The sequence below is a fragment of the Triplophysa rosa genome, linkage group LG9 (assembly GCF_024868665.1).
Source record: "Triplophysa rosa linkage group LG9, Trosa_1v2, whole genome shotgun sequence".
In the NCBI taxonomy this organism is placed as follows: Eukaryota; Metazoa; Chordata; class Actinopteri; order Cypriniformes; family Nemacheilidae; genus Triplophysa; species Triplophysa rosa.
Genome location: NC_079898.1, coordinates 4,716,298 through 4,781,661, shown reverse-complemented (window position 1 = coordinate 4,781,661; position 65,364 = coordinate 4,716,298). Strand labels below are relative to the sequence as shown.

At 37.0% G+C, this 65,364-nt stretch overlaps 4 protein-coding genes, 1 long non-coding RNA gene and 1 other non-coding gene across 6 annotated transcripts; 1 reads left to right on the top strand and 5 right to left on the bottom strand.

Annotated features, from left to right (window-relative positions):
• Positions 1-6,641: 6,641 nt before the first annotated feature.
• LOC130559614 (uncharacterized) lies at positions 6,642-7,269 on the bottom strand. The gene is made up of 4 exons (XR_008963592.1): positions 7,251-7,269; positions 7,079-7,162; positions 6,906-7,011; positions 6,642-6,825 (listed from the first exon to the last, which is right to left on the bottom strand). It is a non-coding gene; the product is annotated as an uncharacterized LOC130559614 (long non-coding RNA).
• A 4,006-nt stretch (positions 7,270-11,275) lies between these two features.
• Positions 11,276-11,394, bottom strand: LOC130559769 (5S ribosomal RNA). Its single transcript, XR_008963615.1, has one exon. It is a non-coding gene; the product is annotated as a 5S ribosomal RNA (ribosomal RNA).
• An 883-nt stretch (positions 11,395-12,277) lies between these two features.
• Positions 12,278-14,614, bottom strand: LOC130559195 (proteasome subunit beta type-1-A). Its single transcript, XM_057342127.1, has 6 exons — positions 14,458-14,614; positions 13,639-13,746; positions 13,438-13,519; positions 13,104-13,233; positions 12,891-12,997; positions 12,278-12,575 (listed from the first exon to the last, which is right to left on the bottom strand). Exons 1-6 carry the CDS (start codon positions 14,553-14,555, stop codon positions 12,390-12,392), a joined length of 711 nt encoding a protein of 236 aa, XP_057198110.1. The 5' UTR covers positions 14,556-14,614; the 3' UTR covers positions 12,278-12,389.
• A 2,639-nt stretch (positions 14,615-17,253) lies between these two features.
• psmb1 (proteasome 20S subunit beta 1) lies at positions 17,254-19,590 on the bottom strand. The gene is made up of 6 exons (XM_057342158.1): positions 19,434-19,590; positions 18,615-18,722; positions 18,414-18,495; positions 18,080-18,209; positions 17,867-17,973; positions 17,254-17,551 (listed from the first exon to the last, which is right to left on the bottom strand). The coding sequence occupies exons 1-6, from the start codon at positions 19,529-19,531 to the stop codon at positions 17,366-17,368; spliced, it is 711 nt and encodes a 236-aa protein (XP_057198141.1). The 5' UTR covers positions 19,532-19,590; the 3' UTR covers positions 17,254-17,365.
• Positions 19,591-24,588: 4,998 nt separating this feature from the next.
• Positions 24,589-30,064, top strand: perp (p53 apoptosis effector related to pmp22). The gene is made up of 3 exons (XM_057342670.1): positions 24,589-24,860; positions 26,965-27,105; positions 28,930-30,064. The coding sequence occupies exons 1-3, from the start codon at positions 24,656-24,658 to the stop codon at positions 29,139-29,141; spliced, it is 558 nt and encodes a 185-aa protein (XP_057198653.1). The 5' UTR covers positions 24,589-24,655; the 3' UTR covers positions 29,142-30,064.
• An 8,275-nt stretch (positions 30,065-38,339) lies between these two features.
• On the bottom strand, positions 38,340-48,068 carry tnfaip3 (tumor necrosis factor, alpha-induced protein 3). The gene is made up of 9 exons (XM_057342558.1): positions 47,812-48,068; positions 46,672-47,008; positions 43,041-43,231; positions 42,683-42,824; positions 42,013-42,183; positions 41,750-41,930; positions 40,458-41,359; positions 40,144-40,343; positions 38,340-40,059 (listed from the first exon to the last, which is right to left on the bottom strand). Exons 2-9 carry the CDS (start codon positions 46,976-46,978, stop codon positions 39,799-39,801), a joined length of 2,355 nt encoding a protein of 784 aa, XP_057198541.1. The 5' UTR covers positions 46,979-47,008; positions 47,812-48,068; the 3' UTR covers positions 38,340-39,798.
• Positions 48,069-65,364: the final 17,296 nt, after the last annotated feature.

The window sequence follows — 65,364 nt, the reverse complement described above, 5'->3', positions numbered from 1 at the left end:
CTCTCTCTCTCTCTCTCTCTCTCAGCACTGTTACTCTGGATATGAGCGGAGGAACCGCAGATCTCTGGACTTCCATGACAGCTCCTCCATCTCCATGGGTCCTCTGGTTGTGTCTGCACTCAAAAAAATTATTGTTGGAGGTTGTTTGTTTAACTTAATCAATACAGTTGTATCTAACATATTTGTATGTGTTTCTTGTTCAAACACAATTGAAATGTGTAATACTGACATAAATAGGCGACTCTTTGACATTACTTATTCCATTTGTGTTGGGTTGTTAGTTAGTTTTCATTGACTAACTGAAACTACACAGTGGACAGAGTTCCCAGCATGCATATATAAAATTAAATGTTATGTGTGTTTTTGTGCAGGATGAAAGATAAGGAGACTTGTTAGTGTTTACTGTTCTGTAATGTTAAAACGATTAAAAAGATTAAAGGGGTTACCATAGTGGTGAAGAGTAACGGTTTTACTGAGGTTGGGGACGAGCACATTTATGCCATTTTTCATGTATGCAGCCTTACTCAGTGAGTAAATACTCTGCAAGTGGTCATGCAGTAAACTATCTGGTGCTTCCTGCTAGCACCATACATTACATCTTGCTTACATGACTGAAGCATTCAAATTTAATTGGCTCAACACAAAGGAATTACATTCAGCTGAAATGAAATAAAATAAGTTGATGAACTTAAACTGGGTGAATTGTGCAGACAAGTAAATCTTAAATTCGAACAAATCAATTTAATTGTGTGGAAATAGGTGTCATAATAAAATTGAGTTAATCCAACAACACATTTTTTTGAGTGTGATAGTGACACAGGTGAATAAACAGATGTTTTAGATTTTGGATGAATTTTATTTCACTGTGTTGTATTATATTTTCTCTTCACAGATCTGTGGGTCTCAGACCGAGTGAAGGCGTCTGTGGCTTCGTGTCTGTGTAGTTCTCTGATGGTTTTGTTTGTTTCTCTGATGGGTGTTCTGACCTTCCTTCAGTAGAACAAAAAAGTGCAACATTAAAATGAGTAGATGATTTGCATGTATAATTAATGTTATACAGATTGCAGCTCTCTAAATTTATTTCATAATAATAGTACTGTTTGTGTTTTCCAATAAGAATCAATAATGACATTTAGGCTATATGTTTCCCCCTAAAGTGTTATTGAAATATTGTTTTGAATATTTGTTTAATATTTTGTTTAGTCCTGTGAACGCATTGAGTCTCAGCATGCATACGAACGACTTTTCTGCGTTTAGCGGCTTCATCAAATCCCGTTGGATGTGTTGGATTCAGTCACTAGAATGCTTTTACAGGCCAGAAAATGTCTATCCAATATGTTGTGTATTAATTAATATGCGCGATTTATAGCGAAAGAGACCCTTTGATTTTATAAACGCATTCAATTTATCTTTGAACTCAAACACAATGTTCATATCTGGCGGCCCTCTTACACTCGTTAAATTAAGTTTCTATGATCACTAAATCGACTCAAGTCAATAGATTTAAGACACCATCACTAAAGCCCATTGTTGCTTTCATTTATCATTTAGAAAATTGTAATATTCTCACAATTTAATCCAAAATATTGAAGCAAATATCAACAGGATGATTGTAAAATTATTTCTGAAATGCATTTGATAAAACAGCAGCGTATTATAAAATCNATCTTGTGTGGTTTTATCCATTCAAGCACGAAAGAGAACTTAACACGGATGCGCTGTCTGACAGAGATTCACCGACGCAGCCCTTAGCAGGTGACTGTTTACACCAGACTGGACCTCGCGTTGCGTTTTGCCGCGTCCCACAGTTTAGAAGCGGTCTATCTTCATTGAACGCGTCAAAGCAACTGTTTCAAATCGCGCTTAAGTGGTTTAAAAGCCTGTACACGAATAAGAGCGTGATTACATAATGTAACGCTAGACAAAGGATGTCAAAACAAACGGATGCTGCGTTAATTGTGATAAATATTTTCTCACGCGTTAATTTGAAAAAATTAATCGCATGCGTTAACGCGTTAACGTTGACAGCCCTAAATTAAATCTATTCCACCAACAAGCAAATATAAATTATTTAGATTATGTTACTTAGTACAGATACTTCTCTGTGTCTATCTAAAGCAAAATAGGACACAGGTGTTTTGTTATACCTTTTGATGGAAATCTATGGCCACAAATTTGTAAAAACCTATTCAACATAAAATGATTTACAGTTAAATACATTAATACATCTCACGCAATTAAATAAATAATTAAAATGAACTTGTGGAACTCAGTGATGTTTTCAATGTAATGTTAGTAGCTCAGATACATACCTCCATTCATTGTGACAACTCCTGTACATGGCCTCGACATGACTTCATAAAGCTTTTGATCACTGACTAAATCAAAACACAGACTTCCTAAGTTAGAAACACTGTTTTGTGTGCGCAGGCCAGAGAAGCGCACAGCAGAATGAATATAGCGGAAACGCTGTTGTGTGAAATTTTCTTCCCCTAGCTTGTTTGGGCCCCAAGTGCGTGTGGGTCCCTGGGCCTGTGCCCATAATGCCCATTGGATAATCCGGACCCTGACTCTGAGTTGATTTACACGGAGATGCGAAACTTTGAGTTTTTGGTTTCAGAACAGCTGATTTAAGTTAATTCTATCAACTCTGAGTTAAGTGTGTACACCACGACTACGACAAGCCATGATCAATGGAGCTCCGATATTACGATTCACCATGGCAACGGCACAAAAAAAGCAAAATGGCGGCAGAAAGCGCTTGAGAGCGAGGCACACCTTCCGCTCTGCATACAGTGGATTTACTAATGTGCAGAAGATGACTTAAGTTTAAAATAATAAATAGATAAATGTACCAATAAACAAATAAATTAATCAGTAAACGAAGGAATAAATGAATGAAACAACAGAAATAAAACAGAAATAATAAAAACAATCTTATGTTCTCACTCCGCATCAGTGCTGTAGTGATAAGTGTGTGACGTCATGGTGTATAGGACACCTATAATTCATAAATTTATTTAATTTCAGATGAATGTAATTCATTTGTGTTAAACCAATTAAATGTGAATGCTTCAGTGTGACACTAATTTTTTTAATAAACATCTTTATTTTTACCACATGTAATGTATGGTGCTAGCAGGGAGCACCAGAGGGTTTACTGCATTTGCAGAGTATTTACTCACTGAGTAAAGCTTGATACATGCATGGGCATAAATGTGCTCGTCCCCAACCTAAGTAAAACATTTACTCGTCCGCACTGGTAACCCCCAGAAAAATCACAGACAACAGAAAATCTTCTGAATTTTAACATTACAGAACAATAAACACTAACAAGTCTCCTTATCTGCCCCAAAACACAAAAACAATAGCACAATTTTTAAATCTAAATCCAGTCATAAGAGCAAAGCATGCTGGGAACTCAATCCGCTGTGTAGTTTCAGTTAGTCAATGAAAATGATTCATTTTGTCCCAACACAAATGGACCAAGTTATGTCAAAGAGTTGCCTATTTATGTTAGTATTACACATTGAAATTGTGCTTGAACAAGAAACCAATACAAATGTGTAATATAACACTATATTGATTACGTAAAACAAACAACCTCTAAAAATCTCTTTTTTTTATTGTACTTATCCTAAATAGTATTGGGAGCCGCAGAGATGACGTATTTTTGTATGCAAACCCCGGAAGCGAGTTTGCATTTTAGGACTTCCGGTTCCATGGCTCCAAAGTCTATGGGTTATTTTGAATGGGTAAATCGCCTGAAATAAGGTCTGTGGTAAACCATACCTCTAAATATTTTCACGTTTTATTCTATGACATAAAACCCACCAGTTATAACCCGCTTGTGATTTTTTAAAGCCTCATGGTGTCTTAAAAATGGTGGTTTCTAATAAGTTGCTAAAAGCGACTTATTAGCGCATATAAAGCTCACAAATAATGCAACATGAGCACAAGTCCCAGTTGCATAAACTTAGCAGCTAAGTTAAGACTGCGTCTTAAGAACTAGTCTCACTAGCAATTAGTTAGAACTAATCAGTCTTACTTTTCAAATTTCAATTAGCCGCCCAATCTAAATTTTTATATAAGAGCTTTGAAGAAGTTGTAACCAGTCTTGAAGAAAAATATTTGATGACTAACTTCTAAGACTAGTCTGAGCAGTTTATGTAACCGGCCCCAGATCTCTTAAAACGTAGATGCGGATTCATTCACGGAGTAATTACTTACCAGGGAACACATTTTTAATAAAGTTTGAAAGAGTTGTTGGAGGCTTGGTGGTGGTGACGTTGATATCGAGCGACCTTAAAGTCACCATGAAATCAAACAGTAAAATTCGAAGTGTTTCACACAGTGTTGCAGTGATTATTATAAAAGATTTATCCGTGCACACGATTATTTTTTCAAAATTCATTTGCACTTGTAATCTTTAATCAATCTGCATTGATGCAGACTCCACTGAAGTCCCCTACCCAGGAATCCTTGCGAACGCCCAATCACAGAACGGATGGGAGGAGTGTCGTGGATGTCAGACATTATACGTAAACATGACGGTTACATTTTTAAATGTATGTTTTGATAAAATTCTAAATTAATTAATTAATTAGTTTCTTATTCACATTATTGCTTATTTATTTTCTATTAAGCCAGCTTTTCAAGAATAAAAACTTTTAATGCAGTGCATTTTCTTAGGTAATAAGCCATGTTTTGTTGTAGATTGATATTTAGTTGTCTCTGGGCTCTGTAAAGCTGAACAGCACAGCTTCTGCATTATAGAGAAATATTAAACAACAACATATATGCATATTAAGAACATATTATGCACATTAAGTTAGTGTATACCAGTGGCATTGCTAGGCCCTTTTTAGGGGAGCTAAAGCCCCCCTAAAGTTCTAGCTCAGCTCCCCTAAAATATTGTGAGTAACTATGTAATCAGAATTCGAGATCGCTTTATAGTCCCCTTTGAAACTGTTATTATGAAAATGGCGGCAGGCTGCGTTATTTAGCGCATTCTTCCGTTCACAGCAGCACAGAGTGGAGTGAACGTCATAAGCAGAGTACAAGGTGTGTGCATTAACATGACATCTGCATCTTTGTCATTCTTTGTTATAAATGCAGCTTACATAATTTGATGCGGGAGCGATACAAGACCCTTTCCTATCCATTGTAAAAGTTTTGTCTGCGTTCACCCCTCTCACACTGTTAACTAACGTTAGTTGTTTACTTCCAGCAAAATGAAAGCACTTCCTGGCTAACACAGTTACGTTGTGACGACGTACCATAATAACGTTCCAGCGACGTAACTTTGTGATTCCCATATTCGTCCTGACGACGTAACATTGGACGTTGTTGGGACATGGTGATAATAACCTCCTGAAGACGTAACTTTGTGATTCCCATATTCGTCCTGACGACGTAACATTGGACGTTGTTGGGACATGGTGATAATAACCTCCTGAAGACATAGCTGGAACATACCATATTCGTCGCAGGGACGTACCAATAACGTTTCTGGGACCTGATGAGCACATCCTAACGACCAAACAGTCACGTTGTTAAAATCTTTTTATTTAATTTAAACAATTATCATCCCTCAAGTGGATTATTAAATTAATTTGTGATTTAATCTGTGCGTTAAAGATGAAATGTTATGCATAATTGGAGTAATTCTCTATTCAAATATGTATAAAGCACAGTATAACGATTACAAAACTCACATCACAATCAGATATTTTATGTATACTGTATAGCCTACATGACATAAATAATCAAAGACTTCAACACAATATAGAGGATTTAAAGCAGATATAAAGCAGATATTTATTGACAGATGAATAAACATTATGTATAGGCTAAACATTATATTCTTGTCTTACCACATAAGTTTAGCAGGTTGTCCGTTTTTAGAAACGACAATCAAAAGCTTCTTAGTCACACTCACAAACATCAGGGGCCGTTCATTTAAACAAGCCAAATCGATCGAAATAAAATAATCTGAAAATAATAAACGAATAAAACATGGACAAAATTTATAAAAACCGTTAAGAGCAAAATTATTTTATCGATTCATTCATTCCTTTATTTTCATATTACATTTATTTGTTTAGATATTTATACATGTTTATGTATTTTTTATTTTTGCAGGTTTAGTCCTCAATATAGATTACACCCTTCGAAGCACTCACTCCAGATGGTAAACAGATGGTAGGGATGAACCCTTCGAAATGGAACGCGGGGAGTCTGCACAGGAATAAGCATGATGTGGAGCCACGTTATCAAGGTCTCACACAGTGTGATCACGGCCTCCTTTTCATGGGTGTGACATAACCACTTGGAGACACATGACAAACATTTCACAATATCTAAACACTGGTCCACATGCAAGCCTGGTTTGACGTTTTACTTTTAAGATCACAATTAAATCACACATTTAACGTTCCGTTATAAACGTTCCATTGGATGTATTTTGTTGGCTTGGGCCTACGTAATTTAACTCAGTGGTCTATAAGCTTACTAAAAACTGTTTTTAAACACATTTTATGTACATGGGCAATAACCATTTGATTTTAACCCAAAAAAAGTTCTGGACTGTGACCTAAAGGGCCATATTTAGGAAAAATTCAAATATAAAAAAAGTCAAATATCTGTGACCACTTTATTTACATGCAGCACAAAAACCAGTGCGTAAAGATATATAATTTATTAGCAGCAGGCTGAGAAAGACAAATAACCTTGCAAAATCATTTAAGAATGATAGCATCAACTGTCCTGAAGCTGGATACTCTCATGCACAGGGGGAGGAGTATGCAGTCTCAGACTGGTCACCTGAAGGAGAGGAAACAGCACATTGCAGTATCATACTGTAAAGGAGGAAAAACAAGTGCAGCAACCTCAAAACCCATTACTTGGTTGATAGTAGTCATAGACTTTGATCACAGCAGAACGGAGACTTTTCACTGGATAAAGTTGTTTCATTTGTAGCTTGTAACTCATTGGAATATTTTTTGGAACCTGCAAGAGAGAACAGGCCATAAGTACAAATATGAACTCTCAGCATTCAAAACTAACACTCCCTCACCTCCTTCAAATACACGATGACACGACCAGCTTCTGAATCGACCCGTTCAACCAGTGGTGCGTATGAATTGGGTGGAGTTCCAAGCTGTGTACAAAAATCAAGTAGTTGACTAATAAAAAAGGAGCTTTTTTATTGCAACCATTTACAAATAACTTCAAACACTCAAACCGACCGTTGTGGTGTCTGCCGTGAACCCCGANTATGTTGCCATGCTCTCATTTTAAATACGTAGAAACAACGTGCAAGCCTATAGTCTGATATTTTTCGGATGTCTGGACTAGCAGAGGTTTAGAAAAATATAAACAGATGTTTAAATATATTGAATTTAGTTTACATTATTCTTAAGACAATATGCCTCTGCCAATATGATTTCAAAATCCTTAAAGAAACCATATAACGTTATTTGCACTTTTACTTACATGGCACAGATGAATTATTCCCAGATGGTCAACAAAATGATGATCTTGAGAAATCTAAATGTGACAAAAACAATCACAAAAGGATGTAAAGTTGAATAACGTTAGTGGACAGTAGGTTGTCAAGGTACCATAAACATATCTTATTATAATATTCCAGCTAAATAAAGAACTCATTACTATTGTTAAGTAATGTTTAAGTAAAGCAATATTTTTATTTTATTAGGATATAACTGAGGTCAAGGCCACATAGTGAAAGGGAGGTTAATAAATCTAGATAACAAAGGCTTGAATTTAATGAAAGGCAGGAAAGACAGGTAAACAAGTTAATTCTTAAACTGAATGCTTATAAGACGCTGAAGACGGCTCTGTTTCATGCGTAGTCACATTACCTTTACAAACATTACCTTTACATGTCATTACATGACATGACTCACCTCAATGACATATTCACTGTCAGAATAATTGTGAAGTTAAAGGTTATCTTATGATTGCAAAAAACATTTTTTCTTCAAGAATTTTATGTACACATACTGCAGTATTTATTATTCAATTTTAATGCTACATATTTGTCGATATAAGCTTGTAGTCATGTCGAATATGAGACCTACGCTATATCAGTCAACACACGAGATTGGCTAACTGTTACCTTACAAAGTTCACACTGTTGTAATATGTACAGATTATCAATATTTTTTGTATTAAAAGCATGTTAAATAATTATAAAAAAAAGTACTTACCTCAGCACATAGCACTGTTTTATTCCTTCAGCAATCGCATTAGGTCCAGAGGAAAAAAGCCCACATGAGACCGTTTATGTTTTTCAAAATCAAAGCCGTTTTTTTTTCTAAATCAAAGTTCCACTTCGCGCTTGTTTCATAAGATACATTTTTTATGAAAAAAAAACATATAAAAATCTCAATGATAATCAGTTAAGAAGAAAAATATTTGATCAGATATAAAATGTATCAATAATAAAATAAAAATAAAACAAAATAAAAGTTGAAAGGCTTTAAAACTGATTTACAATTTATTAAAAAAAAAATTTTTTAGTAAGTTGACAATTAATTAATTAATTATGTGTGTGTGTGTGTTAAAGTTACAGTGCGGGATGTTTTGTATGATCTATTAACAGAAATGCAATATAACATACAAAACTGTGTCTTTAGATGTGTATAAAAACCTTACTTAATGAAAAGTTATGTTTTTATTACCTTAGAATAAACCAGTTGTATCTACATAGGGAGCGGGCCTATCTACATGGAATTTGTTATGTTGCGCAGCCATGTTTTGTACAGTAAGCTCTAACGGACAAACAGCTCTACAGAGCACCTTTCGTATATGTTGGTCTTCGTGTGTGTTTTTAGACGCAGCTTGCGCGTCATCACTGAGTTGAAGACGCACTAAGTAGTAAGTTGTAGTACGAGAGGAGGAGGAGTAGTCGTCGTCTAGCTGAAGCAATTGATTGTTCTGTCTTAGAAGTTTTGATAAAATGGAGGACCATGCGTATTGTGCACAAGCGCCGACAGAGCGTGAATCTCCGTCGTCAAATAAGCGCAAACGTGATGCTGCCAGACGAATTAGAGACAAACGGCGGCAGAAATCCAGGATAAACATCGGTGTATCTATTACCAGATGGAAGGCACTGTTGAAAGACAAATGTTTTCAAGGCGACGCCGAAGTTGCCTGTTTTCTGCTAGACTGGTAAAATAATTCAACATTTTCAATGTTTCCACTTTTTCAATGTTTACCAAACAACTGTTTTGTTGAAACGGTAACTTTAGCATTTTATACAAATGGCCATATAACCTCCGAATAATAATGTTTTTCCGTCCCTGCGGTTCGTACTCCGGTTGTTCCTGACTTTACAAAGGGGGAGACAAACGTCTACTAACTTACACCTAACTGCCTATGTCGCTGTCAGATCAAACGCTTTGAACAGCGTTGCTATTTACGATTAGCTAACTTTAGTTACTTAACTACTCTCAGCGTGTACTAGATAGCACGCAAGAAATATATCTAATTATAGAATTGTAACCGTAACTTTCGCAATAGAATACATGTTAAATGATTAATTACGTTAATATATTGCTTTACCTTTGCAAAGAAACATCGTTGCTTGTATCACTGCTATCCGCTGTCTCAGTAGACGACATCTTTTTTTACTGTTGCGGCCACCATCGTAATTCAAAAGGGAGGGATGAGCAAATGACTCAGAGATTCGTTGCAAAACTAAAATACAACGCTAGTGGCCGCTGATTTTCAATAACTGCGCCTTTAAGATATTATGTGGAAGATATTACGTTACCCAGATACTTACCCACATTCAATATGGCACAGAGGTCCTGTACAATACCATTCTCCCCTTCCCTCTGTTTATTTGGGGAAGTTTCTGAGCTTATCTTTCCATCACACTACTTAAAATCAGTCTCTATAGCTTTAATCCTTGGTAAAAAAAAATATTCTTAATAACAGGAAAACTAAACAATTATGAAATATTAATTGTTGAAAAAATATATATATTTGAAAACATGGTCACTTCTTTTAACTTTCTTTAAGGTTGGGAATGTAAAATCTTGAATATTGATTATGGTAGTTATGTTCATAAAAACCCAGCTTTATTATTTGTCTTTTGTAAATATGAATTTAAATCTGGATGTTTAATATAATATTGATGCTTGTTAATATGGGAAAAAAATAGCTCTCATGTTTAGAATTAGTAATACTATATACAAGCTAGAACTATCTAAAGCAAGTCTTCAGTCAGCTAACATTACATTACTTGTGAATTTAAATGTTAGGTAATCGGGATCTTTTTATTTTTTATTTCTTCTATGGATTGTCTTCTATTTATTTCTCACTAAAGTAAAAAAACATTTGAGATTAAGTGCCACTTGCTAAATCATTTTATTACAAAGTAAAACAAATTTGCCGCATTATTAAAAGGTAACCCATTCTGAAAAAGTCTATTTACCCTACCTGTGCCCAAGTCTCTGATCTGTCCACCCCAACACTCAACCTTAACTGGCCCGAGTCAGTATGGCCATATCTCACCCAAAATGACGGCAGCAGTTGAGAACCATAGTCAGGCCGAATGTGGCAAAAGTGCCATTTCTCAGCCCGAATTGGGCCACATCCGCACAACCAAAGCCAAGCCGAATCTGGCAACCATTGCTGGGCCAGAGCTGGCTTACTTTTGGTGAGCCACTGCCAGAAAACAGCCGAGTGCGCCGACATTCGGCCGGAACTGGCCGACTGCACTGGCTACCTGGGTTTCCTCTATTCATATTCTTGACTGCTTCAACCTGCATAAGGCGTGGGAAATGTCCTATTGGGCAATTCAACTGTGCTGAAATAGTGGGATAACACCTAGTCCTAAGCGATTCTGAATTGTATGAACGTGTTTTAAATTATAATCAATAAATGTAAATAAACAATACAAATAAACACTTAGCAGCAAAAGATTTTCTCTCTAACATCTTATCACTTTAAACTTTTTTTAATTTGGAGCGAGAGATACGAGAGGGGGCTTCTTGCGTCAGTTATACGTCACTTTCTCACAGATCTCACACATATGGACAAACAACCGTAGGTTTAAAATATTAACTCCTGGGTTTGTCCATAGTGACCCACTAAACTACTGTGGAGAGAGACCAAACAGAAAGAAATAAAGCCTTTGGTTGCCCCCTACTGGGGGCAGAAAAGGCCGAGGCTTTAGCGGTCCTTGTTTAGGCAAAAAAAGAAAATGGCAAGCATGTGAGACGTGCAATAGTTTAAAAAAAGCTTACAGCACCTGGTATTCCCAGGCGGTCTCCCATCCAAGTACTAACCAGGCCCGACCCTGCTTAGCTTCCGAGATCAGACGAGATCGGGCGTGTTCAAGGTGGTATGGCCGTAAACGAAGATTACACTGAACAGCGGTGTATTTAAAGAATGCAACTGATCTGTGGTCCAGCACTCAGCCATCCTACCACTATAAAGGCAGCAGACCTCTCCACCCTCTATGCCTCATCTTACTTATGGACCGTTCTGAAATTCATGCGACTGTGTGTGTATTTCATGTGCTTTTTAAATTTTATTACAATTTATTTGTGAGATTTTATCCCACTCAACTTTTACCGGCTTTTCAAAAATTAATAAGTCAAAAAATGCTCAAGTGACTAACGTTACCCCCATTCATATAAAAATGAGTCTTTGCCGGATATAGAGATGAATGCCATCTAGTATAGGCAAACATGTTATTCTGGTAGTGTTTGAATAGTAGATGATGTAATGGATCAGTTTATAAAATATTCATAAGGTTCTTCCTGTACATATTTACATAATGTACAGAAACATACTGTAATATTTCCACCCCGACAACATATCGATATTGATAGCGATCAAGTAATCACAAATGTTTACTCATCATGATCAAAACCCATGGGAACCTACATAAAAGTATGCTTTTTTAAACGTCTTTTGCTGACCATATTTGCCACATGCAACTGTAACCAGTCAGTGTGTTTGTACCTAACGCAATTTAAGGGCAGCTGTTGTTTAAAATATTTACTCGATGTTCGAGTTACCTGTATATCCCAGTGAGAGATTGAATTAGACACTAGCGAGTTATGTTTCAAAATGACATACTAAAACATTTGCAAAGCATCAGTCCTAATTGATAGGCAAACAGCAAAGCTGTCTTCTCATGAAAACACCCTATTATTAAATTATCAATACTATGTCATAAAACAAGTTATAATTCTTACTGACAATCATTCATTTTGAATAAAGACAATATTGATACGGGTGGCATGTATTTATTCTTGGATAGAAATATAAAAAGAACAGCAGAATGAAGGATGCAACTGAGTTAAACAAAAAAAGGCTAATTATGGCTTGGCCGAGAAGGTGTCTCAGTCTTTCCTGAGTGGCATAATCTCTTCTCGAATGCCTTCCTTGGTGACGATGCATAACTTAAGAGCATCTCCTGTGTAGACATCTCTCTCAGCAGCAGAGATGAACACATCCTTTATCAGCTGTTCAGCTTTCTCCAGGCTCAGGGGGAGCTGCTCCACTTTCTCCATGTTCTTGAATCCAATCTGAACACAAAACAGACCCATTTAAGTGTTGAGGAAGGTCAACTGGAAGGCCTTATACCAGCAAAACGAACTAAAATCAACACTTGCTCTGCTAAAATGCTTATTATGTTACAACAAAAGAAAAATATTTTACAAAGTAAAAAAATATGCCTATACTTAATAATCATGACAAGTACAACAGGAAGAACAAATACTACCATCATGGAATGATGGTAGTTTTGTAGGAATGTACATTACTAATTCAGGTAAAAAAGTGATTTGAAAAGTGAAAATACAACTGATTTTGATTAGGGTGTAAAAATAAAAATGTCTAACCTGGTTGTCTAGAAGAGGCTGCAGCATTGCACTTGCTGAGCCACCTGCTTTGTAACTGTCCCTCTGGTATGATCCAACTGGATCAAAACTGTACACTGCACCTCGACCTTGAATAAAATAAAAACAAATATAATCATATAGTATCACGAAAAGTATTTTTCGGCTGGAGAAACCTCGACAAACGTCTTGTTACATTACAGAATCGTCACTTACCTTCCTCATCGAGACCGCCGATGATGTTGTACACATAGTAAGGGAAGAAGCGCCTGCCATACAGAATTGTTGAAAGCATGGCTGCAATGGCTCCACTTGTCATGGTCTTGTTATTTGAATGCTTGTACATCTGTTAGGAAGGCAGGATCATGAGCAAGCAAACTTGTAATAAGAATTAGAATTTATATCAATGTTTTACGCCATCATAAACGTAACAGTTATACTCCTGTGTAAGCATGACAATGCAAGATTTTAAAACTGCTGCTGCAATCTAGCTGTGAAATAAAAAGCTTAGATGAAAGTGAAACATACAGTATCTTGTTTTTAAACCTACCTTCAGTCTTGCCTCAATGATTTTGGTTAGCGTCAAGCAGTCACCATGGAAACCACTGCAGCCAAGCACAGTAGTGTCTGTCCTGTATAAGAATGAACCGGAGAGATCACATTCAACTTTCTTGTCTATTAGGCACTTATCTTTGACTCAGTTACAGTAATGAAATGTGAATGTTAAATGTAGGGCACTTAGATCACTCACAGTTTGTAGCATTTTGGGGAGTCCCGGCTGTGGATGGTGTATCCCTCACTTAAACGTGTGTCTGAAGCCACAATAGCGAAGTCATCTCCAGCCACCGCCAGCACAGTCCTGTAAAATCATATTAAACGAAAAATCTATTACTTAGGTGGACAGTTCACACAAAAAATTAACCTGTTGAGTTTGGTTAGGCTTGGAATGGTCCCTGCTAAAAAACAAGACCAATTCTAATGGTATCTACAACAAATGCCAGTATGAACCATTATGAGGTGTTTACTATTAAAACGATGAGAAATGTTCTTTCATTTAGTGTGTTTTGGGCCATATTTAATTGGTTTTATTGGTTCCCATCCCATCTGCCAGCTAACATCCTACCAATAGAAACCAAAACATTACCAAAAAAGACCATTACAGTTTCCATTTAAAACCAACGTTATTCAAATTGTAACCTTTAAATTCATAAGTTTCAGTTTTTTTTCCAGCAGGAATAACGTTATGCATTGCAGAAGTGAGCTCCTTATAATGAATATGCTTTGTTTTAGTCACACTCACATTTATTGTCACTAACATTTTAGACAGTGAAACTAAAAACGAACTAAAAAGCTAACATCAACTCGTGCTGTTTATAGATGTTATTTTAATCGCATGAAATGAACGTAAGTACAAATATATTATATTTATAAGGGGAAATCTGGCAGAGGCATAAATCTCAGTATTAAAGAAACTTCACGAAGACATTAGCATCACTTAGTCTGAAGTGAAACGTCATGTTCGCTAGCTCATGCCATTCGGGTAAATTATATATAATTGTGTCGCTCTTACCCTCCGTTAAAAGCATAAGGTGAGAATTTATGCTCCACTGGTCCTGTGTAGTGATATTCCTTCATCTTATCACCGTAATTCTGAGCAGAAATCATCATGAAACACAACCAAAACTCGCTGTCTCACCGCAAAATGGCCACCGGAAGTTGACAGGTCTTGTGTTCCTGTGCGCTCGCGTCACTGAGTTCACGATCACGTGACGTAGACGTCTGCTTGTGGGATTTAGATGAAAGCTTAGATGAAAGTGAAACATATCTACGGACACTTGTAAAGCCTTGAAGCTCTGTCCCTTTTTATCCTTTAGAAAAAATATTGTTTTAAGACCTATTATTAATAAATTAAGATTTAAATTTGAGGCTAGCGACTATTTATAGAATGGGTTGGCGGGCTCGCAGACCTTACGCAAGCTGCCTACCAGATGCTCACAGGACCACTGTCGTATATTACATATTAAACACAATTATCGGTTTACAATATAGTGTGATTATTTATACTAATATCTTTAGCAATGATTTGCAATTTACATTTATGCATTTGGCAGACGCTTAGTTATCCTATGCTTTGATCCACTGCTTTCGTGGTACATTTTGTGTGTTCTCTGGACGTTTTACTTAGTTTTGAATTACGTTCCCATGGTGCTTTCTTTCCACACATACTGGCACAAAAAAGGAAAAATCGTTATTATGAAGCTAACTTCGCGTGGTGACCCTCTGGGCTGCTCCCATTGGATTGGTCCTGATTAAACTTTGTCGCACTCTGTGCCGCTGCACTACAATCCCCTGACCTGCCAGACGCGCTCTCACTGCTTCTGCCCCAAGCTCATCATTGCCTCCAACTAGTTCTCTGACTAGGTTATCAAGATCAGAGTCTGATAGATTGGTGTATCTGTCTCTAAGTGAAATGTTGAATTTCCTGTTAATAGAAAAAACAGCACATGAGAGACTGAACACAATATAATTAAATAATTGTCTTGCTAAATATCAAGTGAATAATGTACCCAATGCATATCAGATACAATGCTAACATTTTTGATATTAGAAGCACATTTGATATATCTTCTCTATCCATCTCAATAAATGTGAGAAACACATATATCTGCACTTGTTTAGAAATTAAATGTTCATGAAAACACCATGGATTACTTATGAAACAAATAAATGTTTAGTTTATTATTTTTACAAACAATTATTTTTAAAATTTACCATAATTAAGATAAAAGTACAACTGCACAAACGTTTTCTGTAATGCATTTCAAGCAACATTAATATAAAGAATATGTTTGTACAAATATTTATGACCATTAAAAAGTGTGATCTGTGTTCAAATGTTTATGTTCATGTTGCAAATGTAGTTTCTTATATGTTGAACCGCTTCAAATCGGACGTGTCCGAAAGACAGCTCTCGGTTGCTTCAGTGGTGATCCGAAAACTGTGGCAACCGATTCTTGAATCGAGAACGAGAATCGCTCAGCAGAGCGTTCCATAGAACACGCCACTGCACGCATGCTCACTATATCAGCTAGCTTAGCTGTAACTTTAATAGCTTCTCTGCTCGTGCTTAACAGTTCAGTTCAGCGTGTATAGTGTTGGATTAACTGAAAAGTCGTTGATACTGGCTGGTTTATTTTAAGTCGGATGGGTTTTCATGCATGTCAAAAGTGAGTAACTGAAGGAATTTGTGGATATTAGTGCTTTTTGTAGACGCGAACCGTTTCGAACGATTCAGTCAGATTTGGTGAACCGGTTCACTAAAAAGAACCGGTTCAAATGAACGATTCGTTCGCGAACCGCCCATGTTCAGGGTGGTATGGCCGTAAACGAAGATTTCACTGAACAGCGGCGTATTTAAAGAATGCAACTGATCTGTGGTCCAGCACTCAGCCATCCTACCACTGCAGCAGCAGCAGACCTCTCCACCCTATATGCCTCATCTTATGGACCGTTCAGAAATTCATGTTATTATGTGTGTGTAGTTTATGTGCTTTTTTAAATTTATTTGTGAGATTTTTCTCGTCTCTTTGAGGTATCACACTGTGTTACTTATAACATTACCGGCTTTACAAAAATTAATAAGACAAAACCGGCTTTACAAAAATTAATAAGACAAAAAATTAATCACTCCCGTGACTAACGTTACTACCGCCATTCATATAAAAAGGAGTCTTTGCAGGATATAGTAATGACCGTAAAAATTATTTTACTCCACTGAATGCCAAAATTAAATAACATCTAGTATAGGAAAACATGTTTTTGTGGCAAGTTAGTGTTTAAACAGTAGACATTGAAATGGATCACAGTTTATAAAATATTCATAAGGTTCTTCCTGTACATATTTACATAATGTACAATAATATATACTGTACTACTCCACCCAAACATATCGATATTGATTGTGATCAAGTAATCACAAATGTTTACTCATCATGATCAAAACCCATGGGAACCTACATAAAAGTATGCTTTTTTAAACGTCTTTTGCTGACCATATTTGCCACATGCAACTGTAACCAGTCAGTGTGTTTGTACCTAACGCAATTTAAGGGCAGCTGTTGTTTAAAATATTTACTCGATGTTCGAGTTACCTGTATATCCCAGTGAGAGATTGAATTAGACACTAGCGAGTTATGTTTCAAAATGACATACTAAAACATTTGCAAAGCATCAGTCCTAATTGATAGGCAAACAGCAAAGCTGTCTTCTCATGAAAACACCCTATTATTAAATTATCAATACTATGTCATAAAACAAGTTATAATTCTTACTGACAATCATTCATTTTGAATAAAGACAATATTGATACGGGTGGCATGTATTTATTCTTGGATAGAAATATAAAAAGAACAGCAGAATGAAGGATGCAACTGAGTTAAACAAAAAAAGGCTAATTATGGCTTGGCCGAGAAGGTGTCTCAGTCTTTCCTGAGTGGCATAATCTCTTCTCGAATGCCTTCCTTGGTGACGATGCATAACTTAAGAGCATCTCCTGTGTAGACATCTCTCTCAGCAGCAGAGATGAACACATCCTTTATCAGCTGTTCAGCTTTCTCCAGGCTCAGGGGGAGCTGCTCCACTTTCTCCATGTTCTTGAATCCAATCTGAACACAAAACAGACCCATTTAAGTGTTGAGGAAGGTCAACTGGAAGGCCTTATACCAGCAAAACGAACTAAAATCAACACTTGCTCTGCTAAAATGCTTATTATGTTACAACAAAAGAAAAATATTTTACAAAGTAAAAAAATATGCCTATACTTAATAATCATGACAAGTACAACAGGAAGAACAAATACTACCATCATGGAATGATGGTAGTTTTGTAGGAATGTACATTACTAATTCAGGTAAAAAAGTGATTTGAAAAGTGAAAATACAACTGATTTTGATTAGGGTGTAAAAATAAAAATGTCTAACCTGGTTGTCTAGAAGAGGCTGCAGCATTGCACTTGCTGAGCCACCTGCTTTGTAACTGTCCCTCTGGTATGATCCAACTGGATCAAAACTGTACACTGCTCCTCGACCTTGAATAAAATAAAAACAAATATAATCATATAGTATCATGAAAATTATTATTCGGCTGGAGAAACCTCAACAAACGTCTTCTTACATTTCAGAATCGTCACTTACCTTCCTCATCGAGACCGCCAATGATGTTGTACACATAGTAAGGGAAAAAGCGCCTGCCGTACAGAATTGTTGAAAGCATGGCTGCAATGGCTCCACTTGTCATGGTCTTGTTATTTGAATGCTTGTACATCTGTTAGGAAGGCAGGATCATGAGCAAGCAAACTTGTAATAAGAATTAGAATTTATATCAATGTTTTACTCCATCATAAACGTAACAGTTATACTCCTGTGTAAGCATGACAATGCAAGATTTTAAAACTGCTGCTGCAATCTAGCTGTGAAATAAAAAGCTTAGATGAAAGTGAAACATTCAGTATCTTGTTTTTAAACCTACCTTCAGTCTTGCCTCAATGATTTTGGTTAGCGTCAAGCAGTCACCATGGAAACCACTGCAGCCAAGCACAGTAGTGTCTGTCCTGTATAAGAATGAACCTGAGAGATCACATTCAACTTTCTTGTCTATTAGGCACTTATCTTTGACTCAGTTACAGTAATGAAATGTGAATGTTAAATGTAGGGCACTTAGATCACTCACAGTTTGTAGCATTTTGGGGAGTCCCGGCTGTGGATGGTGTATCCCTCACTTAAACGTGTGTCTGAAGCCACAATAGCGAAGTCATCTCCAGCCACCGCCAGCACAGTCCTGTAAAATCATATTAAACGAAAAATCTATTACTTAGGTGGACAGTTCACACAAAAAATTAACCTGTTGAGTTTGGTTAGGCTTGGAATGGTCCCTGCTAAAAAACAAGACCAATTCTAATGGTATCTACAACAAATGCCAGTATGAACCATTATGAGGTGTTTACTATTAAAACGATGAGAAATGTTCTTTCATTTAGTGTGTTTTGGGCCATATTTAATTGGTTTTATTGGTTCCCATCCCATCTGCCAGCTAACATCCTACCAATAGAAACCAAAACATTACCAAAAAAGACCATTACAGTTTCCATTTAAAACCAACGTTATTCAAATTGTAACCTTTAAATTCATAAGTTTCAGTTTTTTTTCCAGCAGGAATAACGTTATGCATTGCAGAAGTGAGCTCCTTATAATGAATATGCTTTGTTTTAGTCACACTCACATTTATTGTCACTAACATTTTAGACAGTGAAACTAAAAACGAACTAAAAAGCTAACATCAACTCGTGCTGTTTATAGATGTTATTTTAATCGCATGAAATGAACGTAAGTACAAATATATTATATTTATAAGGGGAAATCTTGCAGAGGCATAAATCTCAGTATTAAAGAAACTTCACGAAGACATTAGCATCACTTAGTCTGAAGTGAAACGTCATGTTCGCTAGCTCATGCCATTCGGGTAAATTATATATAATTGTGTCGCTCTTACCCTCCGTTAAAAGCATAAGGTGAGAATTTATGCTCCACTGGTCCTGTGTAGTGATATTCCTTCATCTTATCACCGTAATTCTGAGCAGAAATCATCATGAAACACAACCAAAACTCGCTGTCTCACCGCAAAATGGCCACCGGAAGTTGACAGGTCTTGTGTTCCTGTGCGCTCGCGTCACTGAGTTCACGATCACGTGACGTAGACGTCTGCTTGTGGGATTTAGATGAAAGCTTAGATGAAAGTGAAACATATCTACGGACACTTGTAAAGCCTTGAAGCTCTGTCCCTTTTTATCCTTTAGAAAAAATATTGTTTTAAGACCTATTATTAATAAATTAAGATTTAAATTTGAGGCTAGCGACTATTTATAGAATGGTTTGGCGGGCTCGCAGACCTTACGCAAGCTGCCTACCAGATGCTCACAGGACCACTGTCGTATATTACATATTAAACACAATTATCGGTTTACAATATAGTGTGATTATTTATACTAATATCTTTAGCAATGATTTGCAATTTACATTTATGCATTTGGCAGACGCTTAGTTATCCTATGCTTTGATCCACTGCTTTCGTGGTACATTTTGTGTGTTCTCTGGACGTTTTACTTAGTTTTGAATTACGTTCCCATGGTGCTTTCTTTCCACACATACTGGCACAAAAAAGGAAAAATCGTTATTATGAAGCCTTAAGATGCAAAACAGAAGACAACGATAGTGAAAACCAAATATATATTTTAAATTGTAATATTATCATCACGGCNCAAAGGCAATTTTCTCAATATTTTGATTTTTTTGCGCTCTCAGATTCCTGAGTTTTAAACGGTTGTATCTCAGCCAGATATTGTCCTATTCTAACAACTCATATATCTATGGTTTATCTAAAGTTTATTTATTCAGCTTTCAGATTATGTAAAAATCTCAATTTCGAAAAATTGACCCACAAGACTGGTTTTGTTGTCCAGGGTCACATATATATTTTAAATTGTAATATTATCATCACGGCTGTATTATGCGATAGAGAGCCGAAAGAGGGCGCTGCTGGGAGGCTTTTCTGCACTTGCCCCTGTTCCGAATACGAAATCGTTATCAAATCAGCGTTCCTTGTTAAAAAACCATACCACAGTTTTGTCTCGTATAAGCTACGCGTGTGTACTAAAGAGATCTAGATAAATGTGCAGCGTATGACTGTGCAAGGTGTATGCACAGTTAGTGTTGACATGAATACGTGTGTGCGTGCTTGAACGTGCTCGGTGAGAGCTCTTCGTCATTGTGTGTTGCTATGGTAACGTGAATGGCAAAGGGTTGACCCTAACCCTATCAAATTACTTCATTTTTAAAGTAATCAGAATAAGCTTTATTTGGGTGCACAAGGCACATGCATCAATGAATTTGTTGTGGCTAGTACCTTTATCACGTTAAGAGTAGGCTATCATGACATAAACACAAGCAATAGAAAAATATGTAAATTTAAAAGATAAAAAGTTAAAAAGTAATATATTATGGTGTATGTGGCAGAGTTATTTACAGATGCGCAAGTGGCTGCTGTAGCCTATACTACAATTGTGTATAGGTACTTTACAGTGATGCCATAGAAGAACCATTTTTGGTTCCACAAAAAAAACATTTAGTAAAACGTTCTTTAAAGAACCAGATCTTTATTACTATAATTTGAAGAACCTTTTATTGCCATAAATAACATTTTGTGAAACAGAAAGGTTCTTCGGATGTTAAAGGTTCTTTGTGGAACTATTTAGACAATAAAGGTTTTTCTATGGCATTGTGAAGTGTATATTTTATTACAGTAAAAATACAAATATGTTTTTAAAGTGGAATATGGCCTGTGGAAAGAAACTGCAGTAAGGTGACACCTAACTACATATTAAAGTCAACATTTATATAATATTATTTTTTAAATGTTTAAAGTTGAGCTTATTTAGCCTGCATTTTTCATTGAACAAATAGGCCTACATGACAGTGTGCAGTCACATTTCATTTAGATTTAAATTCTATAGCATCTAAATAGCATTTAATTCTGGCATATAACTGCAGACACTGAACTGCACTGTATGTGGTACAGTACAAATATTTTGATTGTTCCTAAAACTGCCCTTTGTTTTCCTTTGAAAAATCAAGATTTTCTCTTAATTTCCCTTTGCTGCAGTTAGCAACCCTAGGCACTTATAAACACAAATATCCTTCATGTGGGTTACAAAAATAACCTGAACTGAATGGGTGCCATTAAAGCCATATGAATTCCACATGTGAAACCAGCAACAAACATTTTTGTATGATCACATGTGGTGTTTGTTATATTCATTAGTGAATCAGTATTTTTTAAACAATTCTATTAACTGAATAATTAATTTTCGTTCACATCATGCATTTGCTCATATTGCTCATTCACCGAACTCTATCCCTCCTTAATCTTGGATCATCAGCAGCACGTTTTCAGACAAAGTTAATCATGTCTAATATTCATGACAAAAGCCTTAAGATAGGGTTAATAAATTGCAGTGATAATTGTTTGGTAGTTAATGTACTTTTCAAAGAAGTGCTGGCACCACTTTAATAATCACATTGTATGCTAAACAGGTTATTTACTTTACAAGGTTCCACTCATTAACATTTTTTATATATTTATATAGAAATTCTCATAAACTACTGATCTATTAAACTGCCAGGTGAGCTGAAAACCACTGATAACGCCCAATCAATCGAGTGATAACATTCAAAGCGGGTGAAATGTATGCCATGAGTGATATAAATACATTGTTGTTCTTTAGGTAAAGATGCCGTTGAAGAATGCTAAAACAGAATTTTCATTTTTGGGTGGAGTATCCCTGATTGGTGATTAGTGTCTAATGTTCTTTTGTCATATATTAAGTTTTTCTGATGTTTCTGAATTTTTCAGTGAATGTTGACTACGTACAGTATATAATAACATTTTAATGATATGTTGACTGCTGGACTAGAAATGCCCCTGGGTTTCATTTCAGAAATGGTTACCAAAGACAGCACCATTTTATACTTTTTGTGTAGGTCCCCTTTGTAACATCATTTATCAGCCCTGTATAATTTTACCACATAAACATTGAAATATAAACAACCAAACTAAATATTATGGTATGTCAAGGGAATGTCTTGGGAAAACATTGATTTTTAATTCAAAGCAACACACAAATGACAAATAATACAAACATTTCTTTCAATGTATAGAATTAGAGTAACACCGCCTTACCAAATATTAAGTACTAGCATATTACAATACTTGAGCATAGATGCGGCATTGTCACTTATGATCCATTAACAATTCTTGGTAGATACAGTCACAACATTGTGTACCGTGAACAATTTCAGATAAATTGGGTGTGTCGCCCCAATATCTGCAGGCATCTTCACAGAACCTGTCCAACCAGGGAGTGTTAAGGGAAAGCAGCTTCTACCCTCTGTACTAAAATGGAGGCTTTTCCTGACTCATTTGAAAATTCATTTTTTAATTTGCAAATGACACAAAACTGCTGTACACATTAAGTGCCTGCTTCATAGAGTAACCACACCCATCAATGTACCCCATGAACTGATCACCCCTGATTCACATGAAATCAAGCACAACCATAGTTTCTACCTGATCTTTTTAAAGGGTGGATAAATGATTTGTCTTGAAATGTTTTCTCAATTGGACTGTTTCAAGGCTTAGAGGTGTGAAGGCATAAACACACCCATTGATTCATGCTAGCAGATATTATCACATTATAGGACCATAGTGGATGCATTTGGGAAAATAATAAAACACGTCTTGGATGAGATTGCAGATTCTTTATAACATTTTTATTATGTTAATCATTTAACACAAAAATTAAACAGTGAAATTTGATGTGTTTTGATGTGAAATTTGACGTGATAGTAGTGGTTTAAACTAGAACTAAAATTGATGATTGCATGTGTTCAAAAGAATAAATCTTATTAGTAGGCTATTAAGAATAAATATGATTTCATATTATTAAGATTAAATATACATTTGATTTAATATTCATAATATGAATTCATAAGACGTTTTTAAGAGTAACATAGAGTCAAAACCAACACAGGGACAAACCTGAGACTCAAATCAAGTTTATACAGTAGAAAGATTTCTACCATGGCAAGCCAACCAACAACAGCCATCTGAATATGTCCAAGATGGGCTTGTAACTTCATCCGATATCCACCAGGTAGGCTAAACTGAACACACACTTTACATTAACAAACATTGTAAATCGAAACAAAGCTACTGTATGAATGCATTGCTATGAATGAATGCAATGCTTATCTTTTTAAATATAGAACTATGAGGGAAAAGGACCAAAAAACATACTCGCCCAAAAATGAAACTTTTGTCATGAATCCCCCCCCAAGTTGTTCCAAATCTGTATACATTTCTTTGTCCTGTTGAACACAAAGATATTTAGAAGAATGTCAGCAATTGACATTTCTGGGACATCAACCATAGCAGGAAAAAATAAAATAGTTGTCAATTGTAGTTCTAGGGCACCTAGAACTGTTGCCTTCCTACATTCTTCAAAATATCTCATTTTGTTTTCAACAGAACAACAAAAAAAGATACAATAGCCTAATTTTTCCTACTATGACTGTCAATGATGTTCCAAAAATGTCCGTTTCCAAATATCTTTCTTTGTGTTCATCAGAACAAAGAAATTTAGGTTTGGAACAACTTCAGTGCGAGTTAATGATGACAGAATTTTCATTTTTGGGGCTTTTTATTAATAGAAATTTCTATTAATCTGGCTATTTTATCTTCATTCTGAGTTTTTGTAAATAATCGAAAGACACTCTGATTAATGTTACCTTGGACAGATTTATTGCAAAATCATTTAGTCTGAAATAGGGAATATATAATAAGTGCATAAATTAATCGCTGTAATAGTGATTACAGATCAGAAATCTCACAGAAATGTCATAAATTTTTATTTTAGTACACAGACATTTAATAATAACTGTAGAAATATAATGGTAAATTATTGTAAAGCGTTGTTTCAATTCTACAGAGGAAAACAAAGTAATGCATTGTTTTCCAGGAAAGGCACAGGCCAATGAACAGGTGGAGTCACTCCAGATCAGGTTTCAGAGGGTGGAGCTCCGGGAGAGTTAAGAAAGAAACTTGTGCCTAAAACATTTAAAGCTCCTTTCACTTCGCTTACACAACACACATTAGTCAAAATGTTTCGCTGTGGAATCGCTTATCCGCGATGCAGGTGGATTCTGCCTCTCCTGCTGCTTTTTGCCATTATTTTTGACATTATTGCCATCGCAGCGCAGTCCGGATGGGTGGAGGACGAGGACGCCAAAACCCACTACGCCAGTATGTGGCAACAATGTCGACGCAGCAAGGATCAGTGGGACTGCAGGTCTCTCATGGAGTTTTGTGAGTATTACAACACCTTAATCCCAGTTTATAGATTTACGCGCGAGCCATCTTTTTACAAAAACGGATCCCAAAGCAGAAGATGACGATTTGTTTGGTAATTTTGCTCAGTGTTTACGCTTTTAAAATGATTAAAGGTTTAGTTCGATTATTTATTATTCAAAGGCTAATCTTAGTGTTTATCTTTGTTGTGAATTTTACAGTGAAGTTTAAAGAACTAGTATATGTAAATTAATATTATGCCACAGTGTAAACAAAGAGGACAGTTAAACCTGTTTTTCACACAGGTCGTTAAGCCCACTTAACCTAAATAAATTTGTAACTCTATAAATATATATTTATAATAATTATGTATTTTGACCTAAAATACACTTGCAAATTAATGTGCACATGTATTATGGAAGACTAGGCTCCAATTGAGATTGCACCTAAATAGATTATAAAATATCAATAGATTAATGTAACAATAAAACGAAAATCCTTTTAAAATTGGCAAATTTAAACATGCGTTTAAATGCATATTCTAACTATTTAAATATTTAGTCATTTTATTTTAGGCTGTTAGCTTGTTTCATGTTAGGCTGTAGTGTTTTAAGTGTTTTGTAAACTTGTGAATTATAATGAATCTATAGTCATTATCAAATATTGATACAGTGTCTCTGAAAGTGATACTTTGGTAAAGAAATGTGTTAACTCACCTAGCTGAACAGCTAAAAACAGAATAACTGGAGAAAGTAAGAAATGTAGTCATGGGTTAAATGACCAGTTTAATATCATTACCTTCACTTTATTGGCCAACATAAACTTCAAAGGCCCAGAATAAATACAATGAAGCAAATTTCAACCACATGTTATAAAACTGCTGGTTATTCATTAACTAGTTTCACTCAGCGTGGAATCGGTTTCACTGCTGCTCGGAGAGACAACACAAGCTCAATAGAGGAATGTGTTTTTTTTTCTGAGTACTGCCCCACCCGGTGTTTCATAAGGTGTAGGCCTGCTGGGAGAGGTGAAGGGTGTGGTTGCGTCGGATTGATGACTGTATTTTTCTGGCATGAGTCCATTTCAAATCATAACATGTCTCAGCCATGAGTGGTTTCTGTCGTGTCGGTTTTACAATGTGTTCGCAAACCTGTGGTTACACACTTTTATTATCTGAAACAACTGTAACCTAAGTTAGGGCCCAACAACATGAAAGCGATATTTTATGCTTTTCGAATGAACCTTGTGCTAAGCAGGAAAATAGTAAAGCCTGTGTCATATGTGTAAGACTAAAATGTGAAACGTTTAGATGGGAACGTCTATTTGTAAACAACAGTTGCGTTCAGGATATAGACAGACAACTACTGCTAAGTTAAACTGAAAATAATACTCAATTGGCAGTGGAGAGAAGGCTTTTACTTTGACGACAAACAGAAGATAATAGCAGTTGATGCCTAGAGGTTTCTAACCTGCTTGTAAAGCCGTCAGTTGTCTCTCTTGACATGAACCGATTCAATAACTGGTTCAACAGGTTACATGCTACTTGATTTGCAAACTGCTACTTTTCATAAACTATATTCCCTATCCCAATGTTACTAAAACATCCCTTACTACTGTTGTCAGGTCAAAAAATGAAGGGATAAACCGAATGACGCATCTGAATCAGAAAGGGATGCTTGTTAGAGGGGATGCAGTTCAAAAGCTGCTGAGTATCATCTGTGTATACTAGTAGTGTTTGTTGTAAATATCTGTCAATAATTGATCTCTGTATAATTTAATATTCGGTTTTAACATTTTGCTTGAATGTAATATACTGTAAGAATTTAATGTAACGTACGCATGGAAATATAATTTAAATGAGCTGTGTATCATGCAGTTGTTCATGCTCTATATCAACTCAAGTATAATTATCTTTAGTGTGTTGTTTTGGCATATTTTACAGTGTACAAAAGGTGGAAAATATAAGTAGTCTTAAATTTGCATTTCTTTAAAACAAGTGTATCTGTTTGTATGTTTGTACCAGTGTTAAAACCACACCTGACGTCCCCAAAGTTTTATAATAGTTGTTACTGTTATAGGAGTGATAGAATAAGCAGTGTTGTTGTTTTTGTGTTTTTTTCAGCATGGGCACAGGCAGTCGCTGCTCTCATGATCATCGGCCTCATCATCCTCATCATCGCCTTTATCATCTCTGTTGTCGCTCTTTGCTGTAGTCTCAACATCCCTCTGCTTCCATTAATAGGAGGTCTTCTCATTTTAGCTGGTAAGAGTTTCTCATTTTGTGATGAGTTGTATTTTAGGTGACAAAAAATGACAAAACAATCACAGTTGGTGTCCAATTATGTCACCTTTGCACAATTACTGTTTGTATGTGCCACCTTTCATCCGGTTTTCCTTGAGAAAACACTTCACATTTCATGGCATCAGAAATGTACAGCGTGGGCTTTGAACCAATCTCTTTCTAAGGAAGTTACAATGAAAACAGTTCACAGGAAGGTCCTTTTCCTCCCTTTGAATGATTTGAACGGTTTCCAAATATATGGGCGTAAACCTGGGGGAAATTATGATGCACATGTGGGCAGGCATGCTTTTTACGTTATTAACATGAGAGAGACATAAAAGGTGATGTGAAAATGCAGAACAGGGCATGTCTCAAACAAGTCAGGACGAGGAACAACTTCTTATTATAGGAAAGAGATAGTCATCGTTTACTTACTGTTATTAAATTATACGCCATATTCACAGAATGTTCAACCACGGCGATTGTTACTAACTGTTACTAAACTTCTGTTACAAGCTTAATTTTATATATTTTTAATCTTTGTTTGCATCCGTGAGGTTTCAAACAAAAATAAAAATTCACACTTGGATGATCCAAAACAAGATTATTATTTAACTGTTCTGTAAAACAGTAAAAAATCTTTCATCACATACCATTACTTTGATATTTCATTTCTTAGAGATATAAGGTTTTGGTTACAGCACCCATGCTAATTGTGTTTTTGTTTGGGTGTTGCCATGAGATCCAGCGCAGACAGCATGTTTATCCCTCCCCGTCCTCTCACTGGTTTTCAGGTGTGAACGTTAGCTCTTGTGAAAGGACTGATTCCTATCTCTCATATCACTTATAAGTTAAGAGGATCTTAGCCTCTCCTGTCTGATTTCACGTGACATCATCAGTACGCAATTGACTCTTGTTGTTGTTGCAAATGTAATTTTTTTTTTTATTAAATCAGATTTCAGTTTCATTATGAAAACGGAGTCTGATCTTTGTTTTTTAAACAAAAAACTATCCTTGTTTATACTGGCATTTCCATGCGCGTTTCAGAAAATGGCAAGTGCTAGGAACTGAAGGGTTCCTTCACCCTCTGTGAACTGTGCCTGTTTGAGCATTAGTTTATTCTGAATAATTAACATCGCAATGTTGCTGGAAGCGTCAGACACAAGCCTGTGAAAAAAATGTCCGACACACCCAAACAGGGCTTGGTCCTCACTCACATGTCAATTCAAAACCACTGTCTTCCCACAGGGCATGAGCCATGTGTTCGGTTGAGCAAAAACAAAATTAGGTGTTGAACATTAAAAAATTAATTAAATTATTTGTTTACTTTCTCAAAACTGTGAAAGCAGAATTAAGTACATTTTTAAATGTTTTTGTATCACTTTACAAAGAGGTTCTGTTTGTTTACATTAGTTATATCGAGCAAGATATTTTACAGCATTCACTAATCCTTGTTAATACTAATTCAGTTTTTCTAATTCGGTTGTCCCTGGTATGTTTATGTTGGTTTATTGTGCATTAGCTAGTTTTTATTGAAACAATTAGTAAATGTTGACATTAACAATGAGCAAATTATTAATGTGCTATTGTTTATTGTTAGTTCACTTTAACCAAGCACTTAACTAATGTTAACAAATCAATCTGACATTTATACATTTTTAAGTTTGTACAAATTCGCAACCTTTGCAACTGAATTTAGTTTAAAATCTTAATTTCTATGATATGCTTTGGATTATGATGTGATGCAGATGGATTTTTTTCTCTGTTGTGGTGTTATGTGACTGTTAGATTTATCTCTCTTTACAGTAATCGTCCAGATAATTGCTCTGATCATCTACCCGATCAAGTTCAATGAGCTGATCTATGAAGGTTATTATGACTACACCTGGGCATATGGGTTTGGCTGGGGCGCTACCATCCTGATGCTGGGATGTGGAATCCTCTTCTGCTGTCTGCCCAATTATGAGGATAACCTCTCCGACAATACAAAAGTGAAATATCTCTACACCTCTGCTTAAAAACCCTTATTTGATTGCAACTCTTCAAGGACTGTTTAGCCTCTGGCCTAAATGCTAATGCTCATTGATCACCAAAACCATTTTTATAGGACTTCACTGACTCTAAGGGGTGTCAGACTGTTTTTGGCTTTGTTCCTTACTCTCGGGGGCTAATGCATTTACCTTTTGCTTTATTTTAATTAGAATTTTATGATAAAAAAAGCTGTTGCATGCACATTAGATGTAAATATATTAGGAGGACTAACAATGTGTATTCACGAACTGGAAAAGTATGTGTAGGTTTTGTTGCATTACGTAGTACTTACTTCATGAACACTGGAATGTAATGTATGACTGTTTTTTGGTATTTGTACATTTTTTGAACATCTCTACATACCAGCATTAAGACAAGATTTTTATTGTTTATGTACTTGCTCGTCTTGTCATTCCATGTCGGCCCTTATTTGTTTATTATGATGGCCATATGCATACTTGATTGAACACTTTCTGTAAAAAAATGTGTGTGGTCTGTTAAAGATAAAGATTTTCACTGACACCCTGTCTACACCACACTAGAGCGGCATGATGTGACAAAAGGCAATAGAACCCATTATAATTAGAGGTCTGGTGTAGACAGGGTGTAAGAGTTTACCATAGTGATATAAATGCAGCAATAACAGTAGTTTTTTTTCTGTTTTAACAAAAGTGTGTTATTGTATGTTCCTTAATTTGCATCTTAAAGTGAGTATCTGGTTGAGGATTGGTGCTTTTATTGAAAAGAAATGCCACCAGAAGGTGATATTAAGTCAACTTTAGTCTGCTAAGATTGTAGTTTTTTTAGATGTGTTTTGGTAGATTCTGATTAGATGTTTCAATTGTTTTGAGGATTGTGTAATGGTCTTCAAGTCTTCAATAAAAAAAAAATTTGTTCTGTGAAGAAGGCATTGCATGTGTAAGAAAGAAGCTTATTTTTCAGTTAAGACCGTTCAAACCATCATTTTGGTCTGGGACTAGCCTTAAGCCTCGTCTGTGAAACCAGCCAATAATGAATTATTGTCATTGTGGCATCATTATCTGTTTAATGAAGCCTGTACATATGAATCCCACATTGCCCTAAAAAAAAACAATCTTGGACAATAGCAGAAAATAAAGAAATGTGCTACCTAATGTTAAATTATAGTCTACTTTTCATATATTTATCTCTTACAGTGTGACAAATGTAAGTTCAAACTGAAAAAAATCTTTCATTCTGTATAGAGGTGTTTATTTTCCGCTGAAAAATATGAGTCATAGAGGAAAATGAAGGTGTGTAATGAACATGCCTGAAGAGACACACCTGCTTTGTCACATACCGTTCACAATGTGAGGCTTTCTCAACAAACATCTGGTACATGGAGCAAATGTTTGTGTTAACAGGTCAGACGAACAAAAACATAATGTTTCCGTGTCTATATTTTTATCACATCTCTCATAGGTTTTAAAGAGACTCTCGCAATGCCCAGAAAACATTGCTTTTATAGGTCTTACTTTCAGCATGTTGTTTATATGTCAAGTGTTTCAAGTGTACTAAATTTAGGCACTATTTAAATTAGACCATACAGTTTTTACACTTTCCTAGGCAATCAGCTCAAAAATATACTTTAAGTGAATTATAGTTGTCTCTGCATCTTATACTGGATTGTTTTAACAAGTTACATACTTCACCTTTCATACAGTAAGTACCTAATGCAATGATTTTCTTGACAGAATAATTGTTTATTGTGATTTTTATTATTATGAACACATTAAGCATTCTCGCAGTGTAGTGTTAATACATGTAGCCCCGGTTTCACAGACAAGGCTTAAGGCTAGTCCCAGACTAAAAGGAATTTTGAGCTGTCTTAACTGAAAATATCTTGCCCTGACATATCTTAAAATATGTCAGTGCCATTGTTTTGTCTCAAGATGCACATCGGTAATGTTGTTTCTAAGGCATTTTAATAAAAGCGACTTAAATAGCCTAAATTAACTAAGGCATAGTCCTGACTTAGGCTAGGCCTCGTCTATGAAACCGTGCAGTAGTGTTTTTATAAAACCGTATCAAAAGTGATTAAAAAGCCTATCATTTACCGCATCAAAAGTGATTAAAAAGCCTATAATTTGGTATTATTTTTTTTCAGTCTGTTTCTTTTACTGTACTGTTTCAAATTCAAGGTTCATTCATTTTTATCTTTTTAATTGTATTATGAATAGGACTTCTAAGAAATATGAAATAGAAAACCTTTTTTAACTTTAATATGAATGAAAACTCTACCGGGGCTCAAACATAGGTATATATATATATATATATATATATATGGACTTAAGCCACAAATGTTTTTATAACCATACCTAGTGGCATTAGAGAGTTATTGTCATTGGTCATTCACTTCTTGTAGGATCCGCCCACTGAGGTTAGTAGAGCTGACTGACATGTAAACTGACCAACAATCGACGAAAACATCCCACAAATGGGAATCTTTTAAGTAAAAATAATTAAAACACCCCCAGTCGGCAGGAAGATTTGTTTGCATTCATTTGGCCGTAATACTCCATCTCTCAAACTAGGGTATTTGTTACTGAACAGTCCTGCCACTGTTAAGCAACAAATAAAGATTTTAAAATTTAAATTAGTTCATTTTAAATTTCTAAAATAGATAATTGGCATTTGCGTATCAATCGTTAGTCTCAAGACTAATCGTTAGTTCGCCAAGGCCTATGATAAAGACATTGACTTGTTGTTGCCACCTGCTGGCGCTTTTAGTAAAAGCATTCTTGATTTGCTGGTGTATTTGTCTAATTTGTATGCGTTTCCCTCCGAGCGCAGGGATCCCTTTCGGCCACCATACAGTTCATATTACTAACTTACGTTGATATTTAAAACTAGTGCTGTCAATCGATTAAAAAAATTAATCGGATTAATCACACATTTTTCTGTGATTAATCACGATTAATCGCACATAACTATTATATTTTAAAATATACTTTTACATTTTAATAATTTCACATTTAATCTTCAAATTGATGTAGAAACAACATATTTCTTTAACAGCATCATTTTATGAAAGCTAGCATTTTGATATTAGTACTGTAACTGATGTCTCTATTAAATTGATTATTTTAACATGAATTATAGCCATTCAACAGTATAATTGAGAGCTCATGTAGGAAACATACAGGAATTGAAGGACACTTTACAGTCTTTATTAATGCTAAATTATAAATTAAATGCAGAAGAATTCTCATTAAAGCTACAAAATCACATTGATTTCTTCTTTTATTTTGTTCTTTGATTAACATTAGTGACAGGAGTCACAGCAGCACGTTTAAGAACGTGGCCCCTTTAAGAGCTGTCTCAGTTCGCAGATCTGACCGTCACTGCACTCCCATTTTCACAACTCTTTGCATTCATTTAAGATTTTATTTTACATTTTGAAGTCTGTGCTTAAGAAAATGCTAGACAAAACTGGCTTTCTGACATAATCTTGTTTGGTTTTATCCATTCAAGCACGAAAGAGAACTTAACACGGATGCGCTGTCTGACAGAGATTCACCGACGCAGCCCTTAGCAGGTGACTGTTTACACCAGACTGGACCTCGCGTTGCGTTTTGCCGCGTCCCACAGTTTAGAAGCTGTCTATCTTCATTGAACGCGTCAAAGCAACTGTTTCAAATCGCGCTTAAGTGGTTTAAAAGTCTGTACACGAATAAGAGCGTGATTACATAATGTAACGCTAGACAAAGGATGTCAAAACAAACGGATGCTGCGTTAATTGCGATAAATATTTTCTCACGCGTTAATTTGAAAAAATTAATCGCATGCGTTAACGCGTTAACGTTGACAGCCCTATTTAAAACATTAACCTTATAACATTATTTATGTTAAATTATTATTTATTTAACTGTACATGTAAAATGCTTCCTAAAATAGAGCTCTGTGTGTTTAATGTTAGTTATCTTTAACAAATGTTGATTAAAAAAATGTATCAATGCAAGTTGCAACTTATATGAAAAAAATCACTTAAAAGCCTTCGTTCCGCTGGACAAAATAGTCTCTGGCCGACCGTGAACAGCAACAGAATGTAAAGGTGATGCGAAGCGATACACAGAATCGTAGAGTTCATCGGTCAAAGCTGTTTATCGTCCAAATGTACATTTTGCACCACTAGATGGCAGCAAATCTCTATCTCATTGTGTTTTCTCTTGTTGTTTTGGAAGAATGATTCGTTTCAGAGACACTTACGTTTCAGATTCCAAACCGGATATTTTGCCCTTCGGGAAGGGGACGCCATAAAAACGCCAAATAAAGAGAGGACGATGGTTTTGATTGCTTCTTTTGCAAAGTAAATTTTAAACGCACAGATTAAGAGATACAATTGCGTTTTTCTTTCTAGAGTTTACACACCGATATCTTCGAATGGAGTAGGGCATAGGGATGATCACTTCGGAATGGAACGCAGGGTTATTCAACTTTGGCACATACTTCTCACGTGGGGCATTTCCTTACCACGTGTGCCATGCAGGGACGATTTGTTCTTTACATTTCCCCTTTACTTATGCAAGTAGTAAGGTTATCGCTTGTGCAATTCAGTCACTCTCATGTCGTTTCAAACCTGCATGACTTTCTTCTGCAGAACACAAAAGATATTTTAAACAACGTTCGTAAGCTAACAACATTGACCTCCCATTGACTTACATTGTATGGATGAAATTTCTCAAATTATGTTATTTTTGCATTCCACAGTCATACAGATTTTGAATAAGGGCGAATTTTTATTATTGGGTGAACTATCCGTTTATGGTTAGTATTTGGATACAGATAATAGAAGAAGATTGTGTACAGAGTGCAGAGGCGCTCATTTAAATTCATAATGAAGGAACTAACGATACAGATTGTAACATATGATCCAAGATTTTTGGAAAAAGTCCAGTGAGTGGTTACAATTTCGTTTAAGTTTTTCACACTATATCTAGTTACATTCACCATCTCTTTTTAAATAGTCCTGGGTTGAATGGATTTTTTGGACAATTGGAAGTATTCAACATATTGTATCAGTTTTAAAGTTTAGCAAAGATGCAATCAGATACAAATACATGGTAAAATGAGTATCATTTCTATAAAATAAAGAGTTGTAAACATTTAGAACAATAGCTACTACGAATAGGTTTAATGAATTTACTATTAGGTCTACGAAACCAAAGCATTCTACTTTTAAAGGGATAGTTCACCCAACAATGAAAATTCTGTCATCATTTACTCACCTTTGAGTTGATCCAACTCTGTATAAATGTCTTTGTTCTGATAAACAGATATTTGGAAGAATGCTTATAACCAGACAGATTTTGCCCCCATTGACTCCCATAGTAGGAAAAAATACAATGGTAGTCAAAAGTGTCCCAGAACTGTTTGTTGTCCTACATTCTTCAAAATGTCTTCTTTTGTGTTCAACAGAACAAAAAAAATGATAAAGTAATTTTTCCTATTATGGGAGTCAATGGGGGTGAGATCTGTTTGGTTATAAGCATTCTTCCAAATATCTTTCTCTGTGTTCAGCAGAACAAACAAACTTATACAGATTTGGAACAACTCGAAGGTGAGTCAATGATGACAGAATTTTCATTTTGGGGTAAAGTATCCCTTTAAGACTATTGTCTTACAGTACTCTTCAGCATAAGGGGGTGAGTGTTTTTTCTGAATCATCAGTCAAAACAAGAATTTACTGAAAAGAAAAAAAAACACCTGAAAAAAATAAAGATTTCCCCTTGAACCATGAATGTTTCCTTTAGCTTCTTAGAGTCCGCACCCCCACTTTGTCTTATTCACTTTAACTTTAACTTCACTCGAACACGAGACTGTAGTTTTGCCGGGGGCTACCCCCTGAACTCCAGTTTTGTGGGCATGCTTAAATCAGAACTGAATTATGATTACATTTACGGGATCCATCCTATAGATCGCTGTTGGAGAATGAGTCAGCACATGCACATAAGGGCACCAGAGGGCTCAAAACATGACGTGATCATGCAAATCACACCTTTTATATCACTCTCATGGCACGTGACAAACTTTCAGTTTTGTTTGCTGAAATTGACACATGGGATCAAGGAGTTAGAAGATGCTTGGTTCTGAAAAAAACACAAGTTATTGAATAGAGGCACTATAAATTGAATGTGTCATGTTTTTATCTAATATATCAAATCAACTGATTAATCAATAATAATATTGTGGCAGTAAACTTTGTAATGTGTTCTTTTTTGTTTTATGGTTATTGGATATATTGTACAGCACTTTGGGCTGTCCTAGTGGCAGTAAAAATGTGCTATATAAGAAATAAACCTAAACCTAAAAGACTATAGTGATTGGATTTCTATCAAATACTTTCTATCCATTGTTCCAATACACTCAGTACATTCACTTCTCTTAACAGCATAATGTGGAATTATTTGAAGGTCTTACAACAGTAACAAAAACAGCTGTAGTTGCTATAGGTGTCTCAACCTACGGCCTTCAGGAAACTATTCTGGAATGCACCTGAGGTGACAAATCATCTTTGGAAGATTTCCTCATGAACACAGATGACTCAAGGGATAGTCAGACATAAAATGAACACTCGGAATTCCCAAACCATTCCTCTAGAAAAGAATGTAGACAATTTATTCTGAGTGTACCAACAAATACATCACAGACACCTTGTACCCACCGCCATTCAGCTTTTGTTTCCCTTTTCCTTTCCTGGCTTGGCAGTCTGATGTTTTAGATTCTGTCACTCAAGGAAGCTTGAAAATCCAGCTAGGGAATGTGTGTATTAAAGCAATAAGCCCCAAGTAGAAGTGGGTTACAGTGCATTTTATATGAGTTAAGGGTGTTGTGGCATGATGTGAAACTGTTGCGTAGCCAGGTTTCATAAAATAAAGTAAATAAGGTGATATTTAGGCTATACAATGCGGTCAGTAGTTATACTGTACATCGGGGTATTTTATAATGGCTTAGAACTCGGCTCAATCAATCAGAATCAAGGACCAGAACTGACTGTTTTATAAATATATATATATATGTGTGTGTAAAAATAACTTATTCTGTATTTATTAATAGTTTTCAAAATATTATAATATGTTAAAAAGTCATTCATTACAAATTTGTTTTAAATCATACATTTTGAAAACATTGTTAATATAAAATTGTAGTTTTGTAAATAAATTAATATGTTGGCAGAACTATAAACATTTGAAGTGATCGTTCACCCAAAAATGAAAATTCTGTCATCATTTACTCACCCTCTTGTCATTTCAAACCTGTATGACTTTCATTCTTCTGCTGAACACAAAAGAAGATATTTTGAAGAATGTCGTTAATATAAAATTGTAGTATTGAAAATAAATGAATATGTTGGCAGAACAAGTGTCCTTGGGTTCTTGAAAGGCACTATATAAATAAAACATATTATTATAACTGGCACCCATTCACTTGCATTGGTTTTGTGTCCATACAATAGAAGTCAATGGGTGCCACCGCTGTTCGGTTATCGACACTTTTCAAAATATCTTCTTTTGTGTTCTGCGGAAGAAAGAAAGTCTCACAGGTTCGAAATGACAAGGGGGTGAGTAAATGATGACAGTATTTTGTTTTTTTGGGTGAACTATCCCTTTAAGCATACATCTTCAGAATAAAAGATGTTAAAATAAAAATATGTATATTTGAAAAGAGGACTCAAGCATTTGCTTAGTTAAATTACTTCAGTGAAAATTTGTGTCCTTAATGTTTTGTTATGTAACACATTAAAGTTCTAAAGTCCGTGGATTGCAGCTAAAGATACCTTTTTTTAAAGAGGTAGAAATTTGAACTACAATCTCAGAAACGTGTTCCCTGTGCCCCATGTGTTACATTTTGATGGCCAACATTATTTAGTGCTCTGGCAGAGCCAAAACAAAAATGCTTCTGTTCAGAGTTGTGTAGGCCTCACATTTCATGTGTCGTTTTTTATTGCATCTATTTTCAGAGAGCTTCACTACAGGTTGTGCGTTAACTTTCCGCCCACACCGTCGATGTCCCTTCCCACGCATCACTGAAATGTCACCTCTTCCCCACACCAAATATCCCCTCCCTCTCTGACACGCTTTCCTTCCAGCAGTGAGTCAGTGCAGCTCCTGAGCATGTTGGGGGGTTGCCTGCTGCTCGAACACTTTTGAGTGTGGGACATTACTGAAACATCTCTGAGCTGGCTTTTTTTGAATCACATTATTAGAAAGAGCGACAAAAGTAAAAAAAGCCCAAAAGTCACGTAACTCATAACCACAAAACTTCCTGTGACAAATGAGTTTGGATCTAATGGCATGAATTTCTGTTTGGTCCGACTCGAGCACCACTAGGGATGTAACTATCAAAATCTCACTGTACCATGATACCTCTGTATATATGTATTGCGATATTTAAAATGGCAACCGATGACTTGGAAACATGCCATAAGCATCCTCTTTTCTTTATTCTCTACTCATAACTGTTTCTTTAGAGGTATGAGTTATATGAGATGGGTCAAATGACCTAGAAATCCCTTTTATAAAATAAAACAGTTGCACCAGATGGACCTTGACAAAGGTAACATCTATTTTTTTTTCTAACATTCTCTATAGGCCCGGAAGACCAATCGTTTCATACAGTCATGTGACCACGGTAATATTGAGACCATTTTGCTATTGCGATGTCACAATATCAATAATATTGTTACATGCCTGAGCAACACAGTGACATATCCCAAGATTTAAGTTTACAGTAGTTTTTTTAACCTCATTTGTTTTCTTCTCTTATATTGATGTGGTTTGTGACTCTGTTACTGAAGCAACTGGTCTTCATTGATAGACTGCAGGTTCTAAACTGCGCTGTACCTTTTTCTTTGCTTGTTAGTCGTATTCTTCAAATGCCATTTCTATCATATTTCTATTCTGTCAGATTTCTTTCAGTTCCCATATCTCAAAAAATACAGACCTGGATGATCTAGATGACCACATTTGCGGCCACCCGGAAATCACCAAACCACAGTTACGCACGTAACTAGAAGTGATAGACATTGGCATGGTAACTTTCTTCTGGAATCAAAAACAAAAAGCATCGCTAGATTAAAAAAGCTTTCTAGTGCTGCTTAAATAACACAGTCAAAGCTACAAACAAACACAAAAGTTTGTTAAACAGACACAAGAAGCTGGTTAATGTTTTCTTAATAAAAATAATTTATTTCAGGACAACATATAAATAATTCTTGAAACACATTACAGATAATATTTGCTGTGAATAAATACCAAACAAACCAAAAAACCAAGGCTTTTCATACGATACTCTATATGAAAGGTTGCACAAAATGTCTATCGTCGTCTATTTTCCTCTATAACTGGAATGTCACTATGTACTGTAAGTCCCAAGTACCATTCCTAATTCCGGAGCAGCTTATATTAAGTATTGTGCAAGTTTGTGATGATCTGAACCTACAGATCCAGTTGCTGAAGAGTAGATACTCTTAATATCATGAATCGACTATCAATTTGTCTCGTGTGTTTATCCAAAGCACATCTCTGTATGGGAAATCCATGTGAATCTAATTCTCAAGCAGACAAAGCTAAATGTGCTTGCACAATATTGGACTTCAAAGATGGGAATGTTTAACACAGTTTGTTTTTTAGAAATGATGCCACAGGAGCTAACAAGAACTGTTTTAACATCTGTGCAGATATTGCGGCAATATTCAAATAGAGGTTGTCAGTTCGTGCATACTAAACGTATGCAAAGTATAGACTGAGGCGTTGTGTGTTTAAACGAGAGTAGTGCAACCAAAGAATGTGGCTGGTCAAGTAGAGCAAACAGGGAGTTTACAGAACCAACACTGGGTGTGTTTTGTTGTGTTTGGTTGTTTCCAATTAGTTTCATCAAAATTTGAAAAGAAAGCTATTTTTGGCACGGCAACTCCCTTCGGCTTCATTGAATTTAGTCTGCGCGAGAGGTCAGGAAAGTGTCAAGTATCTGGCTTTCATAGCACTTAAGGAATTTTTCAGCCACAGGAAAACATGCATCCATTCGATAGAACGGACCAAGTCGTATGAAGTTTAACAAGGCAAGCAAAAGTGAAAAACAGTTTCAAGAGCAAAAGGTGAGCAATGGTAAACAAAAACATTCTCAAAGGCAACAGATTCGTACTGCTCGCAGACATCAAATGGCGCAGCAGGAAATGAAACTGGAGCTCTGCTCAGCGAGCTCTCATTGGCACTTAACCTACATTTTATGAAGAAACTATCAAACGCTGTCCTTCGGTGGTCTCTGCATACCCTGTTCGTCTTATTCCTGTACTTCCAAAAGGCCTGTTGGCGTTCTGCAGTCCACAGTGGTGATTTAGACTTGGCAAATTAACTTTGGTCAATTAAGTGGGTCATCGAAATCCTTAATTCAAGTACATGCTTACCTCAATTTGTTTTCAAATGTATTTCCCTGTTCAGTAAAAAGAACAGATGCCACAGGTGTGACGTTAGTTGACACAGTCGTGTCATTAGTTTTGCGACGCTAGCATCTCGCTTCTGTCCTTTACACATGATGCTGAATGACCAAAACTAGACTAGAGAGGTAATCGCCAATTCTACAGCACCACCGGGCTCAAGCCCTGCCCGAGGCAAAAATGTTCCTGGTTCACCCTCTGTAAATCTGTTTGAAGTGGTCACATTCGTTACAGTAGCCTTGTTTGTCTTGATTCGCGTAGTGGTCGCAGCCTTGCGTCTTGCAGCGCTGTTTGCTTTTCTCTTTGGGCGCCTGGGCACGCCGTCCCTCTCGCTGGCCGCGGCTGATGCAGTCCGGGCAGAGGTCTGTGCAGCCTGGAGAGAGGTTCTTGCAACCGCTACGTCGACATAGCGCCTGGTTGAGAATCGGAGGTGGACGGGGCTTGGAGGCCCGCTGGACACAAACAACACGGCTATTGTTAATATGAAACTTTAGCACGACACAACGGCAACAAAACAAGCGTGTGAGAACACTTACCGTGACGAGAGGTGGGGAATGAGAACCCCTGCTAGCAGCTTGGTTGAGTCTAGTGCTCTGTTCCTTCACGAAGCACTTGTTGCAGTATCCCTCCAGCATAGCCTTTCCCTCCGCGCCACAGCCCTGGCCGCAGCACCGTGGACAGTTCTGAAAACCCGCCTCGGACGTGTGTCTTGGCTGGACAATAGCAGGGGTGGCCTCTGCTCAAAGAAATAAGAACAGTTAAAATAACATTTTCCCTCGTCTGGATATATTAAAACACCGTATAATGATCGTTCTTGGTGTGAACGGCCTTTGCAAGATCTTTCACTTACGGTGATTGGTCTGGTAGTCTAGATAACATATAGTGCAGAATCCCAGCTTCTCTGCCGTTCCAAAGAACTGGCAGCCGGAGCGTTTACATGGCCGGGCGGCGGGTGTCTGCCATGTATGATTGGTGGTGCCGGTGCTTTCCGCCTCCCGATGCAGCGCCCACACCGAGCCCTCCGTCAGAGGCTCCTGCTGCTGGGCTTCACCGCTCTCAGAAACCGCAGTCCTTTGCATGCAGGGCGGGCAAAGGCCATTAAATATCCTAAAGACTTCCTGTCGACACATAACGCACCTCTCTGTGTCCCTTTCTCTTTCCCTTTCCCTCTCCCTGTCCTTCTCTTGTTCCCGGCCGCCTGTCGCCCACTGACCGTGACCCCAGCCGTGCGAGGGGCCTTGTAGCGGCCCGTTGGCGGCTGTTCTGTTTTGTCTCGCTGTAAAGCAGCGTTCACATAGGCCGTCATGTTCTACGCTGAGCGTGAACAAGCAACCGGGCGTCTTGCACTTCATTGCGTGAGTCTCGCTGTAAAGGCTCAGGCTAGGGGCTGTAGGGGGCGCGGAACGAGGACTGGGCAGCACGGAGCGCTCCAAACGTCCCCTGCTCTCCGTGTCCGAGGGTGAGGTCTGATTTGTGGTGGAAACGGTCTCTGGCTTCCTGCCGGCTTGCCGCTTTTCGAAGCACTCGTGACAGTGTGGCTGAGTGTCCACAGAGACGTAGAAGGTACAGCGGGGTGTGGCACAGCGGATCTCAATGAGAGACAATTGAGAAACGGAGAAGGGAGGGGGGCGCTGGGATTGGGGTGCCCATAAGGACTCTTTATCCTCTTGCCAGCGCTTGTATTCATGGTTGACCAGCTGTAGGTAGTCCTCCATCAGATTCATATCCTCTGGTAGATTTCCCTCATCCAGTCTGATGGAGGAATGATTCAAGATTAAAAAAATACGATTTTTACACATTTGTTTAAGGTAATGCCTATAGACTTTTGCATATGATTTGACCCAATAGCGTAACCTGGTATAAGCTTGTCTAACCGTAAATAACTTCATGGGTCAACTTTACCAAAAGAACCATGCTCAACCACAAGCAGCTACTAAAGCATATTTTTAAAACATTTATTTATATTTAGTCTTATAGGTCATCTCTAGTACATCAGCAAACATTGCATGGTTGGGGCAGATGGTATTCACTTTGCCACCACCCACACAGACTTTTTCTGATGACCAAAAATGTGACCCAAATAACTTTGTTACGTAAATTATGCAGCAAATAATAATGCAGTAAAAAGGTAGTCGTAAATACCTGGCTGCAGTAATGATCTGGGTGGGATCATAGCCCAAGCCAATGACAGGAATCTCTATAAGCATCAGGTAGTCTTTCAGCAACTTATCCTTCTGTTGTTGCTCTTTTTCTGTTAGAAAGTGCAGTCGAAGTTCTTCAAAGCCTCCTCTGCCGGGGTTTATCAACGGCACCGCACGCATTTCTGATAAAAAACAAATCACATTTTCAAATACATCGGCACAACCTGTAAAGCGCAGTAAGGAGGAGGGCAATTTGTGCCATACCTGGGCCGCTGTCTTTGATGGTGATCAGTGGTGCAAAGTGCTGGGAGTCATAGCCGAGCACTATGGGATATTTGTAGCACTCTCCTGGAGGCCAATGCAAAGGCAGGTATATGCCCCCAACATTGAGGGGTGAAAAGGAGGAACCAGACTTCATACTCCTGACTACCTGGTCTGTAAAATCAAAATAAATCAAAACTGTTATTATACATTTTCATGTTGTCTGGATACATACAATAGTATGTTAATAACATTGTAACAATACAATAACCGTCTTAAATGTAATTTGTTATATGTAGTGTGCAGTTATTTTCAACTATGATATCCACTTATTTTCACAGCTTCACACTTTATTTTCACAGTTTAATATCTCTTGTATTACAGTTTGTTGTTTGGTGCAACTATTATTCTTAGTTTGTTGTTTGTTTTTCTGCCAAAAAGTCTAAAAAACAGATCTCATTTCTGAAAAATGTTAAAAAATGTCCCTAAAACTTGATTCTTGGAGTGGAAATATTCATGTAGTAATCAAGTAAAACAGTTCAATACTTTAAAATGTTGTTGCTTGCACTCACACGAACGAGTCAGTTTAAGTCAAAGGGCTTGGTTTGTGTAATTTCTTGTGCAACTTTTTTACATACACACACAATTGTATACATTTCGTAAGGACATGTACCTGCGATAACAATAATTGGCCTCCGTAGAATATTCGAGAGGACAAAGATGTGAATGTCCTCCAAAGAGTCGAACTGTAAGCCATTACTGCTGGACACAGGAGAAGCCATTTCCACGATCTTTACCCATTCCTCCTCCCAGTTCTGAGAAACCAAAAACACGAAACAATCCATGAGTTTTACCTACATCACATCAAAAGTGTTGTGTAATCTATGCATAGCTGTGCACGAGTGTCATTTCTCCATACAGAAAAACAGGTTACCCAAACACTCCTATACCCCAACATCTATAGTTTGGACAAACAGACACGTCTATCCCAAAGCCACAAACATATACATATTGATGATGAAGGTAGTTACCAAAGTGCTGTATCGAAGGCCGGTCTGGGTGAACTCTTGAGAGTGAAGCAGCTCTGTCTGAAATCTCATTCGAAAGTTACTAGTGTCTGTTTCCTTCAGTACTGCGTAAAGAGCCTTCCGCAGGACCAGATCTGTGTCCTGAACCCCCAGCAGATACTGAGAGGCTGCATGGAGCAGGCAGTTCCCATCACCTAAACAAACACACAAAAATCAATTTAAAAAACAAACAAACAGTGTGGCGGACTACTCTATTTTGGGTTAAAAACTAAATCAGTTATTGAACAAGTAGCATACATACATCATCTCTGTTTTCTTATCTTACACTGGTTCACAACAGAAAGTTCATAATAGTGATTTAAAACTTGCTGTCATGTACAATCTTGTGGAAAATGTCGTTGGACGTCATTTGACTTACATAAATGTTATGTTTCAAACAGAGATGATTACAGACAGGCAAATGCTACAGACAAGAACTCGGGTTATAACAGTTCGTGTAGGTGTGCACGTTTTTGCAATAAATGGCAACCATGTTGCTTGCTAAACCTGCAGTTCCAGTTTGACATTTTGCATTGTAGTCAGGCAATACTTATTGTCAAAACAAAGACACCCTTAGCAACGCCTTTAGAAAAGTCTTAATTTCTTTGCTATATATATCTTTTACATCTGAAGGTTCGTTAAGCTGAATTCGTCAAGAAGCAAGATAAGGAATGATATAGAAGCAATACAGGGGATTTCCAAAGAGGTGCAACGCACTTGAATGTATCCATCACATCTGACCGTCTACATTTTAAAAGAGGAAACATGAAACATGGTAACAAATCAACAGCCATCTAAGCTTTTAAACGGGTTTAAAACCCCCCAAAACTCCTTCATTCATTTTGTAAATGAATAACTTTATAGTTACAGAACTACAAGTACAGCAAGAAAACTTTCAAGTACTTTGATCCCTACAGTTCGTCATTTACTTTCGATATCATGTTTCACCGTATTCTGCAAAGATAGCAATGGCCCAGATTCAGTGTTCTTTCTGATGTTGTGCAACATTGGTGCATGTATACGGTGTTGTGCATTTGCATGTACGCCTGTGTGAGGCGACTACGGCGGCGCCTGTGAAACAGCCTGTGCAGGAATTTCCCCAGTTTGTGATTCTCTGATTAAGTGCTGTAAGGGCTTCACTTCAACTTTTTCTTTCCCTTGTCTCCTCTTGACACAAGAGCCGTGATATAAAGCGTCTGGACTTTCCAGATAGGAGGGGCGGCGTTGTACAGGAATGTCTGTTCTGCTCTTGTCATCTCTAAAGCTGATTATAACCCAAAGTTCTGAAATAATACTTGTGGCGGTAGACTGAAACAGGGAAGTGTGAACATATGATCAGATTCCTGTTCTTTAAACCCGTGTAATTTTTCAAAGCCTTGGGTTAGGCGTGCACCTGCTACCAACACAGGCAGAATTAAGTTTGCAAATACAGAAAGGGTTAAACACGTCTGCAATTTAAGAAATGGGTAAAAGGTTTCGTTTGTTTGCCCTGCAGTATCTACTTGTATGTATTACGGAACGAATTTGGCTTTTTTCTTTTAGTTGCACAAGAATAGAGTTTCCAAATTACCCTTCGCCTTTGCACATCTTTGTGAAAGCCACTTGTGTAAGAACGTTCTCCCAGGATGCTATGGATGCTACAGCTGCTCTTAATCAAACTATCATTGACACAAGCAATGCATTTCAATCTGAAAGAGGAAAATCACAGTTCCACATAAAGAACAGAAACGCAAAACATTGAAACAAGGCGCCCGAAACATCACACAACCACATCCCTAACACCATAACCAGCGGTTTTGTTTACTTACGATAACATTGAGACAATTTTGCTATTGCGATAAAACGATATCGATAATATTGTTGTTACATCCCTACTGAAGCGTTCAAATTTTATCTTACATGTCTGACATTACCCGTGTCAGTTGAATTTATAATTTACGTCAAACTGAATCAAACTGGAGATGCGCCAAGAAGACTGGCGTTACATTCAACACCCATGTATGCAGAATTGCTGTATAATTGTAACTGGGCTATGCAACTATTCTAATAGATGAAATCAATAAAACAGGCTTTACAGTGTTAACTGCTAAGCCCGACATATTTTTAAACACAAGACATCCGATTATGAAGAAGAGGTTCTTATTCAGACTACTATATGACACCCACAACAAATTTGGTGATGATAATATGAAAAACAGATATTAAAAAATAGACCTTATAGACCTTTTTGAAAGCATAATCATAAAACAGTCATTTGAATGTTATTAGGGCAACGAAGGCTGGGTTGCCCACTGTGTCTCCTTGTAAGTTTTTTAGATTGCATGCCATCTACTGCCCTAGGATCCTGATACTTTGATAAAGACAGGAACATGGTGGACTTATGTAATACTGATACCAAAACAGGACAGACAAATCCTATAAAACTTTTGTAAAAACAAACGATTTATTTATTCTGTAGTGCACATGTTTAGACCTGAAATGGCTATGGCTACGTATTAAGTTTATACCGGTCATACATTAGCATCCATTTTAAACAAAACTTGCTTCATTTTGTGTGACATAAAAGAGGAAATTCCTATGAGGACAGATCAGTATACAGATCTCTAAAACAAAGATTTACCAGAATACAAAAACCGAGACACTATCCACTGCCAGGAACTGGACGATGACCAAATGAAATCTATGCATCACTCTTTTGCCTGACTGTTTCCGACAACATCATGAGAAAATAAGGTACATGTATTCTCGATGGCGTTTACCTAAATTTACTAGTTTGGGTTACAGTAACTAGTGACTACAATGGAGCAACAATGGCAAGTACAGAGAAGTTTCCCTTGCTGCATTACTCATAAGAGAAGAGCAGTGCGACCTGACCCGGAGTTAACAGTCATAAAGCGCTCATTGCGAGCCCTGCTTCACAGCACCAACCCCTCAATCGAATCAAATTGTGCCGTTGAATTAAAGGGGAAAAACATCAGGGTGACAGACAGTGCTGGATTTTCCCATCCGAAGCGCCCATGTTATTTTAGGTGGTCGGCCGATATGGTGTCAATACATAAGACAATTTAATGCTTGTGAATGAGATGTACACAAAACTGCTAAAATAGACATTTATTTAATACCTACTCCAAATAAATATTTTTTTAAAATATTTGTTGATTATTTTGGGACCTGACAAAAAGGATCGGCCAAGTGGAAATGCCTTCAGCCTGTGAAAATCTCATTTGTAAGTTGCTTTAGATAAAAGCGTTTGCTAAATGACTAAATGACTGTAAATGTAAAATGGCAATGTTGGATAATTCATTGGCCTGATCCGTATATGAGTCTACTAACAGTCTATTGTGGACCCATTTACCAAAAATCCACGACGAGTATAATTTGAATAAAATGAAGGCCAAATATATCATTTGTTAATCATTTGAGAAATGTACCAACTTCTTCCTTTTTTAGATATTTGTCAGATACGTGTTTTCAACCAACCAAAGAGGACTTTTCAAAGCCAGCAAATCACAATTTTGAAGTTTCCCCTCCATGCCTCTGAAAACCCTTTACCAAGCTTCAACCAACAAAGAAAACGAAAACACGCTATAGTTACCGTTGGTTCTCAGCGGCACCAGCTTTTTAACTTCACGGCACCAGTTCAATCTCTTCTCTTGTTCCAGTGAGCACTGCATGGCCCTGTCCAAGATGGCCGCCTGGATGACCTCGCGAAAGGCCTGCGGGAACTGGCTCATGCGGATCATCTCCAGGGTGTAGCGGTGCATGCTTCGCAGGTGATGGATCAGGCCGCCGCTGGCTGAAGGCTTGACCACATCGTTGGGCACTCGCTCCCGGATTTTCACGGCCTTCAGGAGGTTACTCACGAACAGGAACTTGGGCAGGAAGTTTTGGCCCTGAGACATCGTGATCAGGAGCGGGGAACCAATCTATGTCTGCGAAAGAAGACATGAGACAAAATCAGCATTGTCAGAAGCGTTCAACCCACGGCCACGTGCAACGAAAAAGAATTTCCCTAGGTTTCTCTCCACCCAAGAGATGAAGAACCGAAAGATCATGGCTCCTCAAAACCGATGGTGTATTTCACAGAACAGGGCCATTGTGAGGTCAGATGACTGAAAGCTTCAGACCTTTATTAGTCCAAGCCCCGAATAAATCCATTTTCAGAACAAATAAACAGAACAGACGATGCATTGTTTCAGACGTGAATTCAGAATCCCATTAACAACAAGGGCACCCTTTATTTATCTCAGGTTCTTCAGGGACAACTTACTGACAACGTCAGAACGCCAGCGTTCCCTTAACACACCAGAAACAGTCACTATTTGGTGGCTGAACGAAACAAAGCGGCGTCCACAGTTTCAATAAACACAAAGCGCAACGGGGACAATAGAGACCATCGCGAAAATATCGTAACATCGGCCGCTGACGCTCGAATTACGTAATTCAGACGCCAGAAACCGTTAGACAATGCAACACTGTTACACATGAAAGGAAGCGACGTGTCCCCATGGCAACAATAGAACGTTTTCTCCGTTCTAACGTTTTAAATCGCTCATAAGTGACGTCTTCTCAAACAATGGCTGTCAAATGCGTGGCGTTCAACGCCGTGTCCGTCCGCATGAGACAGATTGTCGTTTAATATCGACACAATACAGCGTTCAGCCACACTTGCTTTCGGCTAGATTTCGTCCGGATCCGATATTAGACGGGCAACGACGAATCGCACAGCCCTTACCTGTTCAATATGTCGCTGTACGCCAACAAAGCCCATAAGATGCTTGACTCTTGCGTCCACTTTAATCGTGAGCGTCCATAACGCTTTCAGAGATGCGGTGTATTTCAGTCCTCGCGTCCACAACACCACCGAGCCTTTAATCTAGTTAAGGCAGCTCGATTGATAGCCGTACATAAAAGGCAGCGGGGGATTTCCATAAGGTACTTTCCACTTTCACAACCCATCATAAATGTTCCTCGTTATGTTGCTGTCGTCCGCCGGAGGGCGTAAGAGAGCGGCGGGGCACGCTTACGTTACGTGCGTCTGCATGACGTAAGGGCGGACGCCCGTTTGGCCACGCCCATCGGGTGGTGGCGTGGAAGTCCCAGCATGTGTAACTTACACACTGATGTATATGTTGCGTTCCATTTAATTCATGTAAAGAATGAATGAGGTTTACTAGAAATGAACTGTTAGTCACCGGAGTGGACTGCGGAAGAGTCACTTTATGAAACGGGTGGCTTTCCCAGTTTGGTTAGGTGATGTTTCGAGTAGAATTCTGCAAGATTGTAAACATTCTGCCAGGTGGTGGATGACGTGTTTATACTGTTCAATTTCACTCTCCCATCTTAAGCCAAACGTGTACATTTTAATATGTGTATTATGGGTAACAGGGTTGGTATTACGTCTCAGTATGACACATTTCTTTTTCAGTTGTTGACAAGGGTTGACATTTGAAGATTGTCTCCTATTGACAAACAAAAGGCAGATCATTAAAGATTCATTTAGTACATGATAAGGTGGGTGTAAAGTCTAAGTCTCGGTTGCTTAGAAGTTTCCAGCTTCTATACAATAAAGAGTGACTAACATTTGTTAAACACTAAACATGTTTGAGGTTGTCAACTTTTTGCCCCCACCCTCCCCTCCCATCCAGACACTCTGCCAGTGCCCACCCAGGGACTTTTCTTGTATAATGCATTTCATTAATAGCATTAAGTGACTTTTTACATCCTGCTAAACTGGTGTAGAATAAGTTTCTCATTAACCATATGTGCCTTTATGTCCTAGATTCATTTTGCCCTATACTATTTGACAGGGGTCAAATGGTCAGACAAAAATTTGTCTGACATTTAGGTAAAAATTGAGTTGTTCACATATTTTACGTTATATGTCCATTACGTGATGTGTTTTCTTTACATTGTGTACATTGTGGGACTTTTTGGAAACAAAAATGGAATGCAAAAAACTTATCTCAAAACTGCTCAGAATGCGGATAGAACCTAATAATTCCATGGTGACCATTTGTTTAAAATGCTCAATTGATGCAAATAAACCAGCAAATTATGATGTAAATGTATGATAATTGTATTTTCTAATTTGTTACAAAGCTAGTTGAAAATAATTCTTAAGATAATTATTTGATGGTTATACCACTTGATATAATAAGCAAAGAACAAAGTAAAGTATATTTTGAAAAACATTTGATTGTTTTTAAAGAAATCTCGATTAGTTATATTATTACAGGAATTTTTTATTAGGACTCTGTGAGATATCCACAGAGTCCTAAAAAAATTCCTGGCTTTATAATACACAATTTCAAAGGCACTAAACAGATTGTGCATGCTGGGGCAAAAATGATGACTAACTTAATTGGTAAGTACAGGAGGTGTTTAAACCTTTAGGGGGCTAAAATTAAAGAACACATACAGTTATACAGTCATTAAATGGGACACAGTCTTTTAAAAGCATGATTCACACAGAAGAATGGTTCTTTGTGGGTAACATGAATGAAAAGGTTTTATTTCTTTTGGAAAGTTCCCACATATGCTCCTGGAGTTTACCTTGTTTAAAAATTATTATGATCACATCACTAAAGTTTCCCATTTTAAGTAGACAGCAGAGGTGAGACAGCACCACTGCTTTTCTGTTTCCACCATGGGATGCCCATATCATCTCCAGTTTGAATAAAGCTCTTACAAAGATTTCAGATGACCTAACACCTGTGAAGAGAGGACGCTAACAGGAAAAGTTGTTTAAAGAATAAATTCATTTAAAGGGATAGTTCACCCAAAAATGAAAATTCTGTCACGAATTACTCATTCTCTAGTTGTTCCAAACCTGTATAAATTTCATTGTTTTGTTGAACACAGAGAAAGATATTTGGACGAATGCTTGTAACCAAACAGTTCTTGGACCCAACCGACTAGTACACTAAAAAAAATCTGTAAAAAGAGGGCAATTTTCCGAGTTCATTTTTACAGTTGTTTTACCTGTCTTTTACATTTTGCACTGCATTCATTTGCATTTTAGCATTAACGGAAATGTCCGTAAAATAAAGGAAAATGTACTGGTAATTTTGTGCCAGTAGCCTACTTTATTTGTTTTTTTAGGGGATTTTTTTACAGTGTAGGAAAAATGACAATGGTTATCAAAAGTGGCCCAGAACTGTTTGTCTCCAACATTCTTCAACATATCTTCTTTTGTGTACTGTGTTCAACTGAAGAAAAAAATGATTAAGTAATTTTTCCTACTATGGTAGTCAATGGGGTCCAAGAACTGTTTTGTTCTAAGCCTTCTTCCAAATATCTTTCTATGTGTTCATCAGAACAAAGACATTTAGACAGATTTGGAACAACTTGATGGTGAGTAAATGATGATAGAATTTTCATTCCCTATCCCTTTAACCAGCTGGTCTTTTATTATAATGTCTTTCATTAATAACATTAAGTGACATTTTTTGCATTGTTAAACAAGTGTGAATAAGTTTCTCAATAACCATACGTCCCTTTATGTCCTAGATTAATTTTGCCATTGTATCATAGGCTACTATTTGACTTTTACATTTGTTTAATATGCTCAATAGATCCAAACAAACCAGCAAATGATGATGTAAATAGTTTATTTCAACTAAAAATATTAAGCATAGAACAAAGCAACTTATATTTTGAGAAATATAGACTATGTATACCGTTATAAATAGGCTAGAGAGATATTTTGATATTTTAAAGGAGCAATGTGAAGATTTTAGCAGCATCTAGTTGTGAGGTTGCAAATTGCAACCACCCCTCCCTACTGTACTTTTTGCTACTCATTTTTTTATGTTTATGGTTCAGTTCAGCTTCAGGTTTTTTACAAGCTCATTGACCTTATGACATCCTCTGATAATCATACACTTTAGGTCTAGTCAATAGTGCATTTCAAATTAATGGGCCCATATTTGGAATATTTCTCAAATGCTACTTCACATGGGATATTACTGATTTAGCATCAAGGATCAGGATATTGAAGCACCATCTAGAGGAGGTAAATTTGACTAAAACACATCAAGCTGATATTTCCTGGTCTTAAAAAGCAGATCACTCTATAGCTATGATGGACAAAATATTAGTGTGCCTAATGGTTAGAGAGTCGGACTCGTGACCAGAAGGTTGCCGGTTCGATTCCCAGGGCCGGTGGGTAACAACTGAGGTGCCCTTGTGCAAGGCACCTTACCCCCACTTGCTCCCCGGGCGCTGCAGTGATAGCTGCCCACTGCTCCGGGTGTACGTGTGTTCACCACTTGCTGTGCGTGTGTTCACTACTCTCTGGATGGGTTAAATGCAGAGGTCACATTTTGGGTATGGGTCACCATATCTGACAAATAAGTCACTTTCACTTTTCACTTCACTTCATATTACATTCTATCTCATACATTTTTCTTGGTCATCTTGAAGTATTGAACCATTCTGTAGCAGTTACTTTTTGTTTTATGGTGGTGATTTTATTTTTAATGTTCATTTTAGTTTTGATTCTTTGCAATTTTTTTGTCGTTATATTTTATATCATTAATGTAATTAAATTTATTTTTAGTCAATAATTTTAGTGCCTCAGCTTATTTCACTTTATTACTATGGCAACATTTCTAATTTCTGATTCATTTTACGAATAATAATTTCAATTAATATTTTTAACGTTTTTTTATTTATTTATACTATTTTGTATTTGATTTCAATTAACAATTAACAATTTTAATAGGCTGCTTTTAGTTTTAGTTAATTATAATAAACCTTTTCCAGAATATTAAGCAATAGCGTACAAAATACATAAAAGCATGTCACTTTTTACCACAAAAAATCCAAAAAGAGAATGTCTCATACACATTGTTTTTTCACTTCTTTATTTGCAAAAACAGTATACTGTGGACAACTAAATTTGTAATGGTCAATACAAAAAACAACAGAGGGCAGTGTCTGCATGGCCTGTTATAGCCCTGAAAAATATTTGGATATTTTAGATATAGTTTAGGATGTTTGGATTTCATTAGCATTATAGATCTTGGGTGTGAAAATACCAAACCAAGTGGCATCTGCAAACAGTTATCTCTAAAAATAACTAAGACATTTTTTTTTACTTTTGACTGTAATTAGAATCAGTAACTGGTATAAAGTATAAAGCAATTTTTCCTTAGCTTCACACAGATATGCAAACACACAGAGTAACCATGGGTGTAGAACATCATGTTCCACTAATGTTTGTCAAGTCTGAAAGCGTCCAATTATCTTTGCCCTCATTTTGAATATATTGTTATCATATCTTCATTTTGTATAAATTCTGCTTAATATCTTTCTTAAAAAAAACTATTTGTTAGATTTTTTAATTTAGAGTGCACTATGGTTGTGGCTCTCATGTTGTGCATATGATGTGACACTGGATGGCAGTAAAGGCTTACTTTACTCTTTTACTAAACCCAAGCATACACAGGTCATTATCTCTACCCCCCAATTTACTTAATCATTCTTCATAATAAAGACAAAGGAGCTGATAATATTTGAACAAAAATGACAAAGGTAATGTTTTTATTGTAATTAAAGAATTAGAAACATTACATTATTATTCACATTGGGGGATTTCAACACAGATACTGATTGGAAACATTAGAAAAACTGTTTTTGCATGAAGAAAATGCAATTTCTTATTTTGGGATTATATACTATTTTTATTGTTGTTACATTTCATGACAATTGACAATGACAATGACATTAAAATTAGGATTGCCAGACATGCATCACACATTTTTACTTTTTATATAATTCATAATATTTTTTCATGGCATTGCAATCATGAGAATAAGATATTCTTGTTCTAATAATGAAAAAAAAAAAAACGCGTTAAACCTGCTTTTAAAACCAAACATAAACCCATGTCTTATTTTTTTAATTAATTTCCTTAATTAATTTGAACCTTTAACCTTAATTATGACAAATATGCATCATAATATTGTGAATACTATAGCATAATATTATACATGTGAAATCTGTTATAAATAGATTGAATGTTTTTTTTATACTGTGAACCTTGTTCTAATCTAAACATATCAATTTTACAGCTTTTTTTAACGTCCAGTAATAAATTAGCTTTTTATTTACTCATTCACCACACAAGTAAATTATTAAATCACAACGATGAAATCACACTTTTGTCCTCCTCGCGGCAAATGCATCATTGACCTCAACTGGTTTCACAACAGACAACCTTAAAAGACTTTCAGCTGCATGGTCAGTTTGGGGCATGCTCCTCAAGGCTTTGGAAATACGTTTTTTAATAATGCAATTTCATACACTTTTGTCACAGACCTGCCCTTTCACCATTCTTTTCTGTCACTATGGTAAGGAGTTGCTGAATACATGTCACAGATAACATGACATCAAGACTCCCTGCTGGGTCCAGTCATGGAGTGACATTCACCACAGCAAAAATAGGCCCAAGTGCTTCTTCTTTACAAAGGAAAGACACTTACTGAGTTTACTTGTCCTACATTTGCACATTCAATTGTAAATATTGTAATGCTTGAAAAATATACTGTATGTGCTTACAGAATTAATGTTTTGCTGCTTGCTTAATTTTGCAATGTAGCTGCTAGGAGCTCATTTTTTACGTATGACCAAAAGGTGTTTGATGATCGTTGAGCTTGTGTTGTGGTCTATGTGTGTAAAATAATATCAATTTCATACTTGTCTCTGTGTCCATAATTTCATTGCAGTCATTGCATTTAAAGAAAACAACAGCAGATTTTTTATTCGTTCAAAGCAATTGTATGTTTATTTTTTGACACTTTGCCAAGTTTTTCTGGAGACAATGAGTAAGACAAAAATGTATGGTATTAAGTTCATAATAAATCTTGCCCTTGAACTGATCTGTTTTGATTATAGAGTATCTTACAATGTAACAGTATCCAGAGCACCATCCACATTACCCACAGGCACCGAGATGCAATCTCTTGACCTGCTTTCGTGTGGTGAAAAGCTTAAGTTTACTCAAAAAGCGTTTAACCTCTTCTCAGTTTCTACTCTATTTTCTAATAATCTGTTGACATTTGCTTTGTTATTGCCCATAGTGTTGACACTTGACTGACTGTAGCAGTGTGGATTAATTATAATCATTTATGTACACAAACAGTGCAAAATATTGAAATGATATCATTTTAATTTGAAGGATAGATAATTAGTGTATTTCAAGAAGAAAACATCCTAAACACAACATAATTCTGACAAAAGCACACATTAAAATATAACAAAACTACTAACTGTAAACCTTGTCTTCTTTCCCCCAAAATTAAAAAGAAAAAAGACACTTAAAGAAATGTAATTGTTGCACTTTTATTTAGAATTAAGCAAATTTCCTTGCTTAAGAATAAAAGCAGAAATGAATAAATACGTTCATAACAGCAAATTTAATACAAGTACAATTATTTAAATTGTATTCTATAATTTAAAAAAAGAACTTGTTTATGCAGTATTTATTGTAGTTCGTTGAATTAATTCTTATTTAAACAAAAAATGGCATAGTAATATTTTAATTTTCAACAATTATTTAATTTAGTATAATTACAATTAATTAAAGCCAAATTATTAATTAAAATCTAAAAAAAACAATGTAGTAATGCCTTTTTTATTACTAGTTTCATAATGCAAAATACATATATTCTCCTGATTTTGGTTGACATGTGACCTGAACATGTTTCTCTGAAATTCACACACTGGTCTGTTTTGTTGTCCACTGCATAATTTCGAATTTTCAAGCAATATGATGTTTTTTCTTTCCCCTTTATAAGTATTTTATTCCATTTAAGATGCCACTGTGGACCACAGGCCATAGTTTGTGTCACATGATGTAGTTGAACTAAAAATTTCAGGCTATTTTGAAGGTTGGCTGCCTCGGTAAGTCCATGATGACAAGTACTTCCCAGTCGGTGTCCCTGTCTGTAGGGGAGACAAAGGGAGCCTCCGGCCTGAGCCAAGCAAATAGATGTGCATACTGCAGCAAGTCAGTTCCCAAGGCCAGAGGCTAGGGGCTGCATGACAAAAGGTCCCGCTCTGAGGGCCGCCTTCCCCTGGGGAGAGAGTGGCGCTTGTGCCCAGCGGGATCTCTTTGCTTGGGGAAGAGGAGGTGCCAGTAAGTGTGTGTATGTGTGTGTCTGCGCAGTTATGGTTTTTACCAAGGTTAAAAACATCTCATATTCACCAAGATGTGATATCTAATGCACCGCTGATTTTAAAATGAAATAATTATATATATATGTATACTATATATATATATATATATATACATATATATATATATATATAATATTGGCATATATATAAATATGAAGAGTTTATTTCCAAAAAGAGATAACTCTGTTTTTAGATTTTCTCAAAAATCATGTTTTTATTATGTTATCATGTTTTTTATTGCGTTGTATTATGTCAGTTAGCTATTTTTTTTGAGTTATTATGGCTTACTGTAAATCAAAACAAACCAACTGCAGTTTGATGGATATTAATTGGAATGCACAATAAAAACATTTTTCAAAAATTTGACAAACGGAGTTAACTCTTTTTGGAAATGAATTCGTCATATATACAGTGTAATATATGTATAAATATATTTATAAAATGGTCAGTTCTGGTCCTTGATTTTGATTGGTTGAGCCAAATTCTAAGCCGTCATAAAATACCCCAATTTATAACTGCTGACCGCATTATAGCCTAAATATCACTTGATTTACTTTATTTTATGAAACCTTGCTACGCATATAAATAACCATTTTATAAAAGCAACAATCCCAGCGAAGCAGTGTGTTACAAGTGCTAAAACTCCCTCAGCTGTTATGAAATGCACTTTAACCCACTGCTTCGCATGGCTTATTGCTTTAATATAAATATATATATATATATAAACCCTATATATAATATTATATTAAAGAGAACAGAACAACCCAAATTTTTCCAATACCTAAACATCTAAATCTCGTTAGTAATTCTTGTATAAAGTTAGGTCAGTTACTGAACAAACCTTACACATCTCCCAGCATCCTAATCCATGATCCCTCCAGTGGGAATATGGAATGTGCTGTGATGTGTTTTTCCTCTTGCCGGCGCTAGGGAGCTGAAAGGAGGAAGAGTTTCAAGAAAGGGGGAGCTGGAGACGGGTCAGTGGGACGCCCATCACTCTCTCCACACTTCTGCTGTCACTTTCTTTGTGACGGTTTATTACTCAGACCCCCAGCCACAGGTTCCTATAGGCTGCGGGGGATACAGTCGCATATCAGACTACCTAACTATTTACTACACTGTGCTTCAACTAAACAAACTCCATTCAGAATGCTAGATGCACAAGATTCTTGCACTATGAGCTCAAAAGTGTGGACGCCATGGGATTCAAGCAGAAGTTTAAACCTGCTTAAATGAAATGTTTCTATTTTATAATGAAAGGTGTGTGGACTAGTATTATACATACAGCACAGTTAATATAATTCTTTACAACAAAACTAAGGTCTTTTTAATAGCTAAATTGTTTACACTAAAAATAAAATTATTAAAGGCATCCTGCTTTTCAAAGTACCTCTCACCCAGGTCTCTTCTAGTCAGAATATGCTTATATTTTTAAAGAAACAGTATTTGCCATTAAAAATACAAACATTTCTAATCATCTTTTTAAATGCAAACTGTAAACGTACCAACAGCCCTGTGAGTTTCATTTAAACTGTAATGGTGAGACAAATGAATCTGCAGGGAATCTGTATGATTTTTGAAGAAGAAAAACGATAGAACAGTTAAAAAAATAATAGTCGACCTGAGAAATTGTAACATGTGGTTATGTATGCGTGTAATGATCTCACTTATTTTGATTCCAAACAAAAATCTTATTTGGTTTCTTTTTACATAAAACACGACCAAACCTCCACTGCCAAGACATATAGAAAAACACAATCAGAAAAGCAAAGTCAAAACATTTCAGATGTAATCTAAGACATCACGCTGTGTTTTTAAATGTTTATTTCTTTCCTGCTAATTACTTTTGCTTTGCTTCACATTGTGCATTTATGGGACATCTCCTGCAAGCAAGGCATCATATTAACTACTGAAATGAATTTACTTCACAGTGCTTTCGTTGGAAATCTCATTGTTTATTTGCTTAACTTCAAAGGCTTTCACATCATTTTTTACATCAATGTCTTCTACCCTGAGCACGATGAGGGCAGTAACTGAGGCTAGTGCCATTGTAAGTCAATGATTCACCACTGAGGGCAGACTGCTAAAACGCCATGGAATCACATAGCTGCAGTCCACCGTCACACCATAACGCCTCATTAAGGCCACGGGAGCTTGTAGGTTTGTGGCACCGGCCACTGCAGAGACCGAAGCCGGAGCGGACGGCGTGGCCGCGACCCATGGCCCCCTGCCTGTCAACCCCCAGCCATCAGGTCAACAGTTGGTCCACAGAGCCAAAGTGGCTGGGCTTTCTGCCAGTGTCAAGACGCTCTGTTTCAGATTATCCCAGGGTAATTAAGCAGGTCAATACAGACAAATAAATCATACTGATAGTCCAAACACTGTCGCTGAATGCCTCCGATTGAGCAAAAACAAGGAGCCGCCCCATGCTTGTTACCGCTTAGCTTGAGGTCCAGCAGCATGCTTCACATTACTTCCCCAGAAAAAAACAGCATTGTGTGCTCCATCAAAAGCTGAGCAAAGAGACATGGGCTTAATTGTTCCGCTTTATTTTTAAGATAATGGCCGACTGGGCATCAATTTAGTCTCTCTTTGTGGGTAAACAAAGCGGATTGTTGCCGACAGAATGGAAATGGTTCTAAAACTTGCGAAAAGGGTGATGTTTGCAGAACACAACGCTTCTGATCGGCTGGCAGATGCCTCTTCCAACCGATACCATCAGTACATAATAGTACATCATCAGAGGAGTTAACAGTAAAAAGTCATTATTAATGCAAGTCTTGTTATTGACCTATAGTTTACTGCCAAAACAGAAAAAAATGTGTTTCTTACCACATTTTGCCCCTAAAAGTCAAATAAATAAAAACATAGCCTATTGAAAGAACATTTGTATGACCGTTAAATTATTGCAAAAATGGCTGTAATTCAACAAAATACTGTAAAGTAATGTTTTTTTTAGGAAGAGAAACCACATGCATTTTACTTAAGTTTAGCTTAATTCTTCCCATATCACACTGAGATGTGATCAAATGTTCATCAGTAATCACAAATTGTATTTTTGTCTTTCTGTCATAGTTATTGAGGTAAAACTGTATCCATTTGTGACATCTGTGCCAGTTGTGTCATTGAGTCTTTATTTTAGTCCAGTCGTCAGAGTCTGTTCCAGACGAGCAGCCAAAGTCTTTAGTCCGACATATTGTATATTATGATGATAGCAGTGCACACCAAGGACAACTGTCGGTCACGAGCGAAGTTTATCCTCAAGAACAAAAGCAAGCCCAACTTAACTTGAATGTTCTTCTTCATTTCCCATTGGCTGAAAGGCAAATCCTGAGAGATGTGAAGAGATGGAAGACCTTATACCATGTCAAATCGTCTTTTCTTTTGGAGGTCAGGACATTCTGTCTGGGTCCACTTGCATCTTTTCCTCAGAAGTTTTCCCATTCACACACACAATGTAACTGTCAGTCTGAGCAACAGTTCTTGCTTCCACTGGCTCCACATCTCACAGGGTAACACAATATTTCACAGCACCAAACAATCGCCTGTCTTCCCAGGCCAACCATATGGTTACTATGGAGTGCAATATTGACACACATCACCAATTATTCATAAAAAGGGGGCACATCGGGGGGAGGCGAGAAAGGCCGAGCGTGCTCGATAACACTTTGCAGGGAACCCGAGACGTGTTTGTCCGACCATAAAAAAAGAGAAAATATCCTCCCAATCTTGAATGTATTGAACCCTGAACTTGCATTAATGACTAAAAGATGTCTGTCGGATAGAGTACGATGATATTCTTTAACTTGCTATAATCGTTGATTCAACAAAACTGTTTAGAAACATCACACTGCTTGACTAAGTTGAATAATTGCCTATTACTTGCTGTACTGTGAAATTGTTGTTTAATTGTGTATACTTGGGTGAGGAGAGAGAGGAGAAGAAAAACAAAAGTAAAATCCATAATGCTTCCACAATCTTGCCACTTTTAATGAAATGTATATACATTACATTCATTTATGTAACTTATATGACTATAATTTTGTAGGTAATAATCATTTGTGCTGTTATATTATATGCATAATCGTCAAAATTTACTTTAATTCTCATAAATTAGAGAAAAGAAAGAAAGAGCAGTTCTATATAACAGACTTCAGAAAGTTTCATTATGTAGTAATAGTTTATTTAGGGTAGATCTCTTTTGCTTTACCCGCCACTTAGTCGCCCCCTACTAGGTGGGAAAGTCCACATGTCCATCAGTGCATGACAGAGTCACATAGAGCTGGACCGCTCAGCAATTTAAGTGATTGACTGCCTCTCCCACCAGGTCTTAGTAAGGGGGTGGGACATCTTGTCATTTTTGATGAGTGCATGACAGGATGTGGAGAGGATGAGACAGATCTCTGAATTTAGATTTTTCGTGGAATTAAAACAAATATTTTTGTAGGCATCATCCAGTCAAACAAGATTTTTAAGGTTAACATCATATTAAATCAGTAACGTTTTTAAAATAAAGTATATAGATAGGAGCTACTACACCAGATAATTGTTAGACAAACAAATCTCAATTTGACTCTAAATTTTACTTGAATGAAAACATACCCATCAATGTTTTATGTAAGAACCTTATGCTCTGTTCTTAACCCCATTGACCAGCCTTAGTGTACTTACCATATCTTGACTGATACACTTGCTGATCTTATGGAAATACACACATGAAAACGCACCAGACGTTGAATAGGTCAAGATTCTCTCTCTTGGGCACTACAACTGGCTGTACAGAAACATCTGCCTGGTGGGCACAAATGGGGCCCAACTTTACCCGAAACAGACAATTCCAGTCATCGCTGTAAATTTTGCAATTCGTGGTGTGTTTTTTTCATGTTGGGCCTTGACATTGCTTTTAAACAGCTTAATTTACTTTGTTAAATGAATAGTTCATCTCTATAGTCGTTTACTGACCCCTTTTTCACTGCAGATGAATTTACATTAGAGATTAAAAATGGAGCTGATCGGAATAAATACTATCTTTATCTGTGAATAATACAATTTCAGTCTGTTTTGGTTTCAGATCATTTGGACTCAAACGTACAGAGAGTCATGCTTGCTACTTTATCTGTGTCCTCCTTTAGAGCTTGACAGGAATATTATGACCTATTGTTGTTTTCAATAACTCTTTTTTTGTGTGTTTGGAGCAACATGCTATAAATAAATAATGACTAGTTTTTAGGTGACCTGGTTTTCCTTCACACACAGGAATGTGTGTACTCACCAAAAGTACATCATATAACATAAAACAAATCTATCCAAGGCAATACATAGCACAGAGCCAAAAAGACAGTATAAATATGAATGTCACCCCACTTGGTATGTTCCATGAGGGAAATTGACTTTTTACCCTGCTGCTGTCTTCAGCCATATGCTGATGTTTTCATATTCCAGAAAATCAGTTTAGGGAGTCATAAAGTTTCTTTAATTCCAAATGATACCCTGATGCTGCAGAATGAAAGGGCCGGCCGTCTGTCACACCGCAAAGACTTGAGTACTGCACGCTCCTTTCCTGGCACGGATCAGAGCGTAGCACAGCTCCAGCTTATCTATTTTTCATGCCTTCATTCACATTTACTGACTAATGAGGCTGTAAACATCTCAACTTACTTTCAAGAGAGATACTAAAGAACTTGTGTGGAAATATAGCAAAGTTTCTCCTCACGCGGGGGGATGAAATGACGATGGAGTTGTGGCCCCGCTGGGTCAATAATCAAAAATACAAAGCATCAATTATTGATAAGTAGCTTATCTTCAAAAATCAAATCTTTTTATACATAATCTGTTTTTAGAAGTTCTGTGTATTCTTCCGCAGATTATCTGCACACATGTCATTATGAAAAAAAGGATGCACTGTATTTTCAGACTGTGGTAGTCAATGACTTCATGAGCAGTATTGTGTATGGAGGGAACTTCTAAGGGAACTAGTTTCATACAGGGTTTCAAAGCATCATAATGTCCAGCAATCTAAAAGAGATTCAGGTGAACTTTAGACTAAGAAATAACATAAAGGTAAAGCGCGTCATTATGTGCCACTAGTGCAGCAGAATGCAAGCAGGTTTTCTGAACTGCTCCCGCCACCCCATCCTGCATAGAGACCACAAACCCTGTCACAAACCCATTAATCATTGGTAAAGCCAGTGTTGTGCTGGTTTGGATCAGGCACACATTCTAAAAAGTGAAGCCAAAGCAATGTGATCACCCCATGGTGGCTGGCTGCAGTATTTGTCATAAATCCCACCCTCTCCATTTAAACGAACCGGACTCGTGGCATACAAAAAAATTCAATTGCACTCTAAATATTTTTAGCTCAAGATGGTTTCTGTCATTTTAGTTCTTATGACGTTGATTTTTCTTCAAATGTTCATTTTTCTAATAAATTTGGGTTTAGTTAGTTATAAGATGTTGTAAAAAGGGTGTGGTAACATGATTTCTTGGTTTCTGTTTAAGTCATCGGGGAACATGGGTCAGACCTTGATACCGCGGCTCCACCTCGTGCTCACTACTGCGCAGACTCTTGCTTCGAATGACGTCATAGGTGCAATATGTCACCGACCAAAGCTGTATTTTTTTGTTTCGGAAGCCTGCATTCTCCAGAGGTCGTATTTGTCGGCCGCATCCATCATCGAGAGACTGTCATTAAAGCAGGTAGGACACTCTGAATGCACCCTTCAAATGCGACCTTTCACAGGAATTCGGAGGACGCATGAGGTGTATCCTTCGTTGCTAGAGACAACCCACAATTCTTTGTGTTGCCCAACTTATTTTATTTGAATAAATGGCAGCAGCTGCACATTCAATCAAATATGTGGTGTTTAAATGTAAACGATTTACAATTTTGTTTGATGTTTTTGCGAAGGATTACAAGTGTTTAGTGGTTTTTAAACGGTAAGGAAAGAAATGGTCAATTTGTTTCAATCTTCTGCCATTGTTTAGGGTAGAAAGTAACCAACTTTTGACCTCTTAAAATCAAGTGGAAATCATTTTAAAGTGTTAGAACGCAATGTGTTGTCATAGCAACGTGGTACTTCCTGTTTCCCTTTCTGCCAGTATGTCCTACGAAGTACATCTCATTTAATTGAGTACACTATATGCATACGGGTCGATTAAGTACTTCCGCTAAAATCTCAGCCAGGGGTGCGTTTCCCGAACATAACTCGCTGGTTAACCACCATAGTACGATGGATCATTGGGGAAATTAACGATGTAGTTACGACTGTTTCCCGAAACCGTAGTAACTCTGTCGGGAGATCAATCGTTTGAACCAAGTTGGTTCAGCAATCTAGTTGATGACGCCATACAGGTGGTGGAGTAATGACGTCTACTAATAAATACGTTCAGATCGAATTAATGTCAAATTCTTGCTGTAAATAACATGCATTGCATTTAACGGCGACTTTAGTTATTCTATTTTGTTATCTGTTGTTTTATTTCACGATATTTCATTAATTCATACGTTTCCTCCTACGTCACTCCGCCCAGGGATTCCCCAGGGTCCTAGTGCGCATTTAAGTTAATGCGCATGCGCACTAATGCAGCGCTTGTATTTTCTTAACAAACTAATTTTTTTTATTTTAAATTTGTTTGTATTTCTAATGATGGATATAGAATGCACTGCATGTTGCTTGCTTAGTTTGCTCAAAGGCATTATGCTTGTAAGTCTACATGTCAATAAAAAGGATGCTAAATTCTAACCACAGCTCTAGATCTGTAGTTCCAACCACGAAACTTTGCGATGCTGTTTGAGATTGATCGTTGGAACAATGGTTTCGGGAAACACTTAAATCGTTGAACTATGCTGGAACGACGGAATTTGCGACCATAGTTGGCTAACGATGCTTTTGGGAAACGCACCCCAGGCTGTTACATCCGGCCCAATATAACAATGGCGTTTCGCTTCAGGATGCGCATGGGATTATGATCAACAATGTGAGTCTAATTATTCAAACACTTCGCATTACATCTACAACCAAAAAGGACAAGCACTTAATGCCATCCGTTTCAAGGTACATAAACAAATATGAAAAAAAGCTAAGTGAACTTTTGCACTTACTAGAGGCATGATCACAGAGACACTTAACAATGCTCAACAGTAGTGCTGTCGGTTTCGCCGGTATTTGAGCGTTTTCTTACTAAACACATCGTTATCACTTGGTGAAAAATCCCCTTAGTGCTATGAGAGCGGAAGTGACCTAACTGGCTGAGATTTTAGCGGAAGTACGTCATCGTCCCGTGTGCATCTACCCCATTCTAAATTGAGGATACTCTGTATACTGCATCCTTCAGAGTTGCCAGCCTTCCCAAGCAAGACACAACTCATATCTCAGACATTTTGCCTTCATTTTTCCACAGTGGAAGTGAATAGAGGAATGTCGTTCATCTTTTTCACGGTCCATGGTTGGAATGCTCAAAGAAACGGGGCAATGTTTCCAATCGGGTGGTGAAGAGATAAAGATATTTACATATAAAAACATACTGAGCTGCAAACATTCACGTGTTGTGCTTCTACCACCAACAGAAGAGCTTTGCAATATAGTTAGTATGTTTGTATAACCGGTCACATACTTTATTCGGGTATGTGGTATAGACTTTCAGCGTTATAAAGAACTGATTCAGGTGCACAGGCTGCAGTGCCAGTGAAATATGCCAGATGGTGGTGTGCGACATCCTCCACCCCTGAGCATTCAGAACCAGCTTACAACATGCGAATTGTGGTGTGTAAATTGCATTCTGACATAACTGCACTGCTACAGCCACCTTATTTGCATAATTCCTTTAGTGAATTGAGTGCTAAAATGAAATACACAATAACCAATTCATTTTTAGTGAATTCCTCCCAGAGTGTTTATATTAGCAATGTCTGGTAGACAATAACACAATAGCATTGAACAGGATTCCGTTCTCTGTTTTGTTTGTGTTGCTGTCTAGCTATTTTAAGGCAAATGAATGTCCCATAGTTTATAAACCCACAACATCACAGTGAAACCACTACCTTAAATCTATGTGGCATTTCCTCACCAAAGTGGTGACTGAGCCTCAACCTCTAAATTTATACTGGCGGACCATGTCATAAACCCTTCCCTTCAGTAGGCTTCTAACTCTACACTAGAGTAACTCTAGTTACTCTATAATAATAATAATTCAGCATGTGATTCAAAACTTTTTAGAGCTTTTTTTCAGCCAAACCTGGCATTTGTTGTACAACAGTTTACATACGCTCGAGTCTCGGTCCCTGGGCAGCCGGAGACCTCTTGACAGCAGGCCGTAGTCACCAGAAGTCAGGCTGCCTGTGTTTTTATCAGTACGGTTATGTAAGGTGTCTGGGTTTTTAAACACAGAACTCCGAACTCATTCGCTCCAGATCATCTCTCCGCGCGCAAGCCGACAGATGCTCGGTCCAGCTGGTGCAGAAAAAGTTTATAGCCCAGTTGGAACGAGGGTCCTTACGCTCTCCACAATGTTGGCCACTGTCGCCTTTTTTAACGAGTCACGAAGAGCCTGTTTATCTCCTGCTCCCTGCTGTTTCGGCATTTTCCTTTCCAGAACAATCCAAGAAACACATGCTGCTACAGACGCAAGTGCAATGTGCACAGACACTCCGAGCCAAATTGTTGCAAGGAACGTTTTTTCCCCGGCTTCTTCTTGGGCGTCCAAATGTAGGAGGGATTACAGGATGTGTAATAAAGCAGCGATTCAGATGTTCCGATTGACCCCTTCAATATGGTCAGCCAGAGAAAACCGAGCCCTTTCGAAGCTCAACAAACACTCAAATGACTCCATAATTGGCACGCTTTGTTGTTCATGTTTTGGCTCGGTCGAAAACGGTGTGAAACACATTCTGTAATCGCATTACATTATAACAACACATGGCTCGCACAGAAGAGAAGGAAGCTGGCGAGACCTCGCGGACGTAGCAGGTGGTGTTGACGGCTTTTCCGTCAACTTTAAGAATAATGATTTAGGGTGTGCGCAGATCAGAGATGCCAAATATCAATGAAGCAACATGACTTGTGAATTATTAACATGTATTTAATAAGAGCAAACACAATCAAGT

What these genes read in the sequence shown, in the direction of transcription:
- LOC130559195 (XM_057342127.1), bottom strand. Translation starts at nt 14,555, where the DNA reads ATGATGATTTCTGCTCAGAATTACGGTGATAAGATGAAGGAATATCAC. An exon ending in CGGCGGTCTCGATGAGGAAG is followed by an intron (nt 12,998 to 13,103) that starts GTAAGTGACGAT and finishes ATTTTATTCAAG; the next exon opens with GTCGAGGTGCAGTGTACAGT. An exon ending in AGCCTCTTCTAGACAACCAG is followed by an intron (nt 12,576 to 12,890) that starts GTTAGACATTTT and finishes TTTTGTGTTCAG; the next exon opens with ATTGGATTCAAGAACATGGA.
- psmb1 (XM_057342158.1), bottom strand. Translation starts at nt 19,531, where the DNA reads ATGATGATTTCTGCTCAGAATTACGGTGATAAGATGAAGGAATATCAC. An exon ending in CCTTATGCTTTTAACGGAGG is followed by an intron (nt 18,723 to 19,433) that starts GTAAGAGCGACA and finishes ATGATTTTACAG; the next exon opens with GACTGTGCTGGCGGTGGCTG. An exon ending in TGGCGGTCTCGATGAGGAAG is followed by an intron (nt 17,974 to 18,079) that starts GTAAGTGACGAT and finishes ATTTTATTCAAG; the next exon opens with GTCGAGGAGCAGTGTACAGT.
- perp (XM_057342670.1), top strand. Translation starts at nt 24,656, where the DNA reads ATGTTTCGCTGTGGAATCGCTTATCCGCGATGCAGGTGGATTCTGCCT. An exon ending in CAGGTCTCTCATGGAGTTTT is followed by an intron (nt 24,861 to 26,964) that starts GTGAGTATTACA and finishes TGTTTTTTTCAG; the next exon opens with CATGGGCACAGGCAGTCGCT. An exon ending in AGGTCTTCTCATTTTAGCTG is followed by an intron (nt 27,106 to 28,929) that starts GTAAGAGTTTCT and finishes CTCTCTTTACAG; the next exon opens with TAATCGTCCAGATAATTGCT.
- tnfaip3 (XM_057342558.1), bottom strand. Translation starts at nt 46,978, where the DNA reads ATGTCTCAGGGCCAAAACTTCCTGCCCAAGTTCCTGTTCGTGAGTAAC. An exon ending in GGTGCCGCTGAGAACCAACG is followed by an intron (nt 43,232 to 46,671) that starts GTAACTATAGCG and finishes GTGTTTGTTTAG; the next exon opens with GTGATGGGAACTGCCTGCTC. An exon ending in AGACTACCAGACCAATCACC is followed by an intron (nt 40,344 to 40,457) that starts GTAAGTGAAAGA and finishes TTCTTTGAGCAG; the next exon opens with AGGCCACCCCTGCTATTGTC.